Source organism: Molossus molossus, unplaced genomic scaffold (genome assembly GCF_014108415.1).
Source record: "Molossus molossus isolate mMolMol1 unplaced genomic scaffold, mMolMol1.p scaffold_m16_p_1, whole genome shotgun sequence".
NCBI lineage: Eukaryota > Metazoa > Chordata > Mammalia > Chiroptera > Molossidae > Molossus > Molossus molossus.
The window spans coordinates 168,256,862-168,328,950 of NW_023425344.1; the positions used below are offsets into that span (position 1 = coordinate 168,256,862).

The following is a 72,089-nucleotide window of genomic DNA, read 5'->3' on the forward strand; positions in this document are numbered from 1 at the left end:
GACCTACCTCTCCCTGTGCTCATAGAGAGCGGCTCTCTACCCAGCGGTCTGGAGGGCTGTCAGTGAGTATTTCTCCCTGTAAATATGGCCTTTGAGTGAATGATATGGGAGAGTTTTGACTGCAGTAATTGACTCACCATTCATCTTGTAGTTCAACCACCTTTTATTATCCTGTGATCCTGCTATATATACTCCGTCCTTTCCTCTGCACTTCAGAATGTAGGTTTGTGTGGGAACTGGAGACATTTGGCAGTGTATCCTTCGTTATGTAAACAGAAAAGTCATTGATGACCTTAATCCAATCTGGAATAATAATTCTTGAAAGACAAACTTTTAATTAAAGGCAATCACTTCTGCCATATGGGAAGATATTCTTTAAGCTGTGATGCATGTAACCCATATGAGGCTAAGAAGTTTTATGGCATAAAATAAATACCATGAGGAAGGGGAGAATGGAGTTCATAGTTCCCCTGATACTGAGGCACCAACAGGCAACAAGTTTCCTTTATCCCTGGATAACTGTACTGAATTAACTATGGTTTTAAGATTTTAGTTATTGTAGGAAAGAAGACTCTCTTGGTGATTACATCTGTGGTTTCCTAGAATATATCTAAGGCATAAGAGAACTTAAAAAATATTTAGGATGTCATCAACTCCCTCCTACAGGCAAACTAATTACAAATCCATTGATTTATTAGAACCCCAGAGTACTAAGAATGAATTCTTTTATTGCAATACTGACTATATCCATGCAAAGCATACTTAGTAAGGTGAGACAAGTGTCTGCCTTCACAAATGATGGACTCCAGGCAGAACTTATTTATCAAAGCCTTCTTAGGCACATTTTATTAAAGATTCCTAAGAAACAGTAGCATGGGCACATATTTAGTTACTAAATACCTATATTTTCAGTATTTTATGCATAGGTCTTATTATATAAAATCCTTGCATTGAGACAAATATTGTAGCCTTTACATTAAATATCATTCTTTCCAAGAAGACCAAGTTCAACAGGAGTCATTTGTCAGCTTTGGCATCTTAATTACTCAGCCTCATGGATTCTTCATGGTTTACAGCTGGATGTGTTCTGACTTGACAGATGAGCTTAGTGTCTCATTGTTGCCTCATTTTTGGTCATCATAGGAAGCTATAACTGTCAAATTTTCAATTAGTTGTCAGAGTTAAAGAACTCACCTTGATGGTGCTAGGTAGAATCATCCTACTGAGGATTTAATGTGTAAACACATGTAAAATGCTTAAAACTGCCTGACGCTGAGTAAATGTTAGCTGTTATTAGAATTATTTGATATTTTGAATGATTCCCAAAACAATGAATGAGTCAGATCAATGAAGTACATTTTAAATAAGACTGTAAGAAAAATATTCCCCAAACTGAGTCTGCTACCTCAGAGTGGGTAGAATAATTTTATAATCCCAGACAAGCAATGACGCAGAAATGCTTTTCTTTCTACAACTATAGATGTGTGTCTGAATTGCTCTGATAGCAAAGCAAAACAAACACATTTGTTCATCCCCCAGTGGCTGGCAATCCGTGAGTGGTGAGTGAAGATGTGTTTTGGTTTTGGAAGTTGTAGGATAATGGAGTTTCTAGCTCAGCAGTTTTATTTCAGAGACCCTGTTCAATTTGCACATGTAAGAATAGTCCTTCTACTGAATCCCAGAGGGGCTTGATTTCAGCAGTCCCAGCGGCTCTATAGAAGTGCACAGAGGAGAGATTGTTCTAAGACATAAACTCTGTAAATGCCACAACATTCTAATGCAGCATGACCACTTCCTGGCTATTTTTCATGTTATATCTAGCCTTCTTAATACCAAGGGCCTTTTTGTAATGCCAAAGATACTTCTCCAAAAATACACAAGAATCATCTGCATTTGCTCATAGAATTCCTCTGCCTTGTAAAGGGCACTGGGTTGCAGGCAAGGACATCTTTCTGTCTTTTCTCTGAAACCCACTCACTCAGGACACTGTAGTTTCCCTAATTAATTTATGTGAATGCCTCATGGGGCTTCCTTCATACTTTCAAAGCCTGAAAATTTATTAAGCTTTTAAATATCAGCTGTCCTGCTCCCTGATATTTTATATACTATGTGGGAGAATATTTAGATTACCAATACTTTCTTATGATCAGCCCTATCCAGCCGTAAGTGGGTGTCAATTTTCTCTTTAGTGGATCATTGCCTTTCCAGGCTTCTATTAGTTGACTTTTACTAGAGGAGGACTTGCTTCCCTATTGCAGTTTTAATCATCACCACCACAGCTCTTATTATCCCCTGTCTGGCTCTCTCATCTCTAATTGACTTCTTTCTTCCCTTTGCTCTCCCTTGTTCCTTTGTCTGTGGTTCTCTTTGCTCCATCACAAAAGGCTGCCATTTATAGACATGGAGAAGAGGAGCTATTTTTCTGTTTATGACAAGTGCACCGAGCACAGTGATCAGGTGCAGATCTTCATGGGCGCATTTTCTTCCCCAGCTTTCGAGGAGCTTTGGGGACATTGCTTCTGGGACAGAGCAGCCCTGGAAGAAGAGTGTGTGTTGCATAGCATAGGTGTTTGGATCTCTGTTACTGGGAGCAGAGATGGTGCCAAGGCTGGGACTGCAGGGTTTGGTGTGGTAACAGGCTAGAGTACACTGAGGTCAGGGGCTGAGTTTTCCGGAGATTGACGATATACTGAAATTAAGGAGAAGAGATGACAATCGGGGCAAAGAGGTATAGACGTTGAGATTACTCAGGATTCATGGCTCTCAGCAGCCAGTACAATGCAGAGTCAGGAAGTGCCCACAGTTTAGAAGCCTGCTGTGGGTGCTATCACAGAAGGGCACCTACATTCAAGACCTTAAATGGATCTTACTTTGGGATGGGCTCAGGGGCACAGCAGTAGCCTGGTGTAGGAATTGGCCGCCAGCAGGTAGGCTTCCTGTGGGACTGACACTGTTCCTTGTGACATCCTTTGGAATACAAGGTCCTAGGCCCCGAGTCACCACACCAGAGATTGTCAGCAGAGCGAACTTCAGGCTTTTCCTGAGTTCTGATCTTGAGAAGTACTCTCAGCTCCCTCAGAAGGATTGGAAAAGATTCATGAACTTTCATTTTATCCACCCACCGAAGTTATTCTTGACATATTAACTATTCAAAGCACACTGTGCTGATTGAACAAGGGAGTGATAAAGCTGACATCAAAGTTAACTGTAAGGACTCTACAAAAATGTATCTCATTATTGCCATTCACAAAAGTAAATGCCTGTTCTTAAGTCTTTTAAATTAAATGGACATTTGATTTCAGAGATACATCTGTGATAGAAGATGAGGCAGACTAGGCATCTGGAAAGTGCAGTGAAGGCTGGGGTGGGAGGGGTGGGAGGAAGCAAGGTATAAAGGGGGGAAATCTGTAGTACTTTCAACAATGAAGATAAATTTTTAAAAAAGCATAATTCTAATTTGTAGGTGATTGTGCTGTGTCCGTGTAATAATGTATAACGTGCAGACACCAAGACTTAGAGAATTCTGTCTCTATACTGAAGGAGGAACGAACTGAGGCCATTTTTATTTTAACATTAATTCTTCATCATTTCCACAGGGTATTTTTATTTCATATAGTTCATGCTTTTCAGAACTTATAATTCTCCTTAGGAAAAAAACAGTCACCTTGGAGAGGTAGAAACTTCACACAAAATCTCATGTGACTCTTTTGCTGGCCATGGAATATTTAAAATGAGTTCGCAGGAGGGGGCGAGTATTTTGCATTTTACTGTATTATGCTCAAGGTTAAATGAAATATCTAAAATGTGTTTGCGGTAAAGCACACCTGTTAACTCGCAGTGTCCTTGAATACCACTGAGTGTGACATTAGTTTCTCACACCTGTGGCTGAGGAAAAAATGTAACAACCCCGAGGTTGTGAAACCTACGTAATCCGGATAGTAACGGGAAGAAACGTGCAGAGTCCTGTTATGGATACTGCCCTGAAGGTTGAACTCTTTGTGGGAGCTTGTGCTTAATGAAAGACACAGCAGACAAATTAGACTCCAGATTTTTATTCATAGCAGTGCAATTCTTCTTTGTCATTATTTTGTGTGGTTCTCTCAGGACCGCAGGGTTTTGTTCTAAGTGTGTCTCTCTTGTAGATGGTGCATAGTTACATTGGCTTTTTGATTCAATAGGAGTAATTTTCTTTTCTTTTGAAAATGCAGACCTCTTTTAACATGACAGAAATGTTTGTTTTTTGTTCTATCACCATGTGTTGTGTTATGCTTTTTGTTTTTATTATGTACAAAATCTTTTATTTTATGTTTATTTCCAATGATTAACTTTATCTAATATACTGAATTCTCAATGTTTTTAGGCTTATATATTGACTCATTATAAACAAGAATGAATTTAAGATTTGTATACTTTCGCCCTCCTCTCTTACTTCCCTCTACTACCTGAATTTAAGTTGATTATATATTTTATTTTAACTATTTATATGTATACTTTAAATTCTTGCTTTATCCACTTTAAATATCTTTTGATTCCTTGGCTATGAAACATCAACTTACACTAACGGACCTTACCTCTTCCTTCTTTTATCAACAATTATGATTTTTATCATTTCTGTATTGTTAGGGATTAAGACCTTTACGTTCTAGTCTACAGTAAAAATTTTACTGTTTGTTTTTTTTCAGTCCTGGGATTAAATGGATTTCATGATCACAGGCATGCATTTTCCCATGGACAGCTAAAGCTGGTTCTCTTTCACTTTTTTGAGAAGAAGCTCAGGGAATGTATATTCATTGCATGTTCAGAAAAATTTGTCTTCTGCCTTTATACCTGGCCTGCATTTTGTCTGGATACATAAATCTTGCTTTGTTTTCTTTCTTAGAAGACTTTTATAGACACTGCTGCCTTTAGAGGGAACTATTAGATTCTTACGAAATTTAGGCTATACATATCAGACAACTGACCCGGAAATGCAACTTCTAAGTATTTAGCCAAGTGAAATGGAAACATATACCCACCAAAAGACTTGGATATATGTGTTCATAGAAGCTGTATTCACAAGAGCCAAAGACTAATGCAAACTCAAATGCGTGTCGGCGGGAAAATGGGTGAACAAGTCATAGTGGATTCAAGCAATGGAATATTACTTAGCAATTAAAAGGAATAAACCACTGATACATGCATCAATATGGATGAATTTTACAGACATTATTTGGAGCAAAAGAGAGCAAACATATGAATGGTCGAATACAGGTTTTGATGTCTTCCCAAGAATATTGCCCTAGAAATCCAAAGGCCTGGGTGTCAAGCCTTGGTGTATAACCAGCTAGTGCATAACCAAATTCCAAACTTTGGATTTTTTTCCTTTCATTGTCTATAAAAGGAGAAGTTTAGATTATACTATTTTCACTTTTTTTGCTATTCTAAAATCCAGAGGATTTAATCATTTGTAGCCTGAGTGAAAAATAATTGACTGACTTTTATTCCTTATAATGTGTGAGTTATAATCTCTAATGGCCTTCCAGTTTTAATGCAATAATTTCTAAACCATTGTGTAGAATTGTTACATTCTTCAAAAATGAAGAAGCCAGGGCTATTAGTGAATATGATCAAGTTACATCTAATTCACCAATCTGTTTTATTAATCACTTCCTGTTTCATTCTAATAATAGTCAAGCTTTTTTTATGTTTAGTTATTAATTCAACAAGTACATATTGAATATCTACCTTGGGATTATATACAGGCCCATAAATCTGTTTTATTATTGATTAGGAAATTGACTATTATACTTTATTTCTTCTTAATGAGATAACATATATGTAAAAGATGTCTATACTTTATAAATGAACTTTAAAGTACTCTGATTTATTTATTATCTCTACATGCTGAATTTTTCTTTCCTCAAGTGAGGTTTCTGTTCATCAATGAAATTGGGACTCATGGAGGATGTAGCTGTTGCGGGTGTGTGTGTGGGGGTGGGGTGGGGTGGGGTAAAGAATCGAACAGCAGCTATCGATGAGGATTTTAATGATGTATGGGCCACACACAAAGTCCTTTTTAAAGCCATAATTCAGATACAGGTTATGGCTACTTTGAAGAATTCTATTTACTTTCTAAAGGAAATTCACTTGATTCTAATAGTGTTCCACTATGGCCCAGTGGGTCTAAAAAATCCTGGATTTTAGTGCTGCTGCTGTTGTGCTCTGCAAAGCTTAGAGACACAGCACACTTCATTTTTCTCACTGCTAGTTGGACTAGAGAGCACCAATCCCAGAGTCCTGTTTGCCAAGCTCTAGAAGCTAATCCTCAAACAAGGCAACAAACAGAAGTCGCCATCCTGAATCGCAGGCTGGTCTAACAGAGAGGCTGCTCTGCAGGTCAGGAGTGTTTACTGTGATAATCAGAGCCTCATTTATAACTGTCTGAGGGTTACGGCACAGCTGTCTTTAATCCTGGTGCAGGCAATTGTGACATAAAATGAGAGGATCAGAGTTCTCTGTTCCTGGAGAGGACTAATTTTTCCGGGCTGACCTCCAAATCCTTTACAGAAGATTGAAAAGACCTTTGAGAAGATTGAAAAGACCTTTGGTGGGGGCCCCTTTCTCTGACAGAGGCATATCCTGTGGCACGGGGGACACTGGGGCCTGCTCTGAAGCTTTGGCTACTCCATTCGTGTGAACCTTCACCTCTCTGTCTGCGCATCTTGTGGCAGGTTGGCTGTTTCACAAGGGCAAAGACCTCGTCTTACACTCCGCTTCTCTCATTGGTCCTCACCCAGAAGCATGTACATCACAGGAGCTATTTAAAATTTTATTAACTGATATTTCCTACTAAACATTCTGCTTCTCCCTAAATACAAAAAACTTTACTTAGCATGTTTCTTAAAGATTTCTCAAAATAAGGAAAAGTTCTATCCACATCTTCCTAGGAAATAGTTCAGCAAGGAAGAAGAACTTCATGTCAAATAATTAGAGTCAAGCCCTCTTGGATTGGAGAGAATGACAGAGAAGCAGATGGCTCATGTGTCCCCAATCCTTCCCTTTCCCACAGCCTCACCCTTAGTCCTATGATTTTGAGGTTGCTCCTAATAGAAGTGGAGAGTATTTCCCATCCCATTGAAGTCATGAATTGCATTGACCAATGCACTATGGGCAGGAATGCCAGTATGCCAGTTCTGAGCTAGGTTTTAAGAAGCAGCATGATGTTTCCGTTCACTTCTTTGGCACCTGTGCCATTGCCAAGAGAATAAGCAATGAGACCATCTGATGGTTCCAGAGCAATGAGAGAATGTGATGCAAAAGGGCTCCGGTGACCTGCAGACCAGCAACTATGATTATATTTGCTTGTTCTTGTCTGCCACTGTATTTTAAGAGTGGTTTATGATCATGTTATTGTGATAATAACTGACTCATTCAGGCAAGAAACACAGAAGACAATATTATGCCCTGAGGTTCCTTTTAACAGAATTTTCTTTTAGATATGATACAAAGGTCAAGCAGATCAATAACTTTTTAGCATGTGATAAAGGCATTTTCTCCATGCCATGGTATTAAGGATTCATTTTTATTTAAGAGTTAGTGGTTGCATGACACCTTCTGAAACTTCCTAATTGTTTAGTTCACTCAAAAGCGGTGGACAAGGCTCTGTGTGTATAAGACACACATTCTATTGTGTTTACCTATGAAGATACAAAGCTATGTGGTTCACCTTTGTAAACTATAAAACCACGTCCCAGAAATCTCCATGGGTGACCTGACCATTTCAACTTCAGGACAGACACAATCTTCAAGAGAAACACAAGCCAGGTGTAATGAGTAAAACCTAAAAAAGACCTCCTCACATATTGGGCACTGTAGAAAAATATGCGTGTATGTGAGAAAAAGAGAAGTGACAGACTGATTTTTAATAAAGGAATATACACAAAGTTAGCACAATTTAAGAAACAGTCCTGGGCTTCTGGCCAAGATGGCGGCGTAGGTAAACGTGGTATATCCTCCTCCCTCAACCACATCAAAATTACAACTAAACTACAACACAACCATTTTTCAAAACTGCCTGAAATTGAGCTGAATGGAAGTCCTACAACCACAAAATTAAAGAAGAAGCCACATGGAGACTGGTAGGAGGGTTGGAGGCATGGACGGGCTGGTCTCACACCCACGTGTGGTGGATAAAAATCAGGAGGACACTGCGGCTGGGAGGGTCCACCCTGAGGAGTGAGGGGTCCCTGTCCCACACCAGGCCCCCAGCTCAGGGTTCCAGTGCCAGGAACAGAAGTCCCCATCACTTCTGACTGTAAAAACCAGCGGGCACTGAGGCTGAGGGAGGCTGAGGCTGTGGGAGCTCCAGGCAGTTCTTCTTAAAGGGCCCGCGCACAGACTTACTCAGACTTGCTCCCTCTGAGCTCTGAGGGGAGGCAGCTTGAACGTCACCAGAGACATAAGGGAAAGAACTGAGTTATTTGGCATGGAACGAGGGCAGAAGAGGTAGCCTTCTCCCACACAGACGTGCTGGTGAGCCCTTCCCCAACAAGGCCTGCAGATTGGCTCAGTATCTGGGACTCCAGCAACCTAGCTCACACTGATTGTCCTGCCTTGGTGATTCCCTGAGGCCCTGTTACACCCAAGCTGTTTCCAATGGCTTTACCATAGGATTGGCCTGTCTTGGATCCTGCTTCAGAGTTTCCTAAAAACCTCTCAACTAAGCCGAATCTGGTCTCAGGAAGCCCCATACCTCTTGTTAAGTGGCCCCAGGCCTGGCACTAGAGGCAGCCAGCCTTGGTTCACAACTTGGCTTTTCCTGGGCACCTTCAAGCCCAGCACAAGAAGCAGCCATTGGTAGATCGCTTTGTAGCTTATGCCTGGTGGTTCCAGGTAGAACACAGGCAGTATCTGACCTTGTCCCAGAGCCAGCACACCCAGTGGACAGCTTCAGACCACATTGAAGCACCACCACCCAACCACCTCCATAAGTGACACACTTACGGAATGGACTCAGTGGGTATCAGAACCCTGCTGAAGTAAGTCTTGCTCTGTGTGGTGGACCCCTATACAGATGATTCTCCAAGGTAGTTGAGGCCAGTGGTTAGTGGGCACAGCCAGTATTTGCAGCTTGTCAGCCTAAGTAAATCCCTTCCACTGACGTGCCAACAGCAATTAAGTTTCAATTATAACAAAAGGGTGTACAGTCCACACTAGGGGTGTACCTTGAGGGTCCAGCTGGGGTGATCAGGGAGGCTGTGCCACTGGATCCTACAGGACACCTACAACAATAGACCACCCTATGAAGCCTAGGAGACATAGCAACTCTATCTAATACATAGAAACAATCACAGGGAAGCAGCCAAAATGAGACAAAGAAACATGTCCCAAATGAAAGAAAAGAACACAACTTCAGGAAAAGAACTAAACAAAATAGAGATAGACAATCAATCAGATGCAGAGTTCAAAACACTGGTTATAAGATGCTCAGAGAAATTCAAGTAACTCAGAACTTCAAGGGACTTAAGGAGACCTCCAAGGAACTTAGTGAGAACATCAACAACATAAAAAAGGACCAGTCAGAAATGAAGGATGCACTAACTGAAATAAAGAATAATTTACAGAGAATCAGTAGTAGAATGGGTAAAGCCAAGGAACAAACCTTCACTTTGGAATATAAGAAAGCAAAAAACACCCAAATCAGAACAGCAAAAAAAAAAATAGAATTAAAAAAAAAAAAAATGAAGATAGTGTAAGGAACCTCTGGGACAACTTCAAGTGTGCCAACATTCACATCATGGGGTGCCAGAAGGAGAAGAGAGAGAGTTAGAAATTGAAAACTTATTTGAAAAAAAACTTCCCTAACATGGTGAAGGAAACAGACATACAAATCCAGGAAGCACAGAGTCCCAAACAAGATGAACCCACACCAAGACACATCATCATCAAAATGCCAAAGATTAAAGACAAAGAGAGAGAATCTTAAAAGCAGCAAGAGAAAAGCACTTCATTACCTACAAAAGATCTCCCATAAGACTGTCAGCTGATTTCTCAAAAGAAATTTTGCAGGCCAGAAAGTGGCAAGAGATATTCAAGGTGATAAAAAGCAACAATCTGCAACCAAGATTACTGTATCCTGCAAAGCTATCATTTAGAATTGATGGACATATTAAGAGTTTTCCAGAGAAGAGAAAGCTGAAGGAGTTTGTCACCACCAAACTAGAATTATATGTAATGTTGAAGGGTCTTCTTGAAGGAGAAGTGGAACAAAAATATAAACAATAAAAGGCCAATGAATACATATCTATCAACAATTGAATCTACAAACAAAATGAGTAAGCAGAACAGAAACAGACTCATAGATACAGAGAACTTTTTGTTGCTTGTCAGGTGGGAGGGGGCTGGGGGGATGGGTGAAAAAGATTGAAAGAATTAAGAAGTACAAATCGTTAGACTGTTGAACCTCAAAGGGAAGGGTGGAGAGAGGGCGAGATGAGATAAAGCAAAGAACTTCTATGTATATATGCAAAACCAATGGACACAGATAATAGTGTGGGGAAGGCAGGAGGGGGGCAGGATTGAGGAGGAGGGGGTCAATGAGGAAAAAAAGGGGGGGGACATCTGCAATACATTCAACAATAAATATGTTAAAAAAAAAGAAAAAGAAACAGTCTTGGAGAACACAGGTTGCAGAGACAATGAGGAATGTAGACCTGAAAAGATAACATTGACAACCAGGCATATGTAGCCAGGAAAGAAGGAAAAGATGATAGAAGTTACAAGAAGCTGACTCCCAGTATAGAGACAGCCCATAAGCTTACAGTCTTTCAAGGCCAAAGGCAGGTAGTGAATTAACTTATCTGTGAAGAAGAAAAATATTAAAAAGGTCAAAATGTGCTCTGAAATCCACTTGAAAGGACAGATAAAGGAAAGGATAAGGTGAAGCATGACAGAGGCAGAGAGAGTACCCCAAGAGAGGTACATCGATGGGGAGTGCGGGGGGAGGGGGATAGAAAAAAATCCAAGTCAATTCAATATTTTCACATTCTTCTTTAAAAAAACATATGTCTTGCCCTGGCCGGTTTGGTTCAGCGGTTGGAGCGTCGGCCTGCGGACTGGAGAGTCCTGGGTTTGGTTCCTGCTAGAGGCACATACGAAAAAAAAATGTCTTTTATTGATTTTTTTTTTTTTTTAGATAGAGAAAGGGAGAGAGAGATAGCAACATCAATGTGAGAGAAAAACATCAATCGGTTGCCTCCTACACACTCCCTACCAGGGATTGAACCTGAAACTCGGGAATGTGCATTGACTGGGAATTAAACTAGGACCTCTCAGTCGATGGGATGATGCTCAATCCACTGAGCCACACCAGCTGGGCTATTTTCACATGCTACTCTCCTGTGGTCTGCTGAGCCCTGCTCCCCAGCCTGGCCCCCGAATGTCAGCATGGCATCCTGGCATGGCTGCTCTACTCACCTTGACACAAAGGGAGTCCACAGTCCAGTGATCTGCTTGGCAAGGCTGAACTCAGGAAAAGTGGCTTTGGGGAGTCAAGAATATTTCATAACCGAAAGAAAATAAGGGCTGTTTGTTAAATAGGGCATATATTAAAAACAAACAAACCATTTTATTACTTTTTGTAACATATTTGCAATGATGTATATAAATATAAGCAGATCCACAGCCCCTTTGAGCCTGCAGTAGCCACTCTTACTTGGTAAGAGTTACAGATACGTCCATTTACTTATTTTTAATTTTTTTTCTTTATTGATTTTAGAGAGGAAGGGAGAGGGAGAGAGACATAGAAACATCGATGGGAGAGAACATCCATTGGCCACCTCCTGCATTTATAGCCACCATTATTTCTACTATCTGGGGCTTAAGCTGCATTTAAATATTAAATGACTAGATTTAATAGTCACTTAACACTTAAAAATAGCAATGATGTAGATCTGGGAAAGAACTTTTTTAACAACTGTGAAATAAAAGAAAAAGAAATAAGGAAAAGGGAGAGATAGACACACACACAGAGCTAGAGAGAGAGAAAACGAGTTTTATATCTCACTGTAAATCGTTCTTCTACTTTTTGTTTTTTAACCCTCATCCCAGGATATTTTTCCATTGATTTTTAGAGAGAGTGGTGGTGGGGGGAGGAAAACATCAATGTGAGAGAGACACATCAATTGGTTGCTTTCTGACATGCCCCAACCGGGGCTGGGGATCGAACCTGCAACCCTGGTATATGCCTTTGACTGGGAATTGAACCCACAACCCTTCAGTCTTAGAGCCAATGCCTTAACCACTGAGCCAAATCAGCCAGGGCTTTTCCAGTCCTTAATTCAATTACTTTATATAATACTGCCTACTTCGTGCAGTATTAAGGTTTCTAACGTGTATGATTCACGTATGACTCATTCTAAATAAAATTGTTTCTCCTTTTGTTACCTAGGGTAGACCCAAATATGTTTATACTTTTTTGAGGACTTCACATCTGATAAAATGATCATATTTGCTGTAATCACATTTAAAACAGAAGTAAAATTGTACATAATACAATTAATACAATATATTGGTCTTAAAATAACAGAGTGATATTAAATCTCCAAAAGACACAGTATGAGTCCCCCATACATACCTATTAATTTTTGTTCACTGCACAATGACAACCTCATTTTTATCTCAGAACAGAGAATGTGAATAACAAAAGCTATAAATTAATTTTTCTTTGGAAAGAATCAGATTATATAATGTCTCTAAAAGTGCTTTGAAACTCTAATTAATACACATACATATCAAGAATAAAATGTGCTTCTCTATCTAAATAAATAATCTTTTGGAAAATTTCAGAAATGGAATTTCTAGTAAACTCCTAAAAATGGACTCGGTAATTTTTGGTTCGATACCATTAGAAATAAACATACTGAGAAAAGATACTCTTAGCGGTAAGAAACTTTTGAACCCCTTTTCCAATGGAATTGTAGTGGTTGAAACTTCATATTAGTGAAATATGTAGTAATTGTGAAATAGGTAGTAAAGTCTATAGAAAACAGTACTACATGTCTCATAGTTATCACAACAGTACTAACTGAATGTTTCTAACAACTTCTAGAACCTAGAGATAATATCTCACAATACAGCTGGTTGAATTTAGCACAGATTCTGATTTTCAGTGCTATATTTCAGCTGATTTCTTCAAGTGTGTCAGGTTAGAGATTTCTCCTGTTGGCCTCTATGATGCTCTTTTTTTTTTTTTTTTTTTATGATACGTGCCCCTAGCAGGAACCGAACCCGGGACTCTCTGGTCCGCAGGCCGACGCTCAACCGCTGAGCCAAACTGGTCAGGGCACTATGATGCTCTTGATAGCTTAATATGTTTCCTCCCCACCCCACTGAACTTTTTCATAACTACCACAAATCCTTTATTTCATTGGATTGCTGAATCTTTTTAAATGTGTTAAGTTACTAGTTCTTCAAATTATGCTCCAGATTATCCAACAGTGAGCTCAAATACCTTAAACTTTCAAAAGGCAATTATAGAATACATTAAGTTGTACAATCAATAAAATACCAGACAAATCAGCTCCTGATCTTATATCTGAGCTAATGTAATTCAGGAGAATGGTCTTTATTATTTGCTTTTGTGCTTTCAAAGCATAATGGAAATCTATAAATATAGTAATTACTCTTTAAATAGCTGTTCCATCTTGAAAACATAAAATCTGTGATTGGGCTTTGCCAAATAATCAATGAAAACTGACAGAGAATACTGCTACTTTTTGTTTCACTTGTCAGAATGTTTTATCACTTCAGCTTTTTATTCTATATTCAGCATATAATTGAATGAAATGTAGTTTAAAATGAAATCTATCCCCTTTTATGAGAACATTCCCTTATTAAAGGCTAAGTCAAAGTTGACGAGCATTTAACTTACCTTGAACACAAACGATTGAGTTTTGACTAAACATTTAAATATTCAGTGATCAGTTTCCACCACTAACCAAGATTTTCCATATTCCGAAATATATAGGCATATATCCTTTAAAAAATTAAGTGATGTGGGACTAATATCGATTTTTTAGAAGTATTTTGGAATAATTTAAAAAATTAGATAATCTCTTATTAGTTCTGTAATCTTTGTGTTCAAATAGGTATAAAATATTTAAAGTCTATTACTCTCTCTTGTACTCATATTTTAGTTAAGTTAATGTATATTTTCTTACTTAATGTCTTTTTCTTAGTTTAAAAACTTAACTGAAGAAGGATTCATGGGTGATGTTTAAAATTTCTTATAAATAGTAAGCTGCTTTCATTGGGAGTTAATACTTAGGCTGCTTGGAATACAAATATATGTATTTATGTATTACAAATTTTCCTTCTGATAACTTTTCATGAAATGGATTTTGGAAAAAAATATAATAATCATAAAGAAATGAATGACAGCCCAGCTGGTATGGCTCAGTGGATTGAGCGTTGTCCCCCATGTACCAAGAAGTTACCATTTTGATTCCTAATCAAGGCACATGCCTGGGTTTCAGGCTCCATCCCCAGTGGGGAGCATGCAAGAGGCAGCTGATCAATGTGTCTCTCTCATCGAATGTTTCTATCTCTTTACCCCCCTCCTTTCCTCTCTCTCTAAAATCAATAAAAACATACCAAAAAAAGAAAAAAAAAAAAAAAGAAAAAAAGGAAAGAAATGAATAATATTTACATAGTTGAGCAGTAGAACACATTCAAATTGCAGTAATTATTTTATTGCTGTGCATCTCTTGGAATACTGTGTCCTGGAATAATTTCCACATTTAGTCAAAGTACTGCATAAGAGAGCAGTAATTAAAGCATGTGAATACATAATCTTTAATTATGTCTAATTTGTATGTTGCCTATAAACACTGTTGAGGGGATCTTAATTGGGACAGAGTAACACATGTTTAAAGTAAAATCTATAATCTCAGAAAAATTAGGCTATAATAGTACCTTTTACATAAACAGTGTCGACTAGTGTTATCTATAGAGGAAATATATCAGAAAACCAATAAACAATATGAGGAGTAGCAAATTCTGCTGGGTCATTAACAAAGAAGCACCTCTTAGTTAAATTGATTTGAAATTTTTTTTTCTTTTTTCACTGATAAATGTAAAACTACCATGAATTAACCTAACATTTTCTTTTGTAAGTACTCAAAACCTTGCCATTTATTGTTGTTTCAATGACATTCTTGTGAGGAGTAGATAGGGAAATTTTAAATGGGTAGAATTCAGCATTTTATTGATATTGAATCAGAGCTAAAGTTTAAAGGAAGCTTAGATATTATCATGCTCAATATTCCCCTTCAATCTCTCCAAAGAGTGGGGATCCATCCTCTGCTTAAATATGAAGAATGACAGAAAACTTACTTCTTCATAGTTGTAATATGAGATGATTGTAGTTATTCTGGAAAACTCTATTGGGACATTATCCAATTCTTTATGATATTTCACACATTGACCTTAACTTTGACTTCCACACAAAGAAGATTTACTCTCCAAGTCTCTCTAGAAGTGATGTGCTCTGATGGAACAAGAAATGGACCACAAACCAGGGGTCAGCCCCAATTCACCATGTTCAGCTGTGGGACACTAGGCAAGTGGCAATTCCGTGCCTCAGTTTCTACAATTCCACACTAAGAATAATAACACATGCTTCCTTTCCCTCCCTAAGTTATAGAACTACTGTGAAAATCAAATCAAATAACAGATGGAAGCCCTTTCTGAAATAGAAAATGCTAATAGGTTACTATTATTTGTACTATCATATTTCCCTCTGACCTCCCCTTCTTTCAGGCAAGCATTCCAAATATTCTTAACTATTTACTGTATAACTTGTATTTAGGCCTATTCGCCATTCTCGACTCTCTTGTTTATCAGTATTTTTGTACACATGATTTCCAGAAGGATGACAATGCTGGGTGCTTACATTTATTTATCATCTAATCCTCAATACATCTGTTATTATCTGAGACAAGGAAACCGAGGCTTAGGTTAGAAGATACACCAAAGGTCACACAGAGTGTGGCGGGGCTGACCGTCTAACTCAAGCCTGACATCAGAGCCTGTGCTCTCAGTCCAACGTGATAACCTGCCATGGACGTGGTGTTGTCATTTCTTCTGCTCAGCATGTGTCATTGAGTCCATTACACCAGTATCTGGGGGATACAAAGGTTAATAGGACAGAGATTCTGTCCTCAAAAAACTCACAGTGCAACAGAGAACTTAGATAAGAAAACAAATGATTGTCAAAAACGTGATGTGAAAAATGTCATAATAGGTGTAAAGACAACCTGAGGGCTTTAGTTTCACTGATGCACATTATTTTATTTTATTTTTAAAATGTTCTTGTTAACTAGCACCTGGCTGACAAAATAATGGAAGTGTTCACATGGAAGACAGAATGTCCCTCACCAGGCACCTTGTCGAGGGGACAGGTAAGTCATAAAGAGGCTTAAACAAGGTGAGCTGTAATGTACTTTCAAACTTTCAGATTCTCTGAGCTTGAGCTAGAGTCAAATAAAACCCGATGTCATATTTACCTAAACTAATATTCCATAGCCCTACACATCTGCAGTCGATTGTTTAGAAGCGAAGTGCAAAACTTGACATTTCCCTTATGAAATTCCTTCCTGTCAGATGTAGTTTGATGTGCTTTCAGAAACTGCTTTTATCATTCAGCTTAACCGCTCTCAAGTCCAACCTTGTGTCTTCTGTAAATGTTATCTGCATGCCCTCTCTGTCCTCATTCATCCAACAGAACTTATTAAGCATTTGCTCTAGGCTGGGTGCCATGCTGATACAGGCAGGTGAGAGAGTCTCAGGTCAGTTATTGGAAAAGCACCGTGTCGTGGTCAATGCTATGATTAAAAGAGGCTCAGGGATTTAGGGAAGCACAGGGAAGGTGGTGCCCAATCAAGGCTGGGGTAGAGATAGGACAGAGAGGGAAGCCAGCTTGTCTTGGCCTTGAGATACATGTAAAAGTGAGGAAAGAGGTGAAATAGAGGAGCAGCCTGTGAACAGTGAGGATCGTGGGAAGGATGAAGATTAAGGAATTGTGAATTCGCTCAGTAGGGCTATGGTAGGGGATGTAAGGGAGAAATAGTGAGAAGGATGCTGGCCAGGTCTGTGCCACTGAGTAAAGAGCACCTAGCAAATTGCAGTTGAGAACTCACTCCAGACTTACATCAATAAGCTCCTTTGTGAGTTAGGACTGGTCTTTTAGCCCAGTGAACTATTCTATTAACTCATCCTCAGTGCTCTTGTATGGGTCAAGAGGAAAGGGAAGAAGGGGAAAGGAAGGAAGATGACAAGAGGAAAACCAAAGAAAGGAAAAGGAGCTTCAGGCTACAAAGTGTAAAAATACAAAAGTGCAAGGAAAGCACTTCAGGCAATAGGGAGAGTGCACCTTAAATGTCAAATACGGGAGAATGATCTGGCAGGATGCAAAACTGTCCATCTGGAAGCAAGAGCTAAATTCTGTTTCTAAAGAGCCTTACATGTGTATGATTATTTAAAATTAGGTAAGAAACTAGAAACAGATCCATAATAGCAACTAATCCACCCCAAGGTAAAAATAAATTCTAATGACATCCTCTTTTGTAGGTAATCTTGCTCAGTTGACAAGATTAAAGGATAGCCAGTCTTGTGTTAAACCCAGGTAATTTGTTGATAAGGAATGATGGGCAGATCTTTAGAAAACTTGATGAAGAAAGCTAGGGACAATTTTAAACATTGACCATTTATCTTAATTCATTAAGTGCTATGTATCACTAACAATAAATTGTCACTAAAACATCTTGGTTTAAGTTTTCCAGGCATTATGCTAATTAAATAGAACCAACATTAATTGGATGGTCATTTAACCACTTTAGTAGTTTTATAATGAACCTGAATTCTACTACCAAATAACCTATGGGACTGCTCAAACATTTTAGTCAAAGAAACAAGGAAATTCAAAGAAGGCTTCAAAATACCTTATCTTCTTACATATTTGATTCTCTCCAAGGATACTTACCTCCTTCAAGAATGCCCTGCAGTTTCACCTTTCATTCAATACCTGTTGCATATTTGACACTTATATCATAAAACTCTCTCTATATATAGTTGTTTTTTTAAATTGAATTTATTGGGTTGATATTGTTAATAAAATTACATAGGTTTCAAGTGTACATGCTATAACACATCATCTGTATTGTTTTTAAAAAATGCTGTATGTATCCTGGCCAGTTTGGCTCAGTGGTTAGAGCGTTGGCCTGTGGACCAGAGTCCCGGGTTCGGTTTCTGCTAAGGGCATGTACTTCGGTTGCAGTTTGTTCCCGGCCTCGGTTGGGGTCGTGTGGGTGGCAATCACTCGATGTGTCTCTCTCATGTCGATGTTTCTCTCTCTTTCTTCCTCCCTCTCTTCCTCCTGTTCTGTCTGAAGAGAAATGTAAAAATGTCCTTGAGTGAGGATAAAAAAAAAAAATGCTGTATGTGTATATGAATGATCTATCGCCCTCTCTAGATTTCAGGTTATGGGAAATGGGGGAAACACCTTGGATTTGTGTTAGGCCTCTTTTCTCTGAACATTAGCCAGAAGAATATGTACAGAATACATATGCATTGAAATGACACTTCTCTTTCTGTAATCAGTTCACAGAATGATAGTGCCAGAGGTGCACAACAATATCCCTTTCACGGAGCCTTTCCCTAAAACACCATGGAATATGTTTTCTATACCTTTGCCTCTGACAGACCCACTGTTACCCTGTCTTCTGTTCTCTGGTACAGGTGCCATCGTTCCTGAACCAAAAGCTTAGATTCATTTTAGTCAGCGGGCACACCGTGACTCTGCTTTGCCCTGATTCTTCTATTTCCAATGGTCTCTTAAAAATATATTTCTCCTATATCCTGCTTTCATGCATTTCTTTTTGAGCTGCTATCCTCTGCATTGCTAACTTCTTACATACATTCTATTGGCAAGATTTGCTTTGTTATTTTGCCTTATTTTGTGTGAGTAAGAGTAACTTCACCCCAATCCATATACTTAAAATTGAGATCTATGAGAAAACATTGAGATATGCAGTGGTAGCAACCACTGGTAGCTTGATGCATTCTATACCATTTTGGAGGATCTAACTTCCCATTACCCTAATTTTATCTTCTTCTTCATCAAAGGATACTGAAGACATCGGGTTACATTAGCTTCTATTTTTAAGTTATCAGTATAATTGAATTTCCTTTGGTTTCTCCTGTTCCTAGGTTAACTGTTTTATTCTCTTGCCTTTTATCTAAATTTATCAGTATGCATTTTCTTCTCCACAGACATCCGAGTTCTATCTGAATCATCACGTCCTTTTTTGTGTGTCCCCAGTGCATGCTGCACAGACATCTAGTATCTATTATGCTTTCCTGCAAAAAGTAAACATTTTTCACTTGCTTTCCCATCCTAACGGCCTACCTAATGTCACAGCAGCTAGCACATAAAAACATAGAATGTGTATTTACTAAATACATGAAGGAATGTTCTAATCCTGAACTGGGCTGAGCTTGCATATCTATATTCAAATTTATCTTGAGTCAGTTCAGGCAAGTACCTACTACTTTCCTACCCCATGCACTGTATATTAGACCTCAGAGAATGATGTCTGGCTTAACTTTATAATGCAGAATCCTCATTATGCAAGTGACAATCACATTACCCTTTATTCACATGAGTTTAGCTTCCACAAACTATAAAATAGGAATTTTCACATATACTCAGATATTTTTTTCATGAGACACATTTTTAGATGTTTCAACTGTGATTGACAGTAAAATAGGTGGCTAAATGTTCTATTTAGAATTAATAAAAAGGAGTATGTACTGTGTATAGCATATGGAAGACGGAAATTATAATAGGATAGAATGTGGAATTGAACTTCTGGGTTCAAATTCTTACTCTTTTCTTTATTTTTTTATATGACTGCTATGAACTGAGTTTGTTCTCACAAAATCCATATGTGGAAGCCCTAACCCCCAAATGTGACTGGACTATATGGAGATAAGCCCTTCAGGGAGATAATGAAGGTTAAATAAGGTCATAAGGGTGAGCCCTAATCTAATAGAACTGATGTCTTTATAAGAAAAGAAAAAGATACCACAGTGCGCGCGCGCTCTCTCTTTTTCTCTTTCTCTCTCCCTCCCTTTCTCCCTCCCTCCCTCCCTCCTTCCCTCCCTCCCTCTCTCTTTTCCTCTCCCCCATATAGAGGAAAGGCTATGTGAAGACACAGCAAGAAGGCAGCTGTCTACAAACCTGGAGGAGAGGCCTCTCTAGACACCAACCTAGTTGGTCCTTTACACTTGGCCTTCTAGCTTCCAGAATTATAAGAGAAGAAATTACTGTTGTTTAAGCTATTCAATCTGTGATATACTATTATGGCAACCTGAGCAGACTAATGCAGCAAACTGTAGCAGATTATTTACATTTTTTTATCCTTAAGGTTTTGTTTTTTCTTGTAAGTGCGCAATGTGTATGATGATACTGTACACTATGTATGTTATAGAACTGCGGTAAAGAGATAAGCAGATGATACATCTGGCAATTAACAGTGTCTGGCACACAGTAAATGCTCAGAAACCATTAGCTTTATTATTACTTCAATGCAAAATCAACCACTATGACCTATATCTTGTGGAGAGTTATTGAGTCACATTTGGGATATTTAGGTCAAGAAAAATTTAACCAAGGCTTTCAAGATGGCTGCATAGGTAAATGTGTTACTCACCTCCTCCTACAACCACATCAAATTACAACTAAACTACAGAATGACCATCACTGAGAACTGGTTGAAGTCTAGCTGAACAGAAGCCCTATAACTAAGGATATAAAGAAGAAGCCACAGCAAGACTGGTAGGAGGGGTGGAGAGGCAGAATGGGCTGATACCACACCCACATATGGTGGATAAAAATTGGGAGGGATATCTTAGCTTCAGGGATCCCCCTGAGGAGTGAGGGATCTCAGTCCCACACCAGACTACCCAGCCCAGGGTTCCAGTACCAGAAAGAAAGTCCCCATAACTTCTAGCAGCAAGGATTGAGGTTGAGTGAGACAAAGGACAGCTGGAGTCTCAGACAGTCCTCCTAAAGGGCCCACACATGGACTTACACGGACTCACAGGCTCTAAGCCCCAGCACTGGGGAGGCAGCTCTAAAGGCACCAGGGACTTACAGGGAGGAAGTGAATGGTCTGACATCAGGGCAAGAGCTGGAGGGGCAGCTTCCTTCTGGATCTGTCTTATAATTGGTGACATTAACCTTGATCTCTTGGTTACCAAGATGGTATCTGCCGGGTTCTTCACTGTGAAGTTACTTTTCCCCTTTTGTAGTTAATAAATATTTGAGGGCTATGCAAATATCCCTTTTCTCCATAAACTTTCTCTCACTTTAGCATTCATTGGTTGATCATGCCTGTAGCAATTATTACTCTGGCATCCTAATGGTGTTTTCTGTTTTTCTCACCTCTTTTGCATTTATTTGAAATTCTTCCATAAGGTACAGTTGTCCCTTCTTCTTCAAGTTATGTATTCAATTATTTATTTATATCAGTATGTAATCATGGATATTTATCTTTTTTCAATTATAATCAAATTCTATTATTATTCGGCCATTGAGAGCTATTTCAGTTGACTCCTGTGTCCTTTTGTAAGCCTATCATCTTTTAAAAAATAAGTGATTTTCATTTAGAATACTTTTAGATTTACAGAGAAATTAGAGGGATACTACAGTGAGTTCCTATACATAATGCCTTTTATCCTATTTCTCCCATTGTTAGCATCCTACGGTAATAGTATATTTGTCAAAATTAAAAAACAAATGTCGGTAGGTTAGCATTAACCAACTCCAGATTTTATTTATATTTCAACAGTTTTTCGATTAATGTTTTCTTTCTGTGTCAGGGTCCAGTCTAGTGTACCATATGCCATTAGTTGTTATGTCTTTGAGTCTCCTGTGGTCTATGACAGTGTCTTAGTCTTTCCTCATTTTTTATGACCTTGACAGTCTTAGGAAGTAGTGGTCAGGTATCCTGCAGAATGTCCTCTGTCCTGGGTTTGTCTGATGTTGTTATAATGATTAGAATGGACTTATGAGTTTGGGAAAGAATACTGAGGAGCTGAAGTGCCTTCTTGTCACATCATATCAGAGGGTACATGATTTCCACATGAAGTCACTAAATAATGTTCACCTATATCACTTGGCTTAGGTGGGTTTGCCAGGTTTCTCCTACTCTATTCTATGGAAGCAAGTCACTAAATGTAGCCTGTCCTTGGCGAAAGAGGACAAGGAATTAAAATCATCCTCTTGGAGGAAGGGGGTATCTACATGCATTATTTAGAATTCATCTAAAGAAATATTTGTCTCTTCTCTCCCACTAGCCTTTGTTTTTGCACTAAGAATACATCCAATTTCTCTTCTCTGAGAGTCCCTTAGGCCACATCTCCAGGTTTTTGTATTATTCTTATTTGTGTTATTTTCTTCCTGTGGATTGTCTTTTCTCCAGGTGTGTTTTTAATTAATATTTCATGGTTTTTTTTGGAACTGTTTTCTTCCCTTTTGACTCATCTCTTCCACTGGTCTCAGGCCTTAATTGATACCAAGGCTATTGTGCATGTAGCAGGCTGTCTCCATCATCACTGGGGCTACTCTCTGCCTTTCCTTTACCATCCAATATCTATAGATACTTCCTTGCATCTTCGTTCTTAATCTGAAGATTTTAGTTCTGGACAGAATGGTCAGAAACGACCAAGCTCACCTGGAATTGGTCCACTGCTTTTCTTATTTTTTTTTTTTTGTCTCAGCTGTTATCTCTGACTCCTCTGTTTTCCTTCCCCTTTCCACCCACTCTACCATCTGGAAATCAATGTATTTATTTTTTCCTTCTTCCTCTTTTGTGCCCCAAGGGGTCTTCTTGAGGTCCTGTGGGTGGATGTTACCTGCTCAGTTGTTGGATATCTCTTTTGTCATGATGACCTGGCCCTTGTGCAGCTCTGTCTGTTGTCCTCTTAGTTTCCTGTTTCGGGTATGGCTCCTTTTCTACACACAGTTTATGCACGATTTACTTTGTGTAACAGTGTTGTTCTTGTCCTCCACACTGAAAAATACTTAAAAATAATTATAATAATCCTCCTAGTAAAAGTTACTATAATTTATTGAACACCCAGCCTGTGGCTGTCTACTTTATATTCATAGACTTATGGAATTCTCAAAAGATATTGTTATCGTATCCATTTTATTGATAGAGAAGTAAGACTCTGAAGGTTAACTGTCTCGTCAGGTACACACACTTAATTTTAAAATTCCAAAGCCATTTTTTCCTTACCATGTAATTCTGAGTTCTTCAGTCATTATTCATATTAATCTTGAGCGAACTATCACATCTTTGGTTCTCTGTATGGCATTTGAATTTTTGATCATTATTAAATGAAAGCACCCCAGTTTGTGGGTAAAGTCATTCTATTCTTGCTAAAAATTGAATTAAAAAATGACCTTGAACAATAAAAAATGATGGATTGTCTTATGGAATCCTCTTAACAACTCTTTGCACTAGGTATAATGTTATCTCCATTTTACATATAAGAAATTAAAGTTTAAAGAATTTTAGTAATCTGCTCAATTTAATTACACAAACAAGTTAGTGGACAAACTGGAATTTGAACTCAGGCTCCCTAGCTTGGAGCTCCTACTATTAACTCACTCACTATATATATGTTTAAATTGCTTCCAGTTAGTTACCTGTATATACATTATCTGTTTCCTTACCCTTTCATCCTTAGTCTTAACTAAGAATTATCACGTGGGAAATAAAATTTTGAGTAGGTCTCCAAGGTTAAATGAAACATTTCATTTAAAAACCATAATTTAACATAGTCTCAGACTATGATATCATATTTATTTCCAGACCATTGAGGACAGTTAGTCATAATGTAACATTAAACGTTTAAACAGGTATTAGTCACAGAAGAAAAGATCTTATTATCCTGCTTTGATTTACAGATCCTAGTAATAGAAATAAGATAGTCACAGCACTACAGATTTATTTCTGTGACATATTCTTACAAATTTCTAAGTACAGTAATAGTAACTTGTACAGTATTAGTAATTGCTCTGCCTCATCAAGCATTTTGAAATTTCACTGCCACAAGTTTTAAGTGGATGTTCAAATACTTCCATTTGCTTGAGATATCACTGTGTTCAATATCAGGCCTAGTAAGTGAGTCAGGGATAAGGACTTGAAAATCTTTGAAATTGGAGGGCGTCAAGGGAGGGGGATCTGTAATGCTTTCAACAATAAAGGTTTTAAAAAAGAAAATCTTTAAGATTACAGAGATATTCATTATTAGGGAATTGATTGGAAAGGGGTTTAATGTGTTACAGCTAATTAGTGCAGGTTTTCTAAGTAGAGCAGAAGCTTGTCAGTTATTAGCAACTTCAGTTGTATGGAAAGTCATCCGTATAAAAAAGAAATCCACTTAGATTCCCCCAAAGCACAGCAAACTGGAGGATTTGAAGAAATAAAAAGCTGCTGAAGGTGAGTTGAACATATTTTCCAACAATTTGCTCTTGAATTGCTACATTTATAGTATCTAATAGAAACAACGAATAATGGCAAAATGACTGAAAAATAAACTGTGGGCACTATGTTACTCTCCAGAAACCTTCGGAATGATCACTCCTGCATCATAAAAATGAAACCCTCAGATTTCTCACCCTCAAGTCTCAGCTCTCCCACTGCCATGAAATATATAGGCATCTTTATCTCAGGCTCTTCCAGTCCCTTGATGCTAGGATATTTCCATTAAATATTGTTCTATGATGTAAAATGATTATTTCTGAAAATAGACCTCAGACTATTCTTCCCAACTACTCCATTACTATTAATGACCTCGTTACTATCAATAGCAGCCAAGTATCACCTACTAACCAAGAATGTAAAAGATTTTAGGTTGTTATTCTTTGAATGATAACACATCCATGATATAAAATCCAAGGAATACAAAACATTATAGAGTCCAGAGAAACTCTTCTTCCCACCTCGGCCCCCTTTGCCCATTTTCCTCTGGAAGAAACCACCATTGCTACGTTCCTGTGTGTGCTTCTGCTCTTTCCCACAAGTGGTGGCATTTTTTTTAAATCCTCATTCGAAGATATATATATATATTTTTTTTTTGTTATCTTCACCCGAGGACATTCCTGCATTTATGTTCAGATAGAGGATAGAGCAGGAGGGAGAGAGGGAGGAAGAGAGAGAGAGAGAGAGAGAGAGAGAGAGAAACATCGATGTGAGAGAGACACATCAAGTGGTTGCCACCCACACGAACCCAACCGGGGCTGGGGACAAACTGCAACTGAGGTACGTGCCCTTAGCGGACACTGAACCTGGGACTCTCTGGTCTGTGGGCCGAGATCTAGCCACTGAGCAAAACAGGCCAGGGCTGAGGATATGTTTTTATTGCGAGAAGGCGGGGGGCAGGGGGAGATATTGATGTGAGAGAGAAACATCTATCGGTTACCTCCCATACACACCTGACTGGGGATTAAACACACAACCTAGGTATATGCCCCGACTGGGAATTGACTGCAACCTTTTGGTGTATGGGGAGAATGCTCCAATGCAAGTGGTAGCATTTTAAACACAGTGCTGTATAGTACCTTAAAAAAAATCAACAGCTTTATTGAGGCATACTTTGCATGCTAAGTAATTCAAGTATTTTTAGGCGAACATCTGATGATTATAAGAAAGTCCACAGAATCATGCAACCATTGCCACTTTTTAGAACATTCACATCACTGCAGAAATATCCCTGGTGACCATTTGCAGTCATTCCCTGTTCCCGGCCCAAGCCCAGAGAACCACTAACCCACTTTCTGTCTCTATAGATTTGGTCTTTTGAAGAGATTTTATGTAAATGCAATTATACAATATGTGATCTTCTGTCACTGGCTTCTTTTACTTAGCCTAACATTTTTAAGATTTCTACATATTGTACCATATAACAGTATTTTATTTCTTTTTATTGCTGAGTAAGTGTATGTGGTTTATCCATTAATCAGTTGATGGACATTTGGTTTGTTTCCACTTTTGAGCAATTTTTTTTTTTATCCTCACCCGAAGACATTTTTCCATTTTTTGTTCAGATAGAGTGGGAGGGGGAGAGAGAGAGAAACATCGACGTGAAAGGGACACATTGAGTGGTTGCCACCCGCATGACCCAACCAGGGCCGGGGACAAACTGCAACCGAGGTATGTGCCCTTAGCAGGAACCGAACCAGGGTCTCTCTGGACTGCAGGCTGATGCTCTAACCGCTGAGCCAAACTGGCCAGGGGCCACTTTTGAGCTATTATGAATAATGTTGCTATGAATGTTGACACACAAGTCTTTGTGTGGACATGTTTTTATTTCTCTTAGGTAGATATAAAGGAGTAGAATTCCTGGGTTGTATAGCAAATTTATATTTAACATTTTATATAACTGCCAAGCTGTTTCCAAAATGACTTTTCGTTCTAAGTATCAAGGAAAGGGTTAACGCAATTGGCCTGGATTGCTTAAAACCTGCACATTCCCAAGAAAGATCTGTCATTAGGATTAATCCTTGTCTGGTTCTTAGGAGGTGAGCTCTCAGTTCTTGGACTATTTTGCCTGATAAGGGTGTTTTTGCATGCTCAGTATTTTGGGCCATCAATTCGATCAGATAGATTATGCTAACAGTGTGACTTACAGAGAATATCTGTTTTTGCTTTGGGGGCTGGAGTCTGAGTAGGTGAGGTCAGTACCACAGATGTGGTGAACCAACATACCTGATACTCGGTAAAAGCCCTGGACCCCAAGGCTCAGGTGAGCTTCCCCGGCTGCTAATCCTTTTCATGTATTGTCACATGTCATTGCTGAAAGAATTGTGTGTGTCCATGTGACTCCACTGGGAGAGGACACCTGGAAGCTTGGACCTGGTTTCTCCTGGACTTACCCGTGTGCCTCTTCCTTTTGCTGATTTTAACCTGTATCCTTTCCTGTAATACACAGTAATCATGAGTATAATTATTTTTTCTTAGTCCTGTGAGTCCTTCTAGTGACTTATCAAGGGTGAGGGTGGGCTTGGGGACCCATGACACAAACTTTTCCCCATTTTTCTATTTTGTTGTTCATCTTATTATTATTTTATAAGATGTTTATAAGTAACTGAGAAACTTAGTTCCTGTTTGTGATATAAATTATAAGTATTTTTCCTAATGTATTTTTTTTGTTTTCTGACTTTGTTTATGGTGTTTTATTCACTGCAGAAACATTTAATTTTGTTTAATTTAATTTATTATTTTTATAGCTTCTCTGTTTTGTATCATAATTAGAAAGGTCTTTCGCAGACTGATTTTTTTTTTTTTTTTTGAAATATTTTGTATGTTTCCTTTAGGCTTTAAAATTGTTTAAATCTTTATCTATTTAGAATCTCTTAGTTATAAGGAATGAGATAGGAATCTAAATTCATTTATTTCAATATGACTAGCCATCACTTATTAAATAATTAATCTTTTCTCTACTAATTTAAAATGTTACTTCTGTCATATATTAACTTTTTAAATGTACTTTGGCCTATTTTTGGAATTTCTTTTGGTTCCATTGATCTGTTTGACTATTCATGCCAAACTCTTTTAATATCTCACTTTATAATAAGTTTCAGTATTTTGTAAGACTAATTCTCCCTCTTAGTTTATTACTTTTCTTTTTCAGAGATTTCCTGGTTATTCTTGCTTTTTAATTTTTTTTTTTTTAATTTTAACTTTTGTTTGTACAGTTCTAAAACACATCCTATTGTGTTAAATTTAAATTGTGTTAAATTTGTAAATTAACCCACCAAGGTATTGAATCTTCCTACTTGAATAAATGATATGTTTTCCATTTGTGTAAATCTTTTTACCTTTCAGAGGTGTTTAAATTTGATTTCATATAACATTTGAAAAATTTAGCTAGGTTCATTTCCATCTCATTTTGTTATCTTGTCTTATCTTTCCACAGTACAGATAAATTCTGTATTGTGTCCTTGATTTATAGAAGAAATTGTTTTATTTATGTTTTCTTTTTCTTGACCATATTCTTGGTTACCCACCTAATTTAAGGCAGCAGTATTGTAATAAAAATTATTCTTTAGAAATGTTTTGTTTTTCTACTCATTTTCTTTCCTTTCAGAATATTTATATAGATTCTATTCTGCCCTTGAATGAGATGGTTTCTTTCTGGAGCAGTTATTTTTACTGAGGGGTGTGTGGGGAAGGGAACTGTCACATGTCTGGTGTGCTATTGGGTTATCTTAGCCTTCTCTTTCCCCACAACAAAAAAAGACAATATTAGGGCTGCTAGTGCAGAATATTTCCCCTTCACCTGGCCTCAGTGACAGTTTCTTACAAACATGGTTTGTCTGTGTAATTCTTCCTTCCCTATATTTCACCTCACTCTAAGTTCTTTCTTAATAACCAGGTCCAATAATTTTTTCCTACTGCCAATGCAGACACATATTTTTGTTGTACTGTGTTGTGGGTTACTGTGGAGAATTGCGTTTTGCCATATTTTTCTGAGAACTACAGTGGGGTCATCCTCTCTTAACATCTTCCTATAATCCAATTTGACCTCCTTCATATAGTATGATTTTAAATTATGACCTCTCTAACTTCCAGTGAAGATGGAGTTTTTACTTTTTTTCTTGTTAGTTTTATTTCCAAAAGAAAAGGTAAAAATTGCCATCTTGATGTCACAATTTAAAAATAGAAAGACTACCCTCCCTATTAATGTGTTTTTTAAATATTTAAATATATTAGTTTGTTCTTATTGGGCTGGAGAGGGTAGGGCTTAATAACCAATGCTGCTTTCTGAGTTCCCTTCAGTGACTCAGAGAAACTCAGGTGGCTTGGCTCCTTCTTTTTCTGTCAGGGAAAGTGTTTCTATATCTGAAAACAAAGCTTTTCTTTCTTCCTCTTTCTCATGTTATTCACCAAAACTCTCTTCAGCCAATGAGCAGAACTAGAATAAGCTAGTTATTCTACTTCCAGCAGTTTCCTCTCTTGACCCTAATGCTGCCCTCTCTAACTTTTGACCATCAATAAGCAATCCATGTTCATCTCTCAAAACCTACACCACAACCACCTTATCCAAAATATCTGAAAACCCCTGGGCTCTGGTTCTTTGGGTGATTCGCCTCAAAGTGGCACATGTCACTTTAATTACATTCATTGGCCAAAGCAAGCCAGGTGATTAGTCTGGACTTTAATGGGGAGAGGTACTATTACCCTCCTCCAGGAAGAAAAAGTGAAACCAGATATTAGTGAGTAATAATACATTCTGGCATCTTAACAAACACTTGTTGACTACTTGCTATGTACCAAATATTTTCAAAGATATGCCACAAATAATTTAAATGTTTTACAGGAGAAATCAAATACCAAGGAGCAGGGTTCTATTAACTTTGAGATTCTACACAATGCTAAAGTTATCTGAATTATTTTTATTAATTACACCGAAATGTTTGCCTAGTTTAGGTGCACTTGTACACCAAATTTGACGGAAAGGGGTCAATAATATTTTGCGGGGCAGTCCACTTTCAGAGAGGGTCTATAGAAATGGTAGTGGTGGGGAAGGGATGCCAGAGCCAAAGGATTGCGTAATGAAGATGCTGGATGTCCTTCATCCTCCAGCTTCTCCATCCACATAAGCTGCCCGTTTTATCCTATGTTAGCTCCGGGAATTCAACAATTTTATTCTCCTCCAAATTAATCTACAATCCTGCTGTAGTCAATTTGGGCTGCTATAAGAAAATGCCACAGTCTGTATAGCTTATAAATAACAGAAATTTATTTCTCACTGTTCTGAAGGCTGAAAAAGCCAAGATCAAGGTGTCAGCATGGCAATATTTTAGTGAGGGCCTAGACCTTCTTGCTATGTCCTCACATGGTTGGAAGGGGCAAGGGAGTTCTGTGGAGGTCTGTTTCATAAGAGCAATAATCCCATACTTGAGGTCTCTACCCTCATGACACAAGCACTTTCCAAAAGCTCCAGCTTCTAATACCATCGCATTGAACATCAGGATTTCAACATACACATTTGGTGGGATTGAGGGCATAGGGTGTACAAAAATTCAGACCATAGCATCTCAAAAAACCTTATTAAGTTTTGTAGTAAATCTTCTTGAAGGAAGCAGAAGAGACTGTTTACATTATACCTTCAACCAATTGGACAACCCCAGCATGCATTTTTTTTTTTTTTCTCTCCTAAGACTCCCTGGAGTCTGTATTAAGAGCTTCATTCTCTGACCCTTTCATTGCTTAGGACTCAAGCTTGTTAGTAGTCTACCTTTCTTTCTTCTTTATTTTAGTTTTTCTTTCTCCCTCTCAGGAACAATAACATTTTCTCTCTTTGACTTAAGATAGGATATTAACATCCTTGTTTGCTACATTTTCCCATACTTGGAGTACCTAAAAAGTTATTTGGTGAATAATCTTTTTTATTCTTTTCTTCTTGCATTATGAGAGAGCTCTCGGGAAACACATGAGAGATGAAGGACTGAATTAAAAAGCTGAGACAAGGTCAAATGTAATTACGGTCTTCTGCAGAGTTGTCCATGACCATTTGAACATGCCAAGAAGCATGCACCTCTTCCATTTAGCCCTACTAGACTTCCCTGAATTCAGATAGAAGAACACACAATAATTGAATATCTTAATATTTATGTGGTAAAATCTTGATGAGAAAGGTCAAGAGGCTTTAGAGATGAACAATCTGGACTAAAATCCCAGCTCCACTAAAATAGAAAAGATGTGAAAGGTTAATATGGAAAGATGGCCGCAGGCAGGACCAGAGGGAGGGTGAGTGTGTGAGAGAGTGAGCGAGTGTGTGAGAGAGTGTGAGTGAACATGAAGGTGGACGACCAAACCCATGCAGTGCAGAGATGTGGAGCAGAAGGTTCCTGTGCTGTGGACGGGAGCAGCCGGCTACCTCCTTGAGTGGCCCTTCAGGGCACTTCACCCTGTGGTGCAGGTGCAGGGAGGTCCCCCATTTTGGAAGATTCCGGGTCTTCCCTGGGAGGAGGCCGTGGGACCGGCTAGGGCCCAGCAACCTGAGCCCAGCAGCACACCTGGCACCATGGGACCAGTGGACAGTCTGTGTCAACACAGACCGGTGCACAGGAGTGGAGCTCCCAAGGTGCTGGTCACGGAACCACAAACAGCCCGGAGCCCAGCACCATCCCCCATAGTAGCAGCCTGATCAGCGTTGAGATATACCCCCAGCAACAGAGGCTGGGGAGCAGACATCCATCCCCAGGCAACAGAAGCACAGACCAGCAGCTGAGACTCATCCCCAAAAACTGAAGCAAAAGCTGATCAGGAGTTGAGCCCCACGGGGCAGCAGCACTCCCCAGCCACCAGCGGCAGGACCTGGGGCTCCACAGAGGCCTGTGCTGTCCAGTAGCCACAAGAGCAGTGGGAAGCCAGAGCCTGAGAGAGACTGGTGAGATCCCGCTGCCCGCCCGCAGGACCTGCAGGATGCGGGGCACCAGAGAAGCCTGTGCCACCCAGCTGCACACAAGATAGGTGTAGAGGATGTGAAAATGGAGGCGGAGTGAATAGAAGCTACGCAGAGGATCTCCCAGGTTGCTGGGCCCTAGCTGTTCCCACTGCCTCCTCCCAGGGAAGACCCAGTATCTTCCAAAATGGTGGGACCTCCCCTCGGTGCAGGGAGAAGCTCCCTGAAGGGCCACTTATCCAGGTAGCTGCCTGCTCCCGTCCACAGCACAGAAACCTTCTGTTCCACGTCTCTGCACCGCAAGGGTTTGGTCATCCACCTTCACGTCCACTACACTCTCTCACACACTTGCTCACTCTCTCACACACTCACCCTCCCTCCGGTCCTGCCCACAGCCATCTTCCTGCTTGCTGTATGATAGATGATTAATTCATAGGTTGTGGTTAAATAGAATCTATTAGAACAGTAATACCTAACAATGGAATTGAAGTGGTTTTCATATTGACACTGTATCTTTTGACATCCATAACAGTCCCCTGAGTAAATAGAGTTTGTGTGGTTATCTCCAGCATAGGTGAGGAAACCAAGGCTCAGACACATGAATAAAGGCCTTTAAAATCTTAATTCTGGGACCTTTATTCTCTACATTGTAAAAGTTTGATTAAAGGCCCTGGCCAGTTTTGCTCAGTGGTTAGAGCCACTGAGCTCTCTCTCTCTCGGCCTGCGGTCCAGAGAGACCCGGGTTCAGTTCCCGCTGAGGGCACGTACCTTGGTTGCAGTTTGTCCCTGGCTCTGGTTGGTCACATGGGTGGCAGCCACTCGATGTGTCCCTTTCACATCGACGTTTCTCTCTCTCTCTTCCTCTCTCTCCCTCCCACTCTATCTGAACAAAAAAATGGAAAAATGTCCTCGGGTGAGGATTAAAAAAAAAAAAGTTTGATTAAAGGAAATAACAAATGTAAAAAGCTCTTAATTTATAAAGCACTGTGAAAATATAAGTAGTTATTGTGATTATTCTTATCTTGGAGTAGAAAAATCTAACACGTCCCAGAACTTGAATCTTGCCATTTGTAGTTCAAATCAAAGCATTGAATTCCACTAACAAAAGCCTCAGAAGGTCGTGCTCTTGCCAAACTATCTTCATCTTAGTTCTTATTCTGAATTGCAAAGATCTGCCTTTCTTCTAGGTCTGTGTGATGAGGTGACAGCTAGAAGATACTTGGTGTTCAAGGCCTTCTCTATGAGGCCTTGGGGAAGTGAGTGATCTAGGACTAGGTCCCCAAAAAGAATCAGCTAAAAACTTTGAAAAAAAAGAAGGCACCTCTAATCTATTAAACTTTAGGTTGTGAATGTAGAATTGGATACTGAGTCTTGTAAATCACAAGATCGCTTCTCCCTGATGCCTACTGTTCAGAGTGGAATTTAAGAATCTTAACAATTTTGTATTGCTTCTGCCCTTCTGTGCTTCTTTCAACAGTGTGGAAAATGCATCTCCTTATATATTTATTATTCTTTCAATATTTGGTTTGACCCAATAGTTCTATATTCAGGATTACTGTCACCAGTAACTGCTGAACATTAAAGAAATTCTGAAATCATTTGCAAGTCTATTTCACATTATTGTTTTAGTGAACTTCTGTAAGTTTATTTCTATAGAGTTCCTGGAAAATAGACAATGCCTGTTTCATCTGTAGTTAAAAGTGTACTCATTTAATTTATGATAAGAACCTACATTATTTCTTGGTGGGTTTGATAAGTTTTGTACTTTAAGGATAGACTGCTTTACAATCTTGGTGGAATATATTGATACATGAATTTTAAATAAAAATCTGCTGTACCTTTCCATCAGTAGACATTTTCTTTTCACGTTATTTTATTTATTTATTTTTAAATTTAATTAATGAATTTATTTTTGTTACAGATGTTTCTCCTTTTTCCCCAACTGATACCCCCCTCCCCTCCCCTCCCTGCCCTGTCCCCAGCTTTGTTGTCCATGTCCATTGTTCATGCATACATGCATATAAGTTCTGTGGTTTTTCTCTCCCCCTCATCCCCTCTTCTGGGGACTGTCAGTCTGTGCCCCACTTCCATGTCTCTGGAACTACCCCATTCCTCAGACTGTTATGTTCATTATATTCCACAAATAAGTGAGATCATGTGATGTTTGTCTTTCTCTACTCGGCTTGTTTCACTTAGGATAATACTCTCCAGGTCCCTCTCCAAACAGGACATACAAATGGCTAAGAGACATATGAAGAAATGCTCAACATCACTAATCATCAGAGAGATGCAAATTAAAACATCACACCTGTCAGAATGGCTGCCATCAATAAATCATCAAACAACAAGTGTTGCCGAGGGTGTGGAGAAAAGGGGACTCTAGTACACTGCTGGTGGAAATGCAGACTGTTGCAGCCACTATGGAAAACAATATGGTGCTATCTCAAAAAATTGAAAATTGAACTGCCATTTTAGCCAGCAATCCCACTTCTAGGAATATACCCTAAGAAGCCTGAAACACCAATCAGAAAGAATATATGTACCCCCATGTTTGTAGCAGCACTATTTACAATAGCTAAGATCTGGAAACAACCCAAGTGTCCATCAGTAGACAAATGGATAAAAATGCATTTGTCTATGCAGCTGTAAGAAAGAAAGATCTCTTATCCTTTGAGACTACATGGAGGGACCTGGAGAGTATTATCCTAAGCGAAACAAGCCAAGCAGAGAAAGACAAATATCACATCAGTAGACATTTTTAATAACTCTCAATATCTTTCCTATTGACAAAATTGAAGCATCCAATTCAACTTAAAAAAATCTATGAAACAGCCCTGGCCGGTTTGGCTCAGCGGTTAGAGCATTGGCCTGCGGTCCAGAGAGACCTGGGTTCGGTTCCTGCTAAGGGCATGTACCTTGGTTGCAGTTTGTCCCCGGTGCTGGTTGGTTGTGCAGGTGGCAGCCACTCGATGTGTCCCTTTCACATCGATGTTTCTCTCTCTCTCTCTCTCTCCCTCCTACTCTATCTGTGCAAAAAATGGAAAAATGTCCTTGGGTGAGGATAAAAAAATAAAAAAAATCTATGAAACAATTTAAACACATAAAAGCTCAATATTCATATATATCTGTCAACATAAATTAGTCTTAGCTTTAAAATTCAGAGCTTCAAAAAACATATTTTTTCTTTCATCATGTAGTAGAGGGTAGATGGTAAAAACTTCCCTGACTTACTGATGGAACAAATTGGTTATCTTCTGGATAAACTTTCCTCATTACTCTATTGCAGTACCCAAGAGTGAACCAGGTGCTGTCTCTACCTGCGGTCTCTCTTCCCATGTCTGATACACACAGCGCATGTGGAGAAGGAAAGGTATTAGAGTTAGAGAGCCAGGTGCCATCACTCAGCTGGCTCTGTGTATTCCTCACACAGTTGACATAACTTTAGAGTTTATCATTAATGTTCAGTGGAAAAAAGATTTGCCAACTTCTGCATTCAGGGAATTCTAAGTAAAATGCTAAAGTAACATTTATGAGCTGAATTCATATGTTGAAGTCAGATAAATGACTGCTGCCCTGGAATTCACATGATAAAGCCCTAACCCCCAGCATCTTAAAATGTGACTGTATTGGAGAGAGGGCCTTTAAAAAGAAAATTAAGTTGAAATAAGGTCACTAGAGTAGGCCCTAATCTAATATGACCAGGGTCCTTATAAGAAGAGATTAGGACACAGACACACACAGATGGAAGGAACACATGAAGACACAGGGACAAGGTGGTCATCTACAAGCCAAGCAGAGAGGCCTCAGAAGAAACCAACCCTGCTGACACTGATACTTCTAGCCTCCAGAATTGTGAGAAATAAATATCTGTTGCTTAAGCCACTCAGTCTGTGGAACTTTTTTGGCAGCCCAAGCAAATTAAATTATACAGTAAAACTAAACACATACACACAAACCCACACATTCTCTCTCTCTCTCTCTCTCTCTCTCTCTCACACACACACACACACACACACACACACACTACTTTAGAGTTCATAAGCACAGTTCCCAGAAATAGGCCACTATCACTGATTCTATTATTATTCCTGGCCCTTTTTCTACCAAAAGTTGAGTGGTGCTGTTCTCTATAATCCATTGACCAAAGTGCTGTGGAAGGGACAAAGATTAATAGGCTAGTATTTGCTATGTGAACTCTAGGAGGTGACAAGTCCTCTCGCCCACATTTCTCCCTGGATGACAATACAACAGACTTGGGAACTATCTACCCCTGTGATTGTTGTGAGGAATGTGTGTGTGTGTGTGTGTGTGTGTGTGTGTGTTGGGGGGGGGGCGCACATAACAGTTCAGGACACACTGTAAGGATTATGTGTTTGCTTTATTGTTATTTTCCTGTTGTCATTTTCTATATTGTTATTTTCATCATCATTGGCTTCTTGAAAGTATTTAATAAGGCAAATTATGTAAGCCACAGCCCTGGCAACATTATATGTATCTAATAAATAAAAACTGGTATACTGATTTATTGTAGTTAAGAATACAAGCTTTGGAATCAGTACAATCTAGCTCCAAATTCTGGCTCTATTCCCCTCCTCCTGCCCTTTCTCCTTCCCTGGCCCCCAAATCTGCTTCTCTCATAGTCTTTCCATCTCAGTCAATGGCAACTCCACTCTTCCTGTTCTTCGGGCTGAGTGTTTTGGTCTCATCCTTGATTATTCTTTTCTTAGAAGCCTCACAAACAATCTGCCATCAAATTCTGTTGATTCTACCTTCAGAATATATTCAGAAACAAATTATTTTCCACACTCTCTTTCCTGCTGTTACCACTGCTCTCATCTCTCATCTGGCTTATTTTAAATGCATCCTAATAGTTTTCCTATTTCTTTACTTTCTTCCCTTCAGTGTGTTCTGAACACAGCAGCAAGAATCCTTTTAAGATATGTCACTCCTCTGCTCAAAACCCTCAAGGTAAGAAGGAAACTTACAATGACCTACTAAGCCTTAAATAATTTGCATGCCTCATACCCCCACATTACCTATATGACCTAATTAATTTCCTACTTTTTCCCCTGCTCAATCCATGTGGGCAACACTGACCTTTTTAGCTGCTTTTTGAACCTGTAGACTCCTGCCTCAAAGCCATTGTATTTGCTGTTTTCTTAAAATTTATTTTTAAATTACAGTTGACATACAATATTATATTCGTCTCAGGGGTAAAACATATTGATCAGACATTATGTACCTCACGAACTGTTAACCCTGATAAGTCTAGTAGCTGACACCATACATAGTTATTACAGTATTGTTGACTATATTCTCTATGCTGCATTTGCTGTTTCTTCTGCCTGCAATGTTTTTCTCCCAGATAGCATTTTCTTGTGTGTGTGTGTGTGTGTGTTTGTTTTTAAATTTATCTTTATTGTTGAACATGTTACAGATATTCCTCCTTTATTCTTCCACTGACGGCCCCCCTTCTTCCCACTCCCACCTCCCTCCTGCCTTCCCCACACTATTGTCTGTGTCCACTGGCTATGCATATATGCAGATAAGTTCTTTGGTTTATCTCTTCCTGCCACTTCCTTCCCTCTGAGATTTGTCAGTCTATCAACTAATTTGTACTTCTTAATCCCTTCATCTTTTTTGCCCCTTCTCCCAACTCCCCTCTCCTCTGGCAACCATCAAAAATTTCTCTGTATCTATGAGTCTATTTCTGTTCTGCTTGTTCATTTTGTTTCTAGATTCAATTGTTGATAGATGTATATTTACTACCATTTTATTGTTCATATTTTCAATCTTCTTTAAGAAAACCCTTCATTTTATATAATAATGGTTTGGTGGTGATGAACTCCTTTAGCTTTTCCTTGTCTGGGAAACTCTTTTTATGGCCATCGATTCTAAATGACAGCTTTGCAGGATAGAGTAATCTTGGTTGTAGGTCCTTGCTTTTCATCACTCTGAATATTTCTTGCCACTCCTGTCTGGCCTGCAAAGTTTCTTTGGAGAAATCATCTGACAGTCTTATGGGAGTTCCCTTGAAGGTAACTAATTGCTTTTCTTGTGCTGCTTTTAAAATTCTCTTTTTGTCTTCAACCTTTTGCATTTTAATTAAGATGTGTTTTGGGCCCTGGCCAGTTTGGCTCAGAGGTTAGAGTGTCGGCCTGCGGTCCAGAGAGACCCGGGTTTCGTTCCTGCTAAGGGTGCATACCTCGGTTGCAGTTTGTCGCCAGCCCTGGATGGGTCGTGCGGGTGGCAACCAGTTGATGTGTCTCTTTCACATAGATGTTTTTCTCTCTCTCTCTTCATCTCTCTCTCTCTCACTCTATCTGAACAAAAAATGGAAAAAATGTCCTCAGGTGAGGATAAAAATAATAATAATAATAAAAAGATGTGTCTTGGTGTGGGCCTTTTTGAGTTCATCTTATTTAGAACTCTGTGCTTCCTGGACTTGTATATCTGTTTCCTTTACCAAGTTAGAGAAGTTTTCTGTCATTATTTTTTCAAATAGGTTTTCAATTTCTTGCTCTCTGTCTTCTCCTCTGGCACCCTCATGACATGAATATTGGTATGCTTGAAGTTGTCCTAGAGGCTCCTTACACTATCTTCATTTTTTTTTTTTAATTCTTTTTTTCTTTTTGCTGTTCTGATTGGGTGTTTTTTGTTTTCTTATATTCCAAATTGATGGTTTGATTCTAGGCTTCACCTACTCTACTGTTGTCACTCTGTAAATTGTTCTTTATTTCAGTTAGTGCATCCTTCATTTTGACTGGTCCTTTATTATCCTCTTAAGGTCCTCACTAAGTTCCTTGAGCATCTTTATAACCAGTGTTTTGAATTCTGCATCTGTTAGGTTGCTTATCTTCATTTCATTTAGTTTGTTTCCTGGAGTTTTGTTCTGTTCTTTCATTTGGGACATGTTTCTTTTTTTTTTTTCCTTTTTAATTTTTTTAATTTATTTATTTATTTTTTTGTTACAGATATTTTACCTTTTTACCCCATTGGCACCCCCCACCCCACCCCCCCTCCCCCCTGTCCCCGGCTTAGTTGTCCATGTCCATTGGTCATGCATACATGCATATAAGTTCTGTGGTTTATCTCTTCCCACCCCCCCACCCCCCATCCCCTCTTCTGAGGGATGTCAGTCTGTGCCCTACTTCCATGTGTCTGGGTCTACTGTATTCCTCAGACTGTTATGTTCATTATATTCCGTATATAAGTGAGATCATGTGGTATTTGTCTTTTTCTGCTTGGCTTCTTTCACTTAGGATAATACTTTCCAGGTCCCTCCATGTCGTCTCAAAGGATAAGAGATCTTTTTTTCTTACCGCTGCATAGTACTCCATTGTGTATATGTACCACAGCTTTTTGATCCATTCGTCTACTGGTGGACACTTGGGCTGTTTCCAGATCTTAGCTATTGTAAATAGTGCTGCTTGGGACATGTTTCTTTGTCTCCTCATTTTGGCTGCTTCCGTGTTTGTTCCTATGTATTAGGTAGAGTTTCTATGTCTCCTAGGCTTGGTAGGGTGGCCTATTATAGTAGGTGTCCTATAGAGTCCTGTGGCACAGCCTCCCTGATCACCCCAGCTGGGCACTTGAGGTACAACCCCCATGTGGACTGTATACCCTTCTGTTGTAATTGAGTCTTGATTGCTGTTTGCATATCAATGGGAGAGATTTACTCAGGCTGATCAGCTGCAAGGACTGGCTGTGCCCACTGACCACTGACTTCTGACCACCTTGGAGAATCAGCTGTGCAGGGGCCCAACACACAGAACAAGACTTACTTCAGCAGGGCTCTGGTACCCCCTCAGTCCACCCCTTGAGAATGTCATTTGTGAAGGTGGTTGGGTGGTGGTTTTTTATTTAGTCTGAAGCTGTCCACTGGGTGTGCTGGTTCTGGGGGTCTCCCTGGAGGTGCAGGCCAAGGTCAGGCACTGCCTGTGTTCTACCTGGGGCTACTAGGCATAAGTTACAAAGCGATCTGCAAATGACTGCTTCTTGTGCTGGGCTTGGAGGTACCCAGGTGAGGCCAAGCTGTAAACCAAGGTCAATGCTGCTAATGCTGCACCTGAGGCCACTTAGCAAGAAATATGGGGCTCGCTGAGGCCAGATGCTGCTTGTTTGAGAGGTTTTTAGGAAAATCTGAAGCATGAGCCAAGATAGGTCAATCCTATGGTAAAGCCACTGGAAACAGCTTGGGTGGGCCTGAATGTTGGGTGGGGCAGTGCATTAGGGAATCACCGGGTGGGGCAAACAGTGTGAACCAGGTACTGGCGTCCTAGATATGGTGCCTGTTTGCCTGCCCCATGGGGTAAGGGCTCACCAAAGGAACAAAGGCCTCCACCAGTACGTCTGCCTGGGAGAAAGCTGCCCCTCCAGCTCTTGCCCCAATGCCAAACAACTCATTATTTGTTGGTATGTCTCAAGTGCCTTTCAAGCTGCCTCCCCATTGCTGAGGCCCAGAAGGAATGAGTCCGAGTAAGTCTGTGTGTGGGCCCTTTAAAAGGATCTGCCTGGGCTCTAGCAGCCTCAGCCTCCGTCAGCCTCAGTTCCCACTGATTTTTACAGCCAGAAGTTATGGGATCTTCTCTTCCTGGCACTGGAATCCTGAGTGGGAAGCCTGATGTGGGACAGGGACTCCTCAATCCTCAGGGAGGACCTTCACAGCAGAGGTATCCTGATTTATATCTGCCCCACATGGATGTGGTATCAGCTCTTCCCAACCTGTGCCACTCCTACCAGTCTTTTTTTTTTTGTTGACAGAAAATGACCCCCCTTTAAAAACTGATATTATTTTTTTGATATTTATTTATTTTTATTAATTAATTTTTGTTACAGATGTTTCTCCCCCCCCACTGATTCCCCCCTCCCCCTCCCTCCCTGCCCTGTCGACAGATTGTTGTCCATGTCCATTGTTCATGCATACATGCATAGAAGTTCAGTGGTTTATCTCTCCCCCACCACCCCCTCTTCTGGGCATTGTCAGTCTGTACCCCACTTCCACGTCTTTGGGACTACCCCATTCCTCAGACTGTTATGTTCATTATATTCCACAAATAAGTGAGATCATATGATACTTGTCTTTCTCTGTTTGGCTTGTTTCGCTTAGGATAATACTTTCCAGGTCCCTCCATGTAGTCTCAAAGGATAAGAGATCTTTCTTTCTTACAGCTGCGTAGTACTCCATTGTGTATATGTACCACAGCTTTTTTATCCATTCGTCTATTGATGGACACTGGGGCTGTTTCCAGATCTTAGCTTTTGTAAATAGTGCTGCTACAAACATGGGGGTACACCATTAAAAAATGGGCAGAGGAACTAAATAGACACCTTTCCAAACAGGACATACAAATGGCTAAGCGACATATGAAGAAATGCTCATCATCACTAATCATCAGACAGATGCAAATTAAAACAACAATGAGGTATCACCTCACACCTGTCAGAATGGCCGCCATCAACAAATCATCAAACAACAAGTGTTGGCGAGGGTGTGGAGAAAAGGGGACTCTAGTACACTGCTGGTGGGAATGCAGACTGGTGCAGCCACTATGGAAAACAATATGGTGTTACCTCAAAAAATTAAAAATTGAACTGCCATTTGACCCAGTGATCCCACTTCTAGGAATATACCCTAAGAAGCCTGAAACACCAATCAGAAAGAATATATGTACCCCCATGTTTGTAGCAGCACTATTTACAATAGCTTAGATCTGGAAACAGCCCAAGTGTCCATCAGTAGACGAGTGGATAAAAAAGCAGTGGTACATATACACAATGGAGTACTACGCAGCTGTAAGAAAGATCTCTTGTCCTTTGAGACTACATGGAGGGACCTGGAGAGTATCATCCTGAGTGAGGCAAGCCAAACAGAGAAGGACAAGTATCATATGATCTCACTTATTTGTGGAATATAATGAACATAACAGTCTGAGGAATGGGGTAGTCCCAGAGACGTGGAAGTGGGGTACAGACTGACAATCCCCAGAAGAGGGGTGGTGGGGGAGAGATAAACCACAGAACTTATATGCATGTATGCATGAACAGTGAACATGGAAAACAAACTGGGGACAGGGTGGGAGGGAGAGGGAGGGGAGAATCAGTGGGGGAAAAAGGAGAAACATCTGTAACAAAAATTAATTAATAAAAAAAAAAACAAAAAAAAACAAAAAAAACATGGGAGTACATATATTGTTTCTGACTTTAAAATGTAAAGACATTAACGTCATGAAACCATGCATGCATGGCCATTCCTAAACAATGGTAAAAACAAACCTGAACATGTAGTTCTCTGAATCTTGAAGATGCTCTTGCATATTTGATTAAATGTAGCTTTGAGAGACTTAAATCAAAGAATTATATACCTTATTAATACTTTAAAAGAATATTACAGAAAATACTATAATATATTCTTTACTCATATCATTGAATCATTCCTTAAAAGAAAGGGTAATATTTCAAACTTATTTCTTTCTGCTGTTTATGTGACGGTGTCAATGATTTTTTTTTTAATGTTAGCATTTTCTCTATATGACTTTATCAGACAAATCAAAGGGCATACAAACTTTTTTTTTTTTTTGGAAGCAGTTCTAGATCAAAAGCTCCTGTTGATGGCCCCATAACATCAAATACCCAAATGAATTCTCGAGGAGTCTCAGTTCTGGATGGAGTTATGTTTGAAGAGGCTCAATTGAACAGTAAAAGGTAATTTTATTTATTTATTTTAATCCTCACCTGAGGATATATTTTCCCACTCATCTTCCAATAGAGTGGGAGGAAGAGAGGGAGAGAGAAAAACATCAATTGGTTGCCTCCTGCACGACCCCAACCAGGGACAGGACCAAACCACAACTGAGGCACTTGCCCTTGACTGGAATCAAACCCGTGACTCTTTGGTCTGCGGGCCAGTGCTCTAACCACTGAGCAAAACCAGGCAAAGTCAGCCAAAAGTAATTTTAAAAGCATTTCATTTCTTACTGGCAACTTAGAAAGATACAATGCAAAAAGCTCAATGAGTACTTTTCTTTTTTTGTGTGTGTGGTACGTGCCCTTAGCGGGAACCAAACCGGGGACTCTCTGGTCCACAGGCTGACGCTCAACCACTGAGACAAACTGGCAATGGTGCAATGAGTACTTTTCAACTTCCCTTCCTCCATTCCTCAATTTTTTTACACACAGGAGGCTCCTCAGAGCTTTTTACATGTGAACACCCAAAAAGTCTATAACACCCAGCCTCTAGTAGTCTTTTCCTCTCCTCTAGCCCATAACCCTCTTCTTGATCTCTTAATAATGAAGACCATCCTACCTCTTATCCTCTTAGTGAAAACCCTTCCACTTTAAGAAAGGATTTCAGTGGAAGGGTAAGAAAGTTAGATTTGAATTTGCAGGGTGATCTTTTTCAAACTGTCATATGAGTAGGCCTAAATGATCACAGATGGCATTTTTCTTCACATCTTATGTTTGTTGGAAGACAGTAAGAGTATCCCATCTTTTCTGATGTACCCATTCTTATTGCAAGTCTATATGAAAATATCTAACATTCTAAATCACATTATACACAAGAGTAACTCTCAGTTGAGCCAACAGATTGCTGATCTAATGATAAATGCACTTTTTTTTTTTTATATCCTCACCCGAGGACATTTTTCCATTTTTTTGTTCAGATAGAATGGGAGGGAGGGAGAGGGAGAGGGAGAGGGAGAGGGAGAGGGAGAGGGAGAGGGAGAGAGAGAGAGAGAGAGAGAGAGAGAGACATCTACATGAAAGGGACACATCGAGTGGCTGCCACCCACACGACCAACCAGGTCCGGGGACAAAGTGCAACTGAGGTATGTGCCCTTAGCGGGAACCGAACCCGGGTCTCTCTGGACCACAGGCTGACCCTCTAACTGCTGAGTCAAACTGGCCAGGGTGATAAATGCACTTTTAAATAGAACTATATATTTAAAAAGGTATTTATGACACACTTCACTCACACATTGTCGCCATCACTCACAGGGGTCCAAATCAAAGAAGGCCACTTTGTTAGGCAGGCAAGTGATGTTATTTCTATACAAATGTCGAAATAAGCATGTAGATGGTCAGCTAACTAGCTTACCTGGTTGCTTGTTTAATTTTTAAAGTTTTTTATGAGATGAAACTATTAAATGAGCACATTCTAAGAAAATTTTCCTCTGTCTGAAAATAAATGCCTCAGATCTGCCTTTTAAAATAAATACCATGAATTTTATTACAGCATGGGAGATGGATGACCCATTTCAAAATGCTTTTCCATTATCATTACTTGTTTTATTAGACTAGATGGAATTGCTACTCAACAATTGGAATGATAGCTGGTTGTCTTAATTATGGTTGTCTGTTGCTTTTTTATCTCACCCAAGCAAAACACCTCCTTACCCACTGTCAGCACATTCTGTGTTTTCTTCCTGGGAGGTAGAAAATTGTATTCTTTTGTTTTTCTGCTTGCTCTCCACTGCAATATTGTTTTAACAAAACTTAACTAGATTTCAACACCATAAAGATTTTAGTTAGGTTTCTGTTTTATCTTTACCAACATTAGCCTTTTAAAATAATTATATAGTTCATTACAAAAAAGATAGGCTTTGTTGGATTGCTAAACATATTTTGATGGTTTTGTTTATTTTCAGTGCACTTAAAGGGAACTTTGTTATTCTGGTATTTTCAGTCACCTACTGAATTAGCATGCAGTTTCTTTTCTAGGGATTGCTGGCATCCTCTGTAAATGTGGTCATTAGAATGTATTCCCTGCTAACTAATTGGGTAGAAATTGTATTCTTGGCTATTTTATATTCTAAAGATCACATTTTAATGTAATTTATAACACTGATGTTCTGTTTTGTTCTTTTGGGGGTGGGTGGGTAAAATGACTAGATATTGCCTGTTCTACCATGAGAAAAATGCTGATTCAGAACTTCGAGACAGCTGGACAATGAACTTGTGAAATTACAAGGGAATCAAAAATAGCATTGTCATACAAGAGGGCTGAGAAATAGAAACATCTTCAAGGTCTAGGGTATGAGGCTGGGTTGCCAGAATATAAAAAAAGACCCATTTGTTGATATTCACAAAATCAGTTCAGAACTTTTGATGTTGTATTGTATATAGATAAGTGGTGTTTGAATGTGTGACCTGAAGCAATTAGAATGTTTCAGGAAATAGCAGAGAAAGATTCAATTATTTTTCACAAAAATTTTAAGGATTATATTTCATTATGTTTAAATTCTTTAACTCATACATTGTGTTCTCATAAACATATCCAGTGTAATATATACTAATTCTTAAATAATGAGATGACTGTTTCTCAGCCTCTTGGGACAAATTAGTTTGTTATAATGAATATATCTGTGATCTAAGGAAATCTACAATAAATCTATGTTCTACTGAATTTTTCACTCTAGTAGATGGCATCTGGAGTGAGTTCCAGTTTATGATACACTCATGCCATGGTAACCATAACAATCATTGCTATTACTATGTGTTTTAAGTTCAAATGACTATGAACTAAACTCATTAAAATAGCAGAGGTCTCACTGACTGCATTAATTGGTTCTTAGAGTAAGAATTTCCTGTAGCTATAATATATGTTCACATATATTGTTTTCTCTGCATGTATCTACACATGATTGATAACTGGTTCTTTCCGGTAGTTAAGCAGTGTTGTGAGCATTGAGTTAACTAACTCACACGACGCAGTCAGAAGCAGCTGAAATCAGCTCGCGTGTAGGAGAGACCTGCGTCTTCCGGCTTCCCCAACTGCTGTTTACACCATGTTTGCAGGTGTTGTCTTTCACTAGCTATCATCCTGGAGTGACAAGATGCAATTCAACTTAGTATGGATAGATGTGCATGTATGTGAACCTTTGTGTATTTTTTTGGTGGGGTCTCTATATGATAAGTAGCCAATTAAAAAAGATTCTTTCTATTATGTAACTAACCTTAAAACACAAGCACTTCAGAAATCTAATGAATAAATTATAAAGAGCGTGCCTCTACAGTAAAAAGTGACCTCCTTGCTGGGGACTGACATGCCATGCAGACCCAAGCAGCAAACAATTAATTATTTATTTAAGAGCTATACCCTGAGTGGCTAATAAGCATTTTGGGTTGATGAGATTAGATAAATACAAAAAACAACAACAACAACAACAAACAGGAAAGATTACCTGTTCTTTTCTCAAAATTTTAGAGATTTAGCTATATTTGATGAAACTGAACATGATTGATTTTTTGAAAATATAACACACCCACCTTTACCAGAATAGAGTAATATTGTTCAGTTTTCTTTATGATATAAACGAGCAAATTTCAACTGGTGTGCTGCAAGAATTTTTAAAACATGCAATACTTGAATACTTAGTTGGGGGCACTGACCTCTTTTTCCTAGGTTGTCAAATAAAAACATGACAGCAGCCAACACAACAATAGCTGCCCAGTGTGATGAATCGAAATAATACCTATGTTTTTTGTTGAATCGGCAAGAAATGTATTTTTTGGTGTGCTGAAGAATTTTAGTAATTAGTTTATGTGTGCCACGAGATGAAAAAGGTTAAAAATCGCTGATGTAAACTATGAAGACTGAAAGTTGTTTTTTTTTATTCTCACCTGAGGACATTTTTGCATTTATCTTCAGATAGAGCGAGAGCGAGAACGAGAGAGAAAGAAAGGAATATCTGTGTGAGAGAGACACATCGAGTGATTGCCACCCACACGACTCCAACTAGGGCCAGGGACAAACTGCAACCAAGGTATGTGCCCTTAGCAGGACACGAACCTGGGCCTCTCTGGTCCACAGGCTGACACTCTAACCACTGAGCCAAACCGGCAGGGCTGAAGACTGAAAGCTGTATGATTGCTATGTGATGGGTCTGATGAACAGGCGCTCACTGAATGTTTGTTAAACAGATGTGCACACCTGCAGCCACCGGGCTTGCTCAGCCATGGCAGCATTCCCTGAAAGGGTCAAACTCACAGGCCTTACACTTCTTTATGTTCTTCTCTAAGAGAGGTAGTCTTTACTGTGGTTAATTTAATAAGTATAACATATTACTTCATTATAATATTAGAATCTGCACTAAATTGGTCAGAGAGTCAAGTTAATCCATTTTAGCTTGAACCATGAGAAAAAAGAATATCCTAAATCGATTTAAAGTGTAACTCTTTTTGTATTGATTTATATTTCTAAATGAATTAAGCAGGATATTACTTCCATAATGAGAACATTCTGCTAAGAAACAGCCACCAGAGAATACTTAGAAATTAAAGACTGGATTGTTGATTTTTTAAAAATTGTTGATAGTATTACAGATGTCCCCCATTTTCCCCGCTTTGCTCCTATCTACCCTCACTTCACCCCATCAAGGCCTTCATGGCATGGGCTGTGCCCATGGGCTATTCATATGCATATATGTTCTTTGGTTAATCTCTTTATATTTTTTTAAAAATAATTTTTCTTTATTAATTTTAGAGAGAGAGGAAGGGAGAGGGAGAGAGAGATAGAAACATTGATGAGAGAGCACTGATTGGTCGCCTCCTGCACGCCCCCCATGGGGGATCAGGCCCACAGCCTGGGCATGTGCCCTGACCAGGAATTGAACCGGCAACCTCCTGGTGCATGGGTCAATGTTCAACCCTGAGCCACACCAGCCAGGCTTTGGTTAATCTCTTCCTGTCCCCTGAACCTCTCCCCTCTGAGGTCTGTCAGCCTGTTCCATGCTTTCATGTCCTATTTTGTTCATCAGTTTATTTTGTCCACTAGATTCCTCATAAAAGTGAGATTATATGATATTTGTCTTTCTTTGACTGGCTTATTTCACTTTGCATAATAACCTCTAGGTCCATCCATGCTGTCGCAAAGGGTAAGAGATTCTTCTTTTTACAGCCACACAGTATTCCATTGTATAAATGTACCACAGATTTTTTATCCACTCATCTACTGATAGGCACTTGAGCTGTTTCCAGATCTTAACTATTATAAATAACACTGCTATAAACATAGAGGTGCATATATTCTTTCTGTTTGGTGTTTCAGGATTCTTAGGATAAATTCCTGGAAATGGGATTGCTGGGTCGAATGGCAGTTCCATTTTTAATTTTTTTTTTTTTTTTTTAGGAAACCCCATACTGTTTTCCATAGCGGCTGCACCAGTCTGCATTTCCAGCAGCAGTGTACTAAGCTTCCCGTTTCTCCACGCCCTCACTGGTACTTGCTGTTTGTTGATTTATTGATGGTAGCAGTTCTGGCAGGTGTGAGGTGGTACCTCATTGTCGTTTTAATTTGCATGTAAGTTTGACCTCTGAAGGGAACTCAGGAACTCTGCCTTTCTCAAACACCTTACTCCAGGCCTTTTGCTACCCCTACAGGGAGTCCAAGACCTTGACTGTGCTTCATTACAGTGGGTGGAATTTTCCAAGAGATTGAGGATGGCTCCTATCCACACAAACCAAACTTAGATGCAAACTCTACTTTAGGGGGAAGATGTCACAGGATAAGTGATAATTCAGCTTTGTTTAGAAGCTTGTACAGGCTTGCTTCGTATAGCAAAAGGCTGTCTTCATTGTCCAGTCTAAAGTATATTGGGTTATGGGGTCCACATTCTAGAAGTTATTTTAATTTGGAGACTTCAAATTAAAGTTCAATCAACTTTAATTTGGAAGGCAGGATTATTGGATCAAGCTAAAATTTCAATAACATTGGTCAAAAAAGCATTATAATTTCACCCTAAACTCACCATTATTCCCTATAATAACAAATCCTCATAGATATTTAACTACTTGAGAAATACTGTTGGAAGCACAAAATAGCACCTATTTCTATTCCATGTCTAATAATAATATCTAATATTCACGTAGTACTTCATGTATTATGGTATTTTACATGATATACTTTATTTAATCTTCTGAAAAACCCTATAAACATTATTATTCCTATTTTATAGATAAGGAAACTGAGGTTAATAGAATTACCTGCCAATATTTCCCCATCTCAGTTAATGATATCACTATTTATCCAGTTATGCAAGCCCAAAATCCTAGGGCTGTCCTTGAATACTCACTTTTCCTCACCCTGCTTTCCTTTTTTTTTTTTTTTTAATCCTCACCCAAGGATATTTTTCCATTGATTTTCAGAGAGTGGGAGAAAGGAGAGAGAGAGAAACATCGATGTGAGAGAGACACACTGGCTGCCTCCCGTGCAACCCCAACCAGGGCCGGGGATTGAACTGCAACTGAGATACATGCCCTTGACCTGAATCAAACCTGCAACTCTTGGGCCCATGGGGCGAAGCTCTAACCACTGAGAAAAATGAACCAGGGTCCTTACCCTGCTTTTTTTTTTCTTTTTATCCTCACCCGAGGACAATTTTTTTGTTCAGGTAGAGTAGGAGGGAGAGAGAGAGAGAGAGAGAGAGAGAGAGAGAGAGAGAGATAGAGAGAGAGAGAAACATCGATGTGAAAGGGACACATCGAGTGGCTGCCACCCACACGACCGACCAGGGCCGGGGACAAACTGCAACCAAGGTACATGCCCTTAGCGGGAGCTGAACCCGGGTCTCTCAGGACCGCAGGCTGATGCTCTAACCACTGAGCCACACTGGCCAGGGCCTTACCCTGCTTTTAATTTATCACCAAGTTCTGGTGATTTTATCACCAATAGATTTTTTGGTTTTGGTCTCTTTGTTTCACCTTTGTTACTGGGTCTCCTCATTTCAACGATTGCTCCTCTCCAAACTATTCTCCACCAGCAGCAAAAGTGGCCTTAAAATGCAAATGGAATCATGTCAACACTGCTTAAAATCCTCCTGTAGCTTCCTATACAATGAAATTAAAAGCCACACTGTGTACCAGAGCCTATAGTTTCTGCATCCTACGGCCACTGTTTATGTCTCCACAAATTCTTTGTTCCTATCTCACCATCTTGAAGTCACATCAGTCATCATTAAGTTCTTTGAATATGCGAAGTCTATTCCCACCTTATGGTCTCAGCATAAGATCTCTTCTCTGGAATGTTCTTCTCCCCACTTGCCATGTTGCTCATTCCCTCCATCCTTTCAGGCCTCAGTCTTAAAAACTACCTCCACACAAACACCAGCTCTTGCCAAGCTACCTACAGTTAAGTTCCCCCATTTTTAATCTTGATTTTACTCCCTTTTTTGTACCTTCTATGACATAAATTGCCATATCAAGTCATATTGTTCATATAGTTACTTATATTTTGGGGGGATGGTCTGCATCTTCCCCTAAAATATGTATTTCAAAAGAACAGGTACTGTCACTGACTTCTCCTTCATTGTTCCCTTAACAAAACCTAGTAGCAAATGAAAGACATTCAATAATGTTTGAGTGACTGAAGGGGAGTTGATTACAGAATAAAATTTTTATCGATGGGACATTTAAAACAGAAATTTGTGAGAATTAACATCATGTTATTTTTTTAAATTTTTTGTAAGTCATAATATTTTATTTATTTATTCATTAATTTATTTTTGTAACAGATGGTTCTCCTTTTTCCCCCATTGATACCCTTTTCCCGATCCTGCTCCCCACCCCCCAAGATAGTCGTCTATGTCCATTTGTTACACATACATGCACATAAGTTCTATGGTCTATCTCTTCCCTCCCGCCAAGCCCCTCTCCTGAAGTTTGTCAGTCTCTACCCCACATCCATGTCTCTGGGTCCATTCTGTTCATCAGTTTGCTTTATTCATTATGTTCATAAGGGAGATCATGTGTCTTTATCTGGTTTTGGAATTAAAATTATGCTGGTCTCATAAAACGAGTCTGGAAGTCTTCTTTCTTCTTGGATTTTGGAGTAGTTTGAGGAGAATCGGTTTAGATATTGTCTGAATGTTTGGTAAAACTCCCCCATGAAGCTGTCTGGGTCTGGGCTTTTGTTTGCTGGGAGTTTCTTGATTATATCTTCAATACCTTTAATTGTTATTGGTCTGTTGAAGTTTTCTATCTCTTCCGGGTTCAGTTTTGGGAGAGTTTGTGTTTCTAGAAATTTGTCCATTTCACCTAGATTGTCCAATTTGTTGATGTATAATTGTTCATAATATTTTTTAACGATCCTTTGTATTTCTGTGATGTCAGTTGATACTTCTCCTCTTTTTTTTCTGATTTTGTTTTTTGAGTCCTTTCTCTTTGTTTCTTGGTGAGTCTGGCTAAAGGTTCATCAATCTTTATCTTTTCAAAGAGCCAGCTCTTTGTTTCAATGATCTTTTGAATTGTGTTTTTGGTCTCTGTGTTGTTTATTTACACTCTGACCTTTACTATTTCTTTCCTTTTCTTTTTGTTTACTTTCTAGTTCTAGTTGTAGGGTTAGATAGTCCATTAGAAATGTTTCTTGTTTCTTGAGGTAGGCCTGTAGTGCTATGAACTTCCCTCTCAGGATTGCTTTTGCATAGATTTGTGTCCCATAGATTTTCTGTTGCTGTGTGTTTATTTTCATTGATTTCCAGGAAGTTTTTTTTTTATTTCTTCCTTGTTCTTGGTAACCCATTCATTGTTTAATAGCATGCTATTTAGCCTCCAAGTGTTTGAATGTTTTTGTTGCAATTAATTTCTAGTTTCATGCCATTGTGATCTGAGAAGATGCTTGATATGATTTCGATCTTCTTGAACTTGTAGAGACTTAGTTTGTGTCCTAACATGTGGTCTATCTTTGAGAATGTTTCATGTGTACTTGAGAAGAATGTGAATTCTGCAGTTTTGGTGTGTAATTCTCTGTAAAGATTTATTAAACCCATTTGCTCTAGTGCATTGTTTAGAGTCTCTATTTCCTTGTAAATTTTTTGTTTAGAGGATCTATTCAGTGATATCAGCGGGGTATTGAATCCCCTGCTATAATTGTCTTGCTATGAAAAACATAAGGAACAATTTTAAGCAAATTTATAAATATGGAATTCATGAATAATGAAGATAGACCATCTGTGTGTGAGTAGGGGAGGAAGCTACTTTATCATCATTCTTAAAAATAAAGAAAAGCGAAACATTAAATAAACTTATGTTCACGTAAAGCTCAACACATTTTCCTTATGTTTTTCATTTGGCCATGAACTCCATGAAAGTTTCATCCTGTAAGAATGAAGGAAGCGTTGTCCTGGGTAAGGATAAGTAGCAATTCATTCTCTCACTAGATTTATCCAAATGTAACAAAAAATTATTTTGGCAATGTTCATGGTAAATAATGACAAACATATACTGATTTAAAATTTTTTTCCTTTATTGACTTGAGAGAGAGAGAGAGAGAGAGAAACATAGATGAGAGAGAACATTGATTGGCCACCTCCTGCATGCTCCCCACTGGGGATCAGGCCCAAACTCGGGCATGTGTCCTGACCAGGAATCGAACTGGTGACCTCTTGGTGCATGGGTTGATGCTCAACCACTGAGCCATACTAGCCAGACCAAACATATACTGATTTTAAGAGATTATCATGTTCTAAAAGTATGAAATGATACTGACTGGTAGTCCTAAAATCCAGAAACTTCCTCCACCATATCTGGTCCTTGCCTTTGTCATAAAAATGACCATATCACTTGACTGTGTGAATACACCAAACAGAGATCTTTTTGTGCAATATCATGGTGCAGGCTTTGATTGTTACATTTTTTTCTTATTACAAAAAAAAAAATAACGTTTGCTATCGAGAAGTTTAAGTTTAAAGCTAAGAAAAAAGTTTAAATAATCAATCAACACCCCTTTCTAGCATGCAAGGATTGTCACTTAATTTTTCAGTGCATATCTCTTTAATCATTTTTCTAAAGCTTACACATGCTGGGTATTCTTCCTCTTTTAATCATATATCACTAAGTCTGTCTATGGTAGATGGCACTTTTGTAACATTTCCCTTTGCTCTGCATAATTCTTTGAGGATGTCATATTGTCTTCACTTTTCCATGTGTGGTTGGGGGCAGGACACTTCCTTGTCTTCAACTTTCCATTGCAGTTTTCTGGTCTGATCTGACTGTCCACTGCCAGGGTGGGGTGTTGGAGCACTGACACAGAGGAATCAATCTGGACTATCATTTTCAGATGGACTCCTAAAAAAATCAGTGTCATGTTTAAGAGAAAAATGATATATAGTTTTTCTTTAGAACTAGAGCTCTGAGAGTCAATTTGTTTCTTTGACTTGTACTTGTTTTTAGTTTGCTTCTTCATGATGATGGGTCTGGAACCCCAGCTTGTGTGCATACCTCTGAAGAGCTGAAAAGATGATTAGCACTAGAGAGTTGAGACTAATAATCTGTTCTCAGAAACCAGGGCCGAACACCAACAAGCTATCATGAGAAGACTTCAAGAAAAGTAAGTAAAATATTAATGCAATTCATGATCTAGATGATTGAACACTTTGTTATCTCAGACTATGAAATTCATTTAGAGAAGGCATATAATACTCATATGAGTTAGAGTATTTTTCATATATCTAACTAGATCTGTTCTGCTCTAATACATTTTGAGAAAGTATGAGGAAGACAAGCCTGCAGTTTTATATTCTATTAGTCTCTTCAGCCTCTACAGGGATAATTTTATAGAAGTCAATTACAGAGCCAGAATTAAGCTCTTGAGTGATTTGATGATATTAGATTCAGGTAAGTCTCATTTAGATGTATCAAATAAGAATGTATACACTGAAATGCATTCTTGGAGTTTGCTAGAGACACTGATTACACATCAGGAATACATTTAAACTAGTTCATGAAATTCTTGTTAAAGCAGTGGTCTAAGAGTTTACATGATAAAAAATAAATAAATGATGATTAGCACACATCACATTTAAATACAGAGCATCTCCCCTAAAAGCCCTTATGTTATATTGTATGGACATGCTGCCTTGATGAAATAGTGCATTAGTTTGCCCTTAATCATGATGTTTCACTCAATATAACATAGAGGACTGTTTATTCTTGTGATGCTCACCAATTCGAGCCCACGTGACCCAATTTATTTATGTTTCATCTACTTTTACTTCTGGCAATGGCTATTCACCATCTTGCAAAATGTGAAAGGGTGGATTAAATCACCGTTGATACTATGATATGATTTAATTTGATAAACTTATTTAACTTGATAAATTTAATACTCACATGGAGTAGTAGATTCAGACACTATTTTGGTTACTTTACATAATGAAAATTGAAGTTCGGAAGGATTCAATGACCTATTCAAGACTTCATAGAGGAGGAACGGCCCACGATCGCGGCCTGACGGGGTGGTGAGAAGCAGACCAGCAGTTTGCGGCAAGACCACGGAGGGCGGTGGGGGAAGCGGCAAAAAAACCACGGGGGGAGGCGGGGGTTGGCCGGCTTTTTTGGCCGGTGGAGCTGGTTACTCGCACGCGGATTTGGCCAGCGTCCCGCTGACAGGTATGAATCCTCTGTCTCCTTATTTAAATATAGGTCCACGGTATCTCGTGCAGGATACAGATGAGTTTATTTTACCAACTGGAGCTAATAAAACCCGGGGCAGATTTGAACTCGCCTTCTTTACCATTGGAGGATGTTGTATGCCAGGGGCGGCTGCATTTGGGGCAATGAACGGTCTACGGCTAGGATTGGAAGAAACCCAGAACATGGCCTGGTCCAAACCAAGAAACGTACTGATTTTGAACATGGTGACCAAGCAAGGGGCACTTTGGGCTAATAATACTCTAGGTTCTCTGGCTTTGCTTTATAGTGCAGTTGGTGTCATCATTGAGAAAACACGAGGTGCAGAAGATGACCTCAATACAGTAGCAGCAGGAACTACGACGGGCATGTGGTCTTCGAGGGGTAGCACGAGGTGGTCTAACAGGACTAACACTTACCAGCCTCTGTGCACTATACAGCAACTGGGAGCACATGGAAGGCTCCTTGCTCTGAAGGCTCCTTGCTCAGTCACTCTGAAGATTTTGCCAGCTTGTGAATAGAGGACACTTTAGTAGTTATCCAGATCAATTTATGAGTTAGTCTGGAGTTCTCTCTCATACCTAAAATTAGTTTGAAAAATTGTGCAGATTCTGATTTGCTGTGATAAAGATGGTTGACCAGACTGGCTCTCCTTCCAGCCATCAGTGAGTTGAAGCCAAAACCTTTCGGTGGCTGAGTAATATGGCTCTCTCTGAAGATCTTGCACCTGTTCTGTTACCCCCCGAACTGGAAAACCACTTACTCCCATCATTCAGGTCACTCTTGTTGTCAATACTGTATCACCAAGTTTTTTCATTTAATGATCCAAAACTATAATATTGCCCTGTATTCCCAATAAAGGGTGAAAAAATAAAAATTTAAAACAATATTTCATAACTAGTTTTAAATTCAGATCATATTACTTTTATGTTAGTGTTTTTCTCTGTATATATTTCAATTTCTTTTTGTGCTTAAGAAACTAATGAAAAGAAAAGATTAAATTCTAAAAAAACAGATTAGTAAAGAAAAATAAAATCCGGAATATCCGTTACTGAAATGTTTTTCACATAAAAATAATTTTAAATATGCTGTAAAATGATGAATTCTGATTAAAATATAGAAACATCCAGTTCATTATCAAGGTGATGCACTAATAATGGAGTTTGGAACTAGTTAAGGTAGTGATAGAAAGTTCTGAATAAAAAGACACATATTTTTCTGGTTACATTAACACTTTTATTTTTTTTTATTTTTATTTTTATTTTTATCCTCACCTGAGGATATTTTTCCATTTTTTGTACAGATAGAGTAGGAGGGAGAGAAAGGAAGGGAGAGAGAGAGAGAAACATCGACGTGAAGGGACACATCGAGTGGCTGCCACCCGCACGACCAACCAGGGCTGGGGACAAACTGCAACCGAGGTACATGCCCTTAGCAGGAACTGAACCCGGGTCTCTCCGGACCGCAGGCCGACGCTCTAACCGCTGAGCCAAACTGGCCAGGGCTACATTAACACTTTTAAATCCTTCTGACACTTCAGTTATCTGAAAGGATGCTGCTAGATTCTCAGCAAAAACATTACAACCAATTTTATTTTAATTTACTGCAATCTTTCAAAGTACACCCATACACACGTCTTATTGCACATCTGTAGCAAGTGTTACAAACTCAAAACAGCGATATATTTTCATCGCTCCAGGTAGGTTAAGAAGTACAACTTAATATGTTAATATGATGCATGGATGCTCACCCTGCCCCACTTCAGCACAGTCCCCTGGTCAGAGCTCTTATCTTGTAAGGCAATGCTGGAAGACCTACTTGCTCCTTCTCTGAAGATGTAAATTGTTCCTTCCCAGTCATACTCCTTCCTAGAGAACCAGCCCCTAAACCCTGCCTGCTCTCTACCCTGTGATCTTAACGCCCACCCAGGGCCATTGCTAATGGAAGCTGAGTCAATCAGATTCAATTAAGAGTCTGAATGATATAGAATCTAAATCGGTCTGGCATACTAGTTTGAAAAAAAGATTATGTGGAGCTGGGGAAGCCATTTTCATTTCTCTACCATCTAAGCACTGCGGCAAAGAAAGCTGGACAGCAGTGAGAAGCAGGAGAGGAAAGCAAAGATCACGTATCACTTTGACCAGACCCCTGGAGAGAGGGACTTTTTGACTGCAGTTCCCCGTTGAGACTTCCCACTCTGGTGTTCCCTTTGATTCAGTAAGATATTTCTGTATTACTTGGGTAAGGAATGCATAAGCCTGCTTAAATGAACCTCTATTTGTTCCAATCAAATGCTCCCAATGATGACAACCATGACCTGGTCCAAAAGCAGTAGCAACTCTGAGCCAAGGGAAATCACCTGACAGCCTGGCTGCCTCAGTCAGGGTTTTAATTGAATTCAGTCCAGGCACCTCTCCCTGCTGGGAGAAAACCACACAGTTCACTCAGAGTGGTATCCTTTCAGCAGGGCTTGAAAGGCAACACTGCTGTGTGTCTTACTCTGTCTTGTAAAATTACAGAATTTTCAACCTGGAAAAAATGCCTTAGTGATCAAATTCGGCATCTTTGGTAAATGAGAAAACTGAGAAGCAGAGAGGTTAATTCCCTAATTCAGTGGTTGGGAAATTCCTGGCCCAAATTTTTTCACCTGTCCTCTCTCCGTAGCACTAATCTATTGACAGAGAGGTCTTTTAAGTTTCCCCCCCCCCCCGTTAAAAATTGAAAGGTCCTGCTGCCCATAAAACCTCCAGCTAACTTTGTGTATCCAAATGGAATCATATTGAGCTCCACAAAACCAAAATCCAGAGATAACAGAGGCTTAAACATACAGAGATATATTGCATTTTATCTGACACAAAATCAGTTTGGAGGTATACAGTCTAAATGAATGTGGTGGCTCCATGGTCCTCAGGGACCCACCTTCCATCTCTGTTTCTGCCTTTCCATTCTTAGTATCTGATGTCCCTCTTCAAGGTCACCTCGGTAGTCCAATAGTATGTAAGGAGCTCTAACCATCAAATCTGAATTCCATAGGGTAGACCCAGAAACATGTAAGTCGGGTACAGAAGAGGGGGTGGGGGTGGGGGAGGAGATAAACCACAGAACTTATATGCATGTATGCATGACCAATGGACATGGACAACAAAGCCGGGGATGGGGTGGGGTGGGGGGGTGGGGAGAAGGGTGTCAAAGGGATAAAAAAGGAGAAACATCTGTAACAAAAATAAAATTAAAAAAATCTGAATTCCAGGAAGCAGGGTGTAGAAAAGGGGAAGGGGCCAAGTGGCACACCTCAGCTATCTGTCTTCTCCATCTAATAGCTTTTGCTTACAGCTTATTGGTCATAGCTCAGTTAAATGGCCACTTTAGCATCAAGGGAAGCTGATAAATGCATTATTTTAGCTGGGAACATTGCCACCTGGGTAAAATGGAAGGTTTCTTACAAAGAAGGAAAGAATAAATGGATGTTGGAAAAGCAACTAGAAATCTATGCCACACCTTTCTAGAATTTTTGTCACCAATTTTTCCTCAAAGGATATCTTTAGTGAATATCTGAGAATATTCCCATAATTAGCTGGGTTCCTAAAACTGTAAGGGTCCTTCCAGAGTTCTCTCCTTTTGATGTGGGAGTCCCCCACTGTTGTCTGAACTTCTGTCTCATACTGGTCTCCAGAAGTCTGTTCAAAACATGTTCATTCTAAAAGCAGTGCTCTTGACCATGCCTTCTCTTCAAGTCCTCACTAGGGCAAATAAAAAATGTACCCAGTCCCAAGCACATTCAAGTGCATATGGAAATACCCACTACACAATCCTAAGTCTAACAGATCATTCCTGGGACTCGGAAAAACCTTGTACTACTTTTGTGACATAAAGTAGACTAATGATCAATTCCAAGAGATAATTTATAATCCTGTCCTGAACAAATTAGATTTAATGCATAGAATTCTATGTGGAATAAATGCCCTCTTTGGCCTCACATTAACGCTTCCTTAGGTAACATGTAAAGACCCATTTAACTCTTCCTGAGTGACTTTGCCTCTGTGTGGCAGGAAAACAAACTCAACTTTGGTTTTACTCTGGTGGTCTTCGTGTTATTCTTCGACCTCACCTTTCTCCATTTCATTGTGACATTCAAGACTGGTATATAGGTCCTGCTTCTACCTTCTTTGAACTTATTTTCTTTCTTTGATTTTTTTAAACATCATTAAATTTTTATTTTTTTCAATTACAATTTACATTCAAAATAATTTTGTGTTGTGACTTTTATTTTTTTAATTAATTAATTTTTGTTACAGATGTTTCTCCTTTATCCCCCCAGACACCCTCCTCCCAATCCTGCCCCCCTACCTCACCCCAGCATCGTTGTCTATGTCCATTGGTTATGCATACGTGCATATAAGTTCTTTGGTTTGTCTCATCCCTACCCTCCGCACCCTCCTCTGAAGTTTGTCAGTCTGAACCGTACTCCTTTCTATATCTCTGGGTCTATTTGTACTTATTTTCAACTCACGGAAATATGGTTTCTGCTTCTCCCAAACAAACAAAAATATACCCCTAACTGACAAAGCCAGTGCTTATTTTTACTTTGAATTTTGGGTGATCTCCCTTGTGGAATTTCTGTCTTGAAATTTCCCTCAATTCTGGTTTCTTCAACACTATTTCATCATTATTTTCCTTCTAACTCTGATTTATTTTTCTTAGTCCTTTTTAATCCCTCTGGTTTCTTCACCTAAACAGATCTCTTAAACATTATTTTTCCTCAAGGCCTCTGGATTAGTCAGTATTTGCTGTATAACAATCCACCCAAAGCTCAATAGTATAGAACAATGATTTATTCTACTATCATGTCTGTCAGTTGGCTGAAGTTCAGGTTTTCTAGACAATTCACTGGGCTTGCTTCCAAAGACAGGTTGGCTCCAGGTCTACTCCACAGGTCTCTCATCCTCTTTTGACTGATAAATAGCCTGGCAGAGGCATAATCTTTCCATGGTGGTGGTAAACGTATAAGAGAGAAAGCCCAACAACGTATGCACATTTCAAACTTCTGCTAACATTAAATTTGCTGACATCTCACCTCCCAGAAAAAATTTACATGGTCAAGCACCAAATCAAGGGACAAAGAACTATACGTGGTTATCATGAAGTCATTATAAGGGATGGCTGCATAATGCCATCATAATAGGTGAGTACAGAATTGTCACCAGTAATTTAATCTATTAAATAGTTCTTAGTGCCAGGATGACTCTGTATGATCTGGTCTTAGCTATCTCTATAGTCTTATTTTTTGATACCTTTCCTCTTCATGGCAAAGTTTCAGACACAAAGCTTGCATTTCACCACACTTATATTGCTTGGTCTACACAATCTTCAGGCCTTAGTATAAATGTCACTCTCCCAAGAACTCCAGATTAAGTCAGATTCCCTTGTTATATCTTCTTAAATATTGTTGCTAACATTTTCCTTTGTTCCATTTACCATGCTTTTGATGGAATAATTTATTGGTTTACTTATTTAATATCTTTCTTCCTAGAATTTCAGTTATATTATGGTATGAATTATTTTTATTTTATTAACTATTATATTCCTAGTGCTTCCTGTTTAACCATCATATAACAGATGTTCAATAAATGATAAAGTTAAAGGATCTATGTGTTCTTCCTAAGCAATTTTATCCATTTTTATGGCTTATGCTTTCACTAAAGCTAAATCTAGAGTCTCAAAGTATTTCCTGCACTCCAAAGAATATTTCCAATTGAATATTCCATGTAACTTCAGATCATGCATAGAAGTCAAACCATTCTCCTGCTATTGAAAATATCATAATTCATCTGACCACATGGAATGGTTGATTTTATGTGTCAACTTGACTGGGCTTTGAGGTGCTCAGATATTTGGTGAAACATCTTGTGTGTCTGTGAAGGTGTTTCTGGAGGAGATTAACATTTGAATTGGTAGGTTGAGTAAAGAAGATTGCCCTTTCCAATGTGAGTGGGCCTCCTCCAGTCTGTTGAGGGCCCAAATAGAACAAAAATGCCAAGTAAAGGAAAATTTGCTCTCTCTGCTTATCCTTGAGCTGGGCCATTGCTCTTCTCCTGCCTTTGAATATGGACTAGAAGTGAGACTTACACTATCTGCTCTCCTGGTTCTCAAGCCTTCAGAATCAGACTGGACCCAGCAGCTGATACCATCAGTTCTCCTGGGTCTCCAGCTTACTGACTGCAGATCATGTCACTTCTCAGCCTCCATAATCATGTGAGCCAATCTGTTATGATCTCTCTCTCTCTCGCATTCTCTATCTATGAATATACGTGTGTGTGTGTGTGTGTGTGTGTGTGTGTGTGTGTGTATCTATGCATATATCCTATTGGTTCTGTTTCTCTGGAGAACTCTAACTAATACACCATCTAAAGTCCTGGAAATTGTCCCCAGCTTTATACTTCCCTGAACCTCCACAAATAATTTGCCTCTATACTGAGATGATTTTCACTTCTAAAATGTCTTTTTAGTTAGCACTCTGATTTTTCTTTTCTATCATGAATAATATTGGCACCCAAATGTGTAGAAAAATATTGCTGGGAAGGACAGGAAATCCAAGATGTGGTAGAACAATCTGAGAAAACACCTGGCAATTCTAAATGTGTTCCGTTTCCTGGCCAGGATGAGTCACATCCTGGAGAGTGGAGAACATACATAAATAATACATCCAAGAGGGATTGTTGAGGAATTGCTTAAAAAAAAGAGAAGGAAAGATAAAGTAGAAAAGGGAAAATTAGAGGTGGGGGTGGGGCAGGGCTTTTACAGGCGATTGAAGTTCTCACTTGACACTGTGATTTTGTAGGGACTTAAGCTACAACATTCCTCTGTCTGCCTGGGCAGAGACAGTGCACACGAGAGTGTCAGGATTACAACTGTTGAGCTTTCACAAATAAATGTTTCCTCTCTTTGTCACTGCCCAGGGATAATGGATAAAGAAGAAAAGTAAAAGATCTTTTTTAGTATAGAGTACACTGGTATGAAATATTAAAACATTTGCATTTAGACATTTACTTGTTGATTTTTTTGTAAGTGAGGAAGAGGGACCCCTCTCTAGTTTGACAGAACGTAGCCCACCATCACCATTATGACACACTCATCATAATGCTTGTTTATATTAGATCTGGATGAAATGTCTGAGCATGTATCTTTATGAACATTTATTTTTATTTAAACAATAACTGTCCTCCAGATGTCAAAATACATTAAAACTAGAGTTTTTATATTAAAAACAATAGCCTTGTAAATACAAAAGTTAGGGGTGTCAGCATACTTATAGTGTGTGCGTGTGTAGGGTGTAAATATATACTTAGTACTCTTTTATCTCACTGGCATATCATTGTTTAGTCTAAATTGAAATGCTTGCTTATACTAGAAATCCAAATAAATCTTTGCTTGGCAGGCCACATCAGGACAAACAGAAACAACGAGTAATGGTAGACATAGTTAGAAGGGGACAAAGAGGGGAAACACTTGTAAATATGACAAGAACAAGTAAAAGTTTAGAAAAAAAGGTTGAAAATTTCTTTCTTTCTTTCTTTCTTTCTTTCTTTCTTTCTTTCTTTCTTTCTTTCTTTCTTCTCTCTCTCTCTCTCTCTCTCTCTCTCTCTCTCTTTACAGGCTTTATATTTTAGAGCAGTTTTAGGCTTACAGAAAACTTGAACAGGAAGTATAGAGTTCCCATATCCTCACCCCCACCGGTTTCCCCTATTATTAACATCTTGCATTAATATGGTACATTTCTTATCAATGATGAGCCAATATTGACACACTATTATTAACTAAAGTCCTTAGTTTACATTAAGGTTCAGTTCACTCTTTGTATTATGCAGTTCTGTTGGTTTTAACAAATGTATCCTTGATTACAGCATCATACAGAATAGAATAACCACCCTACAAACCCAGTGTGCTCCACTTATTCATCCTGCTCTCCTCCCCACTCCCCCTGGTAACCACTGATCTTTTCACTGTCTCTATTGCGTTGCCTTTTCAAGGATATCATATAGCTGGGTCACACAGGAGTGTAACCTTTTTAAATTGGTTTCTTTCATTTAGCAATATGCCTTTAAGGTAGCTTCATGTCTTTCAGTGACTTGATATCTCATTTCTTGTTATTGCCAAACAAAATTATGAATGTACCACAGCTTGTCCATTCACCTACTGAAGAACCTTGTTACTAAAGCAATGAATAATAAAATGATTATTTAGTGGTAGAAGTTGATCCAATGCCTCAAACACTGGTAGATGACTTTCTTTCAACCTGATGTTTAGTAGAGGCAACCCATTGATTTCCAGCAAGTGTAAAATAAAATTAATTTTAGACTATAATACAAAATAATAAGCATTTATCTGAGCAAAAGAAGCTAGAACCTGGGAGACACAGATTCAGGTAGCAATCTAAATTGTGATCCATCAAGACAAAGGGGAGACTACCTTTTATAGTGAAACTTCCCACTTAGGTTCTCAATTAGGCCCATTTTATGTAAATGAGGTATCCAAATTGTTTAGTTCTGATTGTACGGAGGGGGTCTCAGTCATTGGTAAAAAGATGAAACCAGGGTTTCCCTGAAGTTTGACTCAAACTGTATAAACAAAAGGGGCATTTTGAGGGAAACCAAGAGTTCAGGCTGAGGTACACAGGTGAGGAGACCCTGTCAGTAAATGGCCACTGAGCTCTTATTGTTTATAAAATTTGGGCCCTTCATTGACCCAATGGGGAATTCATCTCAGATTAACGTTTTCTGAGGGTTCACATCAAATGAATCTTTCTTCTTGGGGTCCACACAGTACTATATTAAGGTAAATCAGCCATGCATTTGAGAACATATACATAAAGAAGTCCTTATATGCTCAACAGAAGAAACTAGGGCTTAGAAATAGGATTTTTGGTCAAAAGCTCAATTAGATCAATTATCCAAACATGGCCTATAATAGAGAAAAGTTTATCTTTGGATTTTGCTTTTATATTCATGTTATAAGGTATAATTGAGTCAGTTTATATAGAACCCAAATAAGTAGCACTTTACATTATTGCATACTGACAAACCATACTTTAACAAGTATTCCCATAATTAATAAAATAAAAAATACACTACACTGGCATAATTGAGAAGAGATTTTGTTTTTCAGACTTATGTTTTCAGAGACAGAAGGTCAGGGTGCCCTGGTCAACAAAATGTCTGAATCATGCAATTCAAAGCACCATGTGATCCAACCAAGTAACTTCATTTATTTATGTCTTTATTTAATTTTTTTCTTTATTGATTTTTAGAGAGAGAGGAAAGGAGAGGGAGAGAGAGATAGAAACATCGATGAAAGAGAACATCGACTGGCTGCCTCCTGTATGCCACTCATTGGGGATTTGGCTTACAACCTGGGCATGTGCCCGGACTGGGAATCAAACCAGTGACCTCTTGGTGCATGGGTCAGCACTCAACCACTGAGTCACACCAGCTGGGCCAAGTAATTGCTTAAAAATTTGGACACTGATTCACTAAATCCCATTTTCTGGTAAATTTACTTAGAGACCACATAGTTATCCAATGATAACTGCCATTTTTCCTAAACATTTTGTGCTGAGATTTGTTAGTCTTTTAATGAATTCCATAAACTGTCGGGGAGACATTTAATGATGAGGTAAATAAAGTGCTACCTACTAAAATGACACAAAGTATCCTATTAAATATGTGTAATTCATATTATTTGTTTTTCACACTGTTGACATTTGCACGCTTTTACTACCAATTTTAGATGATATAGTTTAATGCTATCTAAGGAGAATTCTCCTGAAAATAGAGTATATTCCCTTTTATTAGGATATTCATTTACATCTTTGCATAATATATTTTTACCATTTTAGTATGAAAGTCTCAGAAATTTCTTATGTTCTGAAAGCTAACCTATTAAGTACATTTTCTCCCACTTAAATATTATTTAATGGTGGATTTGCCATTCTGAGATTCATCTAGGATATGTGTTCTAGAGAAACAAGAAATAGAATGTGGATTTGTATAAAAAAAATAAAAGGTTGCTTGCTATTTCTTAATTTTAGTAAAGTAGTTCTTTGGAAGTTAGAGTCACTGGATAAATGTTTTATGAACATTTTACAGGGAAGTGCAATAAAATCTGATGTTACTTAAAGTTAACTGGGGAGGCCTGGTTCTTATGACAATTACCACATTAAAATTTGGCTGATGTCTTTTTTTGGGTGAATGTTGCAAATTACTATTTCACAGTGCTTATCCAAAGGCCTTTTCAACTTTTGATTTGCATAAATCTATTGACCTGAAAGCTTCCTCTCTCATTGTTATACATTTACTGTAGTGAAACGATGCTGTGAGTTATGTTATCTGCCATACCAGATGATCTTTATGCACTGGTATTGTGTTTCTTTCTTCTTCTGAATAGACATGTACTCTGATTAATTGCCTACTAGAATTTAAACTAATTGAAGCTTAGTTCTCTTATGAGATTTTAACATTTGGTGGGGGGGGGAGGGGGGGCGGAGAAGGGGGAGATGGGGAGGAGGGTGTCAATGGGGTAAAAAAGGAGAAACATCTGTAACAAAAATAAAATTAAAAATATATAAAAGTATAGATATAATTTCAATTACAATAGCTTCTGTAGCAGAAATTCATATTGAAAATTGTGTGATATGCATTGAGAGTACCATCATCCCTTGGTAGATACTGGGTATGTCTATGAAAAAAATCTGAAAATAGCAAACAGTCTATTCTATCCTCTCTGTTAGTTTAAATACCTCCTTCAGAAAACTATCCGTAGAATATGTCACTTTAAGATAGCATTATTCAGATAGAAGGGGCATTGGGGAAATGGGTGAAAAAGATGAAGAGATTACAAAGTACAAATTGGTTGTTACAGAGTAGTCATGGGGTTGTAAAGTATAGCATAGAGAATATAGTCAATAATATTCTGATAACTATGTATGATATCAGATGAGAACAAGATTTATCAGGATAATCACTTAGTAAGTTAGACAATGCCTAATCACTGGGTGTACACCTGAAACTAATATAATATTAGATGTCAACTGTAATTGAAAAATAAAAAATGATTTAAAAAAGATAATATTATCCAATAGGATCACCTCCCATAGATGCCAAAAAAGTGATCAGTTTTCAGTGGAAATAAACGTGTGTATTTACTTGCCAACATATATCATACCTTATAAAATTGTAGCCATTTACTATAACTGTGTGTGACTCTTTATTCATGAAGTTGGTATTATTTGCTATTAGTAGGAACTGATTTTCTGGTTATTTTTAATTTATTATTATTATGTAGTAGTAATAATAATAATAGCTAATGTTTATGTAACACTGTGTGCTAGGTGACATTTTGATTGCTTGTGTTTACATGACTGAAATGATTGATACTCTCTTAATGTCATTCTCTGTGATCAGTGAGATATTCTGGAAATAGTCAAGCTAAAGCATACAGTTGTAAAATAAGAAAATATTATATATAACTCAATGTGAATTGTTCTTTGTAAGATTCCTATTTATGATACTGAACTCCTTAGCATTGTTATTTATTTATTTATTTTTAATTCTCATCTGAGGATATTTTTCCACTAATTTTCTTTTTTTTTTTAGATATAGTGGAAGGGAGGAGGGTGGGGGGAAAGAGAGAGAGAAACATTGATGTGGAGAGACACATCGATTGGTTGCCTCCTGCATGACCCCAACTGGGGCTGGGGATTGAACCTGCAACCCAGGTACATGCCCTTGACTGGGAATCAAACCTGTAATGCTTCAGTCCACAGGCTGATGCTTTAACTGCTGAGCTAAATCGGCCAGAGCCATTGTTATTTAATTTTAACCAGTGACACTAATTGACCCAGAAGTCATTGAAATCTTCAGACTTAAATACACATATTTATAGACACACCATAAAATATATATGCAAACTAGGACCTCACTATCTTAGTATACTTTACATTCTATGAAAGCCACTTTTGAGATAGAATTTTAATATCTGAAACAAACCAAGATGTATGTATTATTTATGTGCGTCTAGCTACATAACCGATGATTTGAAAATCAATGGCAAGTGATAAACTTCATATACAAATCAGAAATCTACTTAAGTCAATACAATTCTGAGAGTTTTCCAATTCACTTGCCTTGCATACCAGCACTTTATTAAATTTTATGGGCTTATATGCCCTACAAGTATAGGTACAGTACTTGTAATCAACTTCTAGGATAATGCCCCGTTAGTAAGTCACATATATTTCACACTCTAACCACAAAGCTGAACTACAGAGCAGTTGCTTCTTGATTGCAACCAGGGAATAATACTAACTAAATGAGAAAATGTTTACACGCAAGTAGATTTGAAGCCAAATAGACATCAATTCTCTGGATAGTACTTTAACATTTGCATACATTTTCAATACAAATAAGTATATTCTTTTTTTGTTATAACAAGCAATATAAAACTGAAACTGAACAAGAAAATCTAAATGTTGAGAAATTGTTATTGAACAATTTATTTTTTAATATAAATTGTCATTGTGAGAAGTTCTAATTTCAGCGCTCCTTCACCACCTCCACTATCTTCAAACCTGGACCAACTTATCTCTTTAGGTGACTGCACAGAGAGACTCACTGATAGGACCAATATTATGTGAGAGAATTCATATAGTTTATCATCTTTCGTAAAATTTCAGATTCCTCGAGAGTTCTTGCTTCAGGACTGGTTTAAATATTCCCATTTAATCTTTCATCACTTTTGAGCAATTAGTCATAATCATTTTTAAAATTTTACATCTTTTCCCTATTTTTTCTTTTCCTGAGTAGGGGTGCAAATAAGGTAGCCAAAAATAAATAGTGAGAAGAGGATAAAAAAATGCTTTCTTACTTTGAAAAAAAATTATATAAAAAATTATTCTTATTATATTGTATTCCTTGTGATCTTTGTGGCAAAAAAAAAAAATTAATCCATCCAATACTAAAATATAAAGAACATTGTTAACAGACAGAAAAGTACTGAATGTGCTTCAAACCCATTCTTACATATTAGTGATCAGAAAAATCCATTGAAATAAATTAAGTAGTGGGATGTCATATAAAATTTTAGCTTAAAGGTTACTTTGGCATTGGGATCAATATGATCTTCAAACCCATACTGAGGAATACTGTGCCATATTTAATAGTGCAATTAGTAACTAGTTTATGTATAGTTATATTACTGTAATGTTTTAGGAGTAAAGTAATTGCAAAGTTTGATAGATGAGATAATTGTGAAGCATCCTACTGTACATGTGATAGAGCTGAAAGGTAAGAATTTACTCTAACAAGATACTGCTTTTCATGTGCTATACGTAGCCTTTTCCTTATCAGTAAAATTCATTCAATTATACAAATGCTACTGAGCCCTTATGATGTGTCAGAGCAGTTCTGGACTCTATAACTACAATGTACTTTGTTTATCTATAAAGACCTGTTTTCATTTCAAACCCTATTTAATAGTAACTTTTTTTCAGTTATTAGTCTCAAAACATGTTTTTAATCATCTGAAGATGTTCACCACTTATAAAATATTACATCATCTGTTGGATGTAAAAATGGTTTTCAACTTTCAAAAGTCAGAAAGAACTCTTACTATTTCAAACAAAAAGTCTGTTTCTCATAGGACAGTAGCCATATTACTCAAAGAGTCCCTTCCCAGAACCCCACGGAGAAGCAACAGCCCCTCCTACAGAAATTTAACACCACCTAGCCAGGCCAGAGAAATGCAAATTGAGGCTCATTAGCAGCCAGAAATCGTCTTCCCCATCCATTTACTCTGAACACCTGAAGGATTTTTAAATTCAGCTGAGGGCTACAACCAAAAGCTCATCAAGTAACCGTGACTAATAGCCTCCAGGCAAAAACCTAGAGGATAACTGAACCTCTCCTGGGCTTCCAAATCTATCCAAGAAAGACTTGACAGTGGTGTTTAATGTGGTCCTCCCACACTCATCCAAACCCAGTAGAAAGAGCCACAAACAGCAGAACACCAACACCCACAGGGAAAACTTGTCAGGCTCCAAAACCCACTGAGATAGCTGAAATAGTGAAACAAACAAAAGAGAACTTTACAAAAGAGTCAGACATAAGTGAAATGCAGTTAAGCAATTTATCAGGGGTAGAGTTCAGAGTGACGATAATGAGTAAGCTCAACAGCATGAATAAGGATATCAACACCATGAGTAAAGATATAGAAACATTGAAAACCAACCAGGTGGAAATGAAGAATGACATAGCAGAAATAAAGAACACATTGGAAGGACTAACCGGCAGAGTAGAGGAAGCTGAGGTCCAGATCAGTGAATTAGATGACAGGGTAGAAAAAAGTCAACCAATCAGAAAACCAGTTCTGGCCGGTTTGGATCAGTGGTTAGAGTGTCAGCCCACAGACCAGAGAATCCTGAGTTCATTTCCCACAAAGAGCACCTACCTCGGTTGCAGTTTGTCCCCAGTCCCTGTTGGGGTCGTGTGGGTGGCAGCCAGTTGATGTGTCTCTTTCACATTGAAGTTTCTCTCTGTCCCTCACCCTCTATCGAAAAATAAAAGCAAAAAAAAAAGGAAACCAAAAGTTAAAAACAGGAAGACAGCTTAAGAGAACTGGGGGACAATTGGAAACATAATAACATTCATATCATAGAAGTCCCCAAAGAAGAAGAAAATGAGCAAGGATTAGCAAATATATTTGCAGAAATAGTGACAGAAAACTTTCCTAACTTGGTGAAGGAAGAAGGCATTCAAGTTCAAGAAGCACACAGAGCCCCAAGTAAGAAGAACCCAAACAAGCCCACACCAAGACACATAGTAATTAAAATGCCAAAAATTAAAGACAAAGAGAGAATCCTAAAGGCAGCAAGAGAGAAGCAACAGGTTACCTACAAAGGAAACCCCATAAGGTTATCATCTGACTTTGCAACAGAAACACTACAGGCCAGAAGGGAATGGCATGAAGTAATCAAAGTCATGAAAAACAAGAATCTGAATCCAAGACTATTCTATCCATCAAGGCTATCATTCAAAATAGAAGGTCAAATAAAGAGCTTCCCAGACCAAAAAAAAAAAAAAAAAGCTAAGGGGATATATTAGCACCAAACCAGCACTGTAAGAAATGTTAAAAGGACTTCTGTAATTAGTAGAAGAAATAGGAAGAAAAATAGAACCACACTAAACAAAAATGGCAATAAATTAGTACATATCAATAATCATTTTAAATGTAAATGGATTGAATGCTCTGATAAATAGACACAGGGTAGCTGACTGGGTAAGAAAGCATGACTCAGATATATGTTGTTTACAAGAGACCCACCTCACAACAAAAGACTCAAATAGATTGAAAGTAAAGGAATGGAAAAAAACCTTCCAAGCACACAGAAAGGGAAAAAAAGCTGAGGTAGCAACACTCATATCTGATAAATTAGATTTTAAAATGAAGGTCATAACTAAAGACAAAGAAGGCCACTACATATTATTGAAAGGATCTATCCAACAGGAAGATATAACCTTGGTAAACATATATGCATCCAATATAGGAGCACAAAAATATAATAAAAATCTTCTGGAGGACTTCAAAAGAGATATTGACAGCAATACAATCATAGCAGGGGACTTCAACACCCTGCTGACATCACTGGATAGATCATCCAGACAAAAAATTAACAAGGAAACAGGTACTCTAAATGAAGCACTAGATCAAATGGATATAATAGATATCTACAGAAAATTATACCCCAAAACTACAGAACTCACATTCTTCTCAAGTGCACATAGGACATTCTCAAAGATAGAACACATGTTAGAGTACAAACTATGTCTCTACAAGTTCAAGAAGATTAAAATCAAGAATCTTCTCAGATCACAATGGGATGAAACTAAAAATTAATTGCAACAAGAACATGCAAAGAGATTTGAACACATGGAGGCTAAAGAGCATATTATTGAACAATGAATAGGTTACCATGGAGATCAGGGAAGAAATTAAAAACTTCCTGGAAACCAGTGAAAATGAACACAAAACAGAACGCTAAATCTATGGGATGAAGCAAAAGCAGTTCTGAGAGGGAAGTTCATACCACTACAGGCCCACCTCAAGAAACAAGAAAAAATTTTAATTGACTGCCTAACCTCACAACTTAAAGAACTAGAAAGCAAACAAAAAGAAGAAAACCGCCCTAGCCAGTTTGGCTCAGCGGTTAGAGCGTCGGCCTGCGGTCCGGAGAGACCCGGGTTCGGTTTCCACTAAGGGCACGTACTTCGGTTGCAGTTTGTCCCCGGCCCTGGTTGGTCGTGCGGGTGGCAGCCACTCGATGTGTCCCTTCACGTCGATGTTTCTCTCTCTCTCCCTTCCTCTCTCTGTACAAAAAAATGGAAAAAATATCCTCGGGTGAGGATAAAAAAAAAAAAAAAAGAAGAAAACCCCAGAGCAAGTAGAAGGAAAGAAATAGTAAAGATCAGAGCAGAAACAAATGACATAGAGAGAAAAAACAAAAAACAAAACAAAACAAAACCAAAAAAAACCCAAAACAATTCAAAGGATCAATGAAACAAAGAGCTGGTTTTTAAAAAAGATAAACAAGATCGATGGACCCTTAGCTAGACTCACCAAGAAACACAGAGAAAGAACCCAAATACACAAAATCAGAAATGAAAGAGAAGAAGTAATAACTGATACCACAGAGATACAAAGGATCATTAACAAATACTATGAACAATTATACTGCAACAAATTTGGCAACCTAAGTGAAATGGACAAATTTCTAGAAACACATGGTCTCCCAAAACTGAACCAGGAAGAGATAGAAAACTTGAACAGACCAATAACAACAAAGGAAATTGAAGATATAATCATGACTCTCCCAGCAAATAAAAGCCCAGGCCCGGATGGCTTAATGGGGGAGTTTTACCGAACATTCAAAGAAGAAATAACACTCATTCTCCTCAAACTATTCCAAAAAATTCAAAAAGAAGGAAGACTTCCAAATTTGTTTTATGAGGCCAGCATAATTCTAATTCCAAAATCAGAAAAAGACACTACAAAGAAAAAAACAACAGGCCAATATCCCTGCTGAACATAGATGCCAAAATCCCTAACAAAATACTAGCAAATCAGATACAGCAATACATCAATAAAATTATTCATCATGACCATGAGATTCATCCCAGGGATGCAAGGCTGGTACAATATTCACAAATCAATAAATGTGATACACCACATAACAAAATGAAAGATAAAAACTACATGATCATATCAATAGACGCTGAAAAAGCATTCGACAAAATCCAGCACCCATCTCTGATAAAAACACTCAGCAATTTGGGAATAAAGGGATCATATCTTGGCATAACAAAGGCCATGTATGAAAGACCTACAGCCAACATCATACTCAATGGGCAAAAACTAAAAGCATTTCCCTTAAGAGCAGAAACAAGACAGGGATGCCCACTTTTGCCACTCTTATTTAACATTGTACTGGAGGTCTTAGCCACAGAAATCAGACATGAAGAAAAAGAAAAAAAGGGATCCAAATTGGAAAGGAGAAAGTGAAACAATCATTATTTGCAGACGACATGATATTATACATAGAAAACCCTAAAGATCCATCACAAATCTACTAGACTTAATAAATGAATTTGGAAATGTAACAGGATACAAAATTAATGTCAAGAAATCTGCAGCATTCTTATACACCAATGATGAACTCACAGAAAGAGAAACTAAAAAAATAATACCATTTACCATCACGGCAAAAAAATTAAGATACCTAGGAATAAACTTAACTAAAAAGTAAAGGACCTATTTGCAGAAAACTACAGGACATTGAAAAAAGAAATAGAGGAAGATATAAAAAAGTGGGAGCACATACCTTCTTCATGGATGGGAAGAAATAACATCATTAAAATGTCCATACTACCCAAAGCAATCTATAGATTCAATGCAATCCCCATCAAAATACCAAGAAACATATTTCACAGAACTAGAACATATACTTCAAAAATTCATGTGGAACTAAAAAAGATCCTGAATAGTTACAGCAATCTTAAAAAAGACAAAGTAGAGGGGATCACAGTAGTGGATATCAGGTTATACTACCAAGTGAC

General features: G+C 38.5%; 1 protein-coding gene across 1 annotated transcript; it reads left to right on the plus strand.

The window, feature by feature from the left end:
• Positions 1–2,400: 2,400 nt before the first annotated feature.
• On the plus strand, positions 2,401–54,402 carry LOC118618344 (mitochondrial import inner membrane translocase subunit Tim23-like). Its single transcript, XM_036244616.1, is given in 3 exon segments — positions 2,401–2,631; positions 53,721–54,298; positions 54,300–54,402. Coding segments are annotated over 3 exon segments (912 nt in total).
• The last annotated feature ends 17,687 nt before the right edge of the window (positions 54,403–72,089 follow it).